This window comes from Ylistrum balloti, unplaced genomic scaffold (assembly GCF_031769215.1).
Source record: "Ylistrum balloti isolate Yb309-2 unplaced genomic scaffold, AGI_CSIRO_Ybal_v1 Utg369754, whole genome shotgun sequence".
Lineage (NCBI taxonomy): Eukaryota > Metazoa > Mollusca > Bivalvia > Pectinida > Pectinidae > Ylistrum > Ylistrum balloti.
The window spans coordinates 2,002,113-2,074,201 of NW_026781956.1; the positions used below are offsets into that span (position 1 = coordinate 2,002,113).

The following is a 72,089-nucleotide window of genomic DNA, read 5'->3' on the forward strand; positions in this document are numbered from 1 at the left end:
ACAAATTATCTTATGTGTATTGATGCAATATGAATGACTTACGATCCGTTATCTGCTGAAAATGTGCGTCAGTACTGTATGAATAAGAACAATGAACAAACGCATCCTGTGTATATCAGATTCCATATAATGGACGACATATCCGTAAATGACCAGCTGTAAAACGATCTGTGCCCAGATTGCCACGAGGCATAAATATCACTAATTACATTTAGGAGATAAATGAAACCAATTGACGCAAGATATCAGCCTCTTTTAAAATTAAATTATTAACTACAAAGATTTGTAAAGTGACAAGGTTAATAGATGGGAACGTTTAATCTTCAGCAACACAAGTGTGAATGAACATAAAAATAAAAATTTGAAATATCGCTTCCCACACCTCCCAGCTAACAACACATTACACACCTTATCAAAAGAGTCTGGTTTCCGTAGTCTTTGTAACAAGCAGCAGAACTTTTCACAGGCTTCAATGGTTTCTTGGATTTAACGTTTAAAATATCATACAAACTTTGATTAAGTTTGTTACTGCTTTTCTATTTTGTCTTCCAAGTAGTTCATTTTCCCTTTGTCAGGTGTATGTCAATACAAATCTGTTGTTTTTAGTCTCGAAAATGTCTACCCGGTTACTCATTGTTATTCTTATCATTTCATGAGAAGTAACATGTCAGGGTGGCAGTGACACTTTAGATTTTTTTTCTGTCAAACCAAGATTCTATCTCTTAGTAAAACTATCCCATGTAGGTGTAAAATTGATTCTATTAACCAGGATGTGTCTCTCTTGTTCAACCAATTAGCTAGTTTCAATCTGTAGCTGTCCGCAACACACACAGGATTTTCAGTGTTGAAAGATTTTGCTTTTATATACATCTGTAGATGTAAGTGTTACAATATAGACAAATGAAAGTCGCTACACACACATGTATATATATGCAAACGCAATGCTCCTGTTCGTTTAGAAGTGTCAGCATAGGTGAATACAGGTGTTCCGTGAAATAAGTGGAAAATAATACTCTTGTTCCTTTTTTCGGATAATTGTTATTATTAACTGGAAATATGTTTATGTAATTGTATGTTATTGGAGTCCTGTGACACATCGTATCGTTTATAAGAAATAAACATAAGCCACCATCTTGTCATCGCCAGTCAGGAAGCAGATAATGTATTGACGTGATTTCGGAACTAAAATTTTATTCCCAAAACATTTTGTTTGTAAAATGTATTTGACGATTAAAAACTCAATTTCTTTTTATGAATGTTGCAATGAGATAGAGCACACAAAACCTATTAGATGCTTTATCAGTTTAGCATGATCGTTCAGAAGCTTTACAATGCTGACTCGCTGAGTTAGCGTGTATAGGGGTGAATGTTTTAGAAACTCTTGGCGTTTTCTTCCATATAATCACCGTATTTCCTACTGCTATGAAGGATATATATCGTAATGGTCCTATGGCCTGGTTGCTGCTCTGTTGTAATCGATACAGACCACTGTCCGAGGAGTAAATCTACACGGTCATCCCGAGCTGGCATATCTGGGTTAACCTTCCTAAATAGGATTACGCATTGATAGGAAAAGAATTTAAAAGGTTATTTCTATTTCGAACGTGTATGCTATTGAACAGGTGTTACATCTTGTGTGACTACCCTACATAAGGTATCGTGCTATTTTATATAACACAAGCAGGATGTTTTTCCAACATCGGGATATTATGTTCTGAACACAATTATTTTGTGATGTGGTTTATAACCTGACCTCTGAATGATTGGCCATGAAAACAGAGAAAGAAGATAAAAAATCTCAGATAACGACGTTATTGTAAACAACTATCTGTAAGTATTGAAGAGTTTGTTTACTATGTAGACAAAAATAATCAAATATGCAATCAATATGATAGTGGCATTTGTCTTTTTTGCAAATATATCACTAGTGAGAGTGGATTATACAGTATTGACATATTTATAAATACCTTTGTACTAATACAATGACATTGACTATTGAATCAGTATGCTGCATATAAGATAAAAATATGATAACATATTAGACATACAAACGTACGTATGATTGGTACATATGAAAAATGATGTTACGTTAGTATGTCAAAGTATGTCCAGACAATAATTCTTAACTGAAAATATCTGTTATCATGATACTATAGATTAAAACCGCAAAAACAAGCGTGGCTTACAGCTTGTTATAATGTTCCGAAACACAATCAAAATCAAATATATACACCAACTCCTTACTATTGTAATTTTTATGTATCATGATATATGAATACCAATTGCCTTTGAAATATATTCAGAAGTGTTGCTTACTCCAATGTAGGTGATGTGGCTATTAATACTGTACATTTCCTTTATTTCTGTTATCAATTGCAATTATTTGTATATGTTTTGTCACCGAAATAACAGCTTAATATCAGACAAATGTATCTGAAGCGTTAATGATCAAGTCAAATTGCCAGGAGTGTTCATAATAAGACAAAAATATCCAGAGCGCTATAACAAGATCAATTCGTTCGAACGTTCATGACAAGGTCTAGGTGCCCGAGTGTTAATTTTTAGACCCATGTGTCCAGGCAGTAGTGACAGGACCCAGACTCCACGAACGCTCATGACGAGGTCCGTGTATCCAGAGCGTTACTTATTAGACTCAGATGTCAAGAACGAAGTGACAGGACCTAGACGTCACCGGCGTAATGAGACCTTAGATATCTCGACGTTAGTGATTGAGCCATGATCTCCCGAACGTTAGCGACTTTGCTTAGACATTGCGAAAGTTTATAAGTGGACAATAATGTTACAAGCGTAAATGATTAAATCTGGATGTCACGAACTATAATCATTGGCCCAAAATGGCTTCATTGCAGCTAACTTGGCCTAGAGGTCTCGACGACAATATTTACACTTGGACTCGAATGTTCGAATAATAAACAATAATATCCATATTTTACACAGATTTAGATTCCACATGCCATGTTCCTTGATGTAAAGACTGCGATTATTGATTTTATTCGTGTGTTATTTCTTTGACCCAAAGCTACGTTTCAATACAAATTTAGAATTATATAAATATTGCCAAATGTTAAGATACTAGTATACAGTATCATGCATCTGTTTTGTCCTTCTAAGACTCCATAATGATACTAGGGGCCTAATCGTAGATTCTAGTGGGTAACTGAGGAAAACCAAAGCTGAAATAAATGTAAAAAAGAACAAAGAGCTATTTGAATAATATTTTTCGGGCTGGAATGATTTTATACCAATCTTCTGATTATTAAAGCTAAGTCCTATTGGTCACAAGCTCTCGTGATTAGATTCCAACATATTCAGTGTTATCGACTGGTCTAGAGGTACACTATATTACTCTAGAATAATTAGACATTACTACTTGATGATTACGACCCCTTCGTGCCTGAGGAAGGGCAACTGACACTGATCGTACGTACGTTTTGATTGGCTGAATGCCCACACGTTCTCGGCGATAACAAAATTAAAACTACGCATTTTGCTGACTTCGGTAATGTTCATAAACCAAAGATACGTATCTCAGGTATCTTATGATGATTGCCTGAACAAATTACATTTGATGCTAAATTAAGAAATATTCATTTTCTATCAAATAGCAAATATCACGCGTTTCTATAGATGATTTCTATGTTAGCGTTCCACAGACATACCAAGATCATATATCAGATATGTTTTGATGTCAATGATAACAAAGAATTCATTCTCTAAAATAGTAAATCTAAAAAAAAACCAAGTTGATCACGTCCGTTCTTGATGAAGCTAGAAATAACTACTTGATAAATAAAAACCGCCCAACCTAATGTTTAATCTCATTTTGCATTTAAGAAATTTGTTTTGTTGTAATTTTATAACTTAAGATTTTATCAAAAATCCATATATTTGATCCACACACCATCATACATTGCCTTTAATTTATAAAGCATACTTTATTTCACAATGATAGAATCATCATTATAATCAAGATAGCATGGCTAAAATTTAGATTTTAAGGTGGTCACTGCTCAATTGTCCTTTGAAATAATCTAAGACAATCGGATCCAAAAGGGTAAGCGTCCTATGTTTCATTAATGACGGCTTGGGTCAAAGTCGTATGCTAAATATGAAAGACTGTTTGGTAAAAACGAACGAATTCGGCACATTCATGATTATCGGACATCAATTTTTATCCCAATAAAACATTTCTATTGATATCATGGTACTAACCAAAAACCTCTTCATTGGTTTCATCAATATGTATCTCCTCAAGGTTTGATAATGTAACTTTGATCGTCAGCAGTTGATGTTTATCATAGAAATCGTTGTTTTTAAAATTAATTATTGGCGATCGAATTATAGAATGAGGATGTTTCCTAAAATGGGAAATGTAAGGTGATTATATTACATTAATTACTTGGATTGACCACGATTTGCATAGCGGGTGTCGTCTATGAAGCAGTAAACGCTTACTCATTTAGAACACCTGGTCTTATACTAGTACTTTTTTCATGTGACGCGTATATCTCTTCGTTTTTAATGTAGTTTTTATGGCACTTGAGATTATGATTGCGTTGATAATTTCTTTGTTGTTTTGTAGGCTTAGATAATGTATTTAAGTGATGGGACACTAAGCGTGGTATCTAACGACCCTGGTCATTTGTAAAGCATAAGATTAAAACAACAACAAAAAACTGATCTAGAAGCTTGTATGTAATTCTAATTATCTGGAATAATAAATATACATCCGATGAATTATTTTTTTTATATTCTGAATAATGATTGAGTCCTATGCTTATTGTCCAAAGACATCAAGAGGAGTACAACCGATTCCATTACAGCCTGCAGTTATCAGAACTATTAAAGACAGTTTAAATGTCCAGAGACAGTGTGTGACCAGATTGCTGTCGGTGCCTTAAGGATGAGAGGGAAACGGTTTCGCTTTGATAAATTTCTGTAAAATCTATACAGTCCGACTTTTTTCTGATGAATATAGTAAACCGCTTGATAAGATCCCATTAAAAATAGTTAGTGCCGCATTTCGCAACAAATTGATAAATCACCTTTCCCGATTAACCTACATATGATGTGGAATGTAGTGCAGATACCAGTCTACTGTACACAGATAAGAAATCGAACGCATAAATTCCATGTAATGCTATTATGAGAAGGGTAGGAATGTGGCAATGTAGATAGATCAGAAACTAATCCATTAATGTCATATAATGTTGATACATTATTATCAGAATGTTGATCCTATACCATAATTTTGTGGTTATAGGTAAGTTAGTTTTCAAAAACAAACCTTGCAATTTTTCATGAGGTACCGATTGTACTAAGCACCTTTTACAATGAACTTTTGCTTTACTCGCTATTTTGAGTCCCTATATTCGTAAGGTATTTCAGTTAAGGTCATAAATCGAGTTCTTTATCAAACAACTGTAATAATTTTGTAAGCTCAACTATGACAAGAATGTGAGAATATCATGTAAAAGTGGTGTGCAGAATGTTCAAAATCGGAGATATAACTAAATCAACAAGTAGAGATTATCAGCTAAATATTTCTAACAATTTTGTAAAAGAAACATACATGTGAATAGCTAAATTATGTATATTCATTAAGTAATAACAGAGTGTAATTAATGAATCAGCATCATGTATTTGTTATTAGAAAGAAAGAAAAAACAGCTTTTTTAACAAATTATAGCTGAAAGACTGTTCACTATTCCATATTTTCTACTTTGTTATAAACTGTAGCTATGACATCATTAGAATAAGTACTCGTTGACAGTATTCTGTCACCAGTAAAGGGACAATAGCATTCACATATGGCAAGTTACTACAGATCAGACTGTGTAATTACACTAGGTTACCGATACAGGACACGCTTACCATTAACATTTCGTAAGGATTTCTATTTTTAAAAAATCAAACGAAGGCAATCTTTTCTGAATGCAACAAGAGTAGGTGCGTCATTATTGCCAGATACCTGGATTAGAAATACGCAGTGGAATAGCAAAGATAAAACAATTGTATGTATTTGTTTTATTTAACGATACCTGTCTCCAACTGTATGTACTGCTGAGATTTGTTTTATTTAAAACGTATTGAGATAGAGGTCTGTATTAGCTCCTTTCCATATAATAATACAAATCATCATAAATGGGTTATTTGGCAATCGGAATACAAACATAATACTTTATAACAACTTTCATGCAGGGCGAAGTTTAAGTGTTTTAACATTTACTTCAATTTAACAATTATTAAAATTCATTGAGGTTGATACTATTATTTATGAATCCAAAACAGATAATCTGTTCGACACGTCGCCAGTTTGTTTCTTTGTGCAAACATTCCACTGTAATTTTCTGTTGCTGTAATCAAGTAGTTGAATCAATTATCGTGAAAGTATTTTTCTTTTCAGAATGGCAGGGACATACTCGTTCTTTCATCAATGTTTTATCAGTCTTTTTTTCTGTTGTATACCTTTATCATAGCTGTTATGTGTTAACGCATTTAGATTCAGTATATTCCTCCAGGAAAATTTCTTTTGGTCGCATGATTGGTAACAAAACTACACTAGTCTTCTAAATTACGTACCATTGTTCTTTAAAACACACCTCATCTTAACAAGTTTTTCTTTCAAATTAACATTTTTATTTAATTTCAACAGATTGCCTATTAGTATGTATCACGTCGCTATCCCCTTTCCATCTGGAATCTTCCCAATAAGTCGCCGTGATGCAATCAGATGTGTTATGTCGCCCGAGTTGAGTTTAACAATTACCTGTTGCTACGATTCCAGCTATCAGTACTGCACGCCTCTCAGATGAATGAACGACCCACGTTTTCATCAACAATTTAAAGGCGTAATACCAACACCGTTATAAAGCACATTTAACACTGCCAGACAGGATTACCACTCACTAAGGATCCTATTTTTTATTTTCGTTAGCTTCGTCCATAAACAACATTCGGTGAGGTTTTATTGGTGTTTTGTATTATGTGTTTGGCGTTTATACTGCAACTTGTAACTACATTTTAAAGCACATTTGTCGCCAAGTCTTAAAATGTTCATTTACGTCAACATTCTATAATTGTTTTCATGATTCGTCTTTGATCGGTACTAAAGATGTAGTATAACGCTATGCTAATGCCCTGTCGATGAAGGTTGCTCATTAGTATCAAATCCTTTCAAAAACAAAAAAAAATGTTTTTTAACTCTACTACCCAATAGGAATTGGGGAAAATATTATTAGCCAATAAATCCTTAACACTCACGGACATCCACTGCGTCAGCTTTTGCTATTAAACCTGTCAACACCTCAATCATATACACGCATTCTGAGAATATAAATGAGTTATTTATGTTTACAAAATCATCATTTCGTTGAATAAACACAACCCAATGTGTTAACATATACCTGGGGCCAACGTCAACTGCAGTGCTGTCGTTAGCCCGTGGATGATGAGACCTCTCAGTGGTCATTATACTGTAGATCATCATAACCTGAATATTCCAAACACATAATCCCAACATTGGTCGAACAATTACTCACAGTTCACAGTAAGCAGTTAGTTCCAATTCAACAGATTTTCGACTGTTTGTTCTGTGGAATCCAAAGTCTTTCTCACTTTGCAGAACTGTTTAGGTCTCGCCAAGCAGAAATAAGCTGACCAAATGCCTGGAAATCTCGCAGGCTTTTCGGTAATCAATATTGCTCTTTTCTCCTTCTGCAGTTTTTAAACAATGTCTTTGAAATTGGTTGACAATAAAACCACAACATGAGATTATGCTCTAATGAACAGCATTTCAATTCAACTATATTTTAAATAGTGACAACCCTTAGTTCTTTACTATTGCCCCGAGATTTCTTTCTACTAATCTTTCAAAACCTTATGCTTTAATACATGATTTTAACACGAAGCGCTGTTTCCCTCTTGACATTTTTTGAACTATCTTCTTTAAAATATGTGCATTTTTCTGTGGTCTCATCGTTTCTTTTGGGAAAACATGACATAACATGGATTTCATCAAGATTTAAACTAAATCATGGCTCAGAGATATTTTTTTTTTTTTTTTTTTTTTTTGTTTATTCATCCTTTGCCATATTTTAACGATTTTAATTTTTATTTCATTTAAATCCCTTTTTACTAATTTGCCGTTCTTTTGTATTTATGCTTTCCGAAAAAAGGTAACAGTTATTTTCGCCACGTTGCGATCTGACCCGTATTATCATTTTCGTGTTGCACGTGCTAATTCAACGAAATATGATTATCAACTTGACGATCTGCCAGTCTAATTGGATAAGGATATTGAAATCTAACGACAAAAATAGCTTTCCTGCAGATCCTTTTTAGAATTCTCCATTTCCACATTCTTTTATAACTTCATTGTAACAAAAAAAACCACTAAGAATAACAATAACAGGAATCCAAATGTCAAAAGTGATCGGTCGACATTATTATATGATATATCATCTGTGATATCAGAGCGTCGAATTACTGCTGGCCGAGCAAATGTAATAACAGGTACAGATCTTCTTCTCATGGAACAGTTTTTAATATTATTATAATATTGTACAATAAAAACTGTTAACGAACCTACCAACCGAGCCACGTGACCGTCGTTGTTGGTAACGATAAAGAAGAACATACTTATATGGTCAATGATGATACATGTGGTCTCCAACCAAATACATTGCTTGTATCTACTATGTAATCTGTATATGCCGAGTCCAAGGTCGAGATTAATGTGTACACATCAGTTGTCTATTGAATATATGTTTGGTTTTATTAGCGTATAAAGATATTGTTTTCAATGATTTTAAAGAAACTCGAATATATTGTGAAAACCATCTATCAATATTAAGATATTTTTAAATGATTCATAATATATAGTCTACCACAAAATATCGCAGAATTCTGTGACATTTTGGCAGAGAACGAGTGATGCTTAAGATATAATTCAAGTTAGACATTAAAACAAAATTTGTAAATGTAATATCATCCAATGAAATATGATAGCAGAATAAAGGAATATATCATAAAGTAGACATAACAACTGAAATACCATCAATCATTATAATATTACTGTAAAAGTCGGTATTTCAAATGCTTATTGATAATCTGACATGGACATCGTATTTACATAGGTAAGTGTTTATCGTAACATAATCTTTCTTAGCAAAAGCCGAAGAAAAAATAAGACATTATAAAAACACCCTAAACACTAATATTGGAGATGCCGAGTGTACTTTAGACATACATATATATATCTTTCCCATGAAACACTGTGTCTTATACGCCCTTTCAGTAAAATCCGACACTTTGTTAATTTGTTAACGTAATCAACATATTCCTGTCGTTCAGAATTTCCTCAAAATAGCAACATAACCATATTATTTCGTTACATTACATCGAGCATACGTTGTTAGTAAGAATCGCTTCATTTAAACACGTTCACCGCCATCTCGTCTCGTCTGCTTCTCGGTAACTATATTTAATCCAGTTTATATAATTCATTAAACACGTCCTATGCCTCTGGTCTCGTCTGGTTCTCGGTAACTGACGCAAAGTTTATATAATCCATATGTGGCCATCTAATTATCGTCTCAGGAAGACGCAAACATGTAAGGCAAGATTTGTTTTACGTCTATAGAATTACATTATATCGTTCAGCAGAACGAGTGCAGAACAAAATTATTTTCAGAATAGCAAAAAGTGTAAAATAACAGTTCTGACTTCTACTGGATTGGCGTATTTACCTCACAGTTCATCTTGGATTGTCGGGTGGCGCAGTGGTAACGCATGAGTCTTTTACAAAGGCGTTCGGGGTTCGATTCCGAAAACGGACGTGGAAAAGTATGGCGGTCCCCATCCAGACCACGTTAGGTTTCCCCTGGTACTCCGGTTTCCTCCCTCAGTAAGACCTCTCTCGCACTTCCATCAGAGCCAGCAAGAGCGATTAATATAAGCTTAAAAGTTGTTTCGCAATTGTTATCAATTTTTAAATGTTGATCTTGCTGGGTACAATATTTAAGACCTTTATTAGTGGCTCAACTTATCGCTTAAGAAAGTGGAGTCAATTCTATGGCCTATACCTGACAATTTGATTACATAATTGTTCCACTTGTCCACAACAGGTCCAGTGTATCTGTAGTGTTATTTAATCTCTCTCTCGTTAAATACGTCAAATGGAGGTTGTGTTAGAAGATATAATACAGACTCTCTATAAATCAGCACTGGGATGAATCATGCTTGGAATCTGACTACAACTCAGTATATGATGAATGATAGACGTTAGGTAGACCTCAGTGACAGGACGGACCAACACTTCAAAGTGTCTGTGTAATCATATCTCTCCTAACAGAAATCAGGCCATTAGAAAGAAGTTTCCTAAAGTGTTTCCCAGCAACACCTCTATGTATTATAGAATGTGTAAATGAGGTCTTTGTTTCGCGTGAGGATGTGAAAGCGTTACATCTTTCGTTTAAAAGATATTGACTGAAAACCGACACTCGTGTATCAATGAAATATATATAACAACGACACAAATACGAATGGAAATGACCACCAAACTAGTGACTTAATAATTCATTTAATCACAAATATTCCTGAGACATTCCCATGATTCTTAGACCCGTTCAACGATGTGATATCGGCTTGACGGCATGGTCAGAGTTCTCATCCAAGAAAATGATCAGATACAAAGTATCACAGACAATTAGCAACATAAAACAAAGCAACTATGTTTATATAGTACCAGAAATGTTCTTTACTTCTTACAGGGACTGTAGTTACAGTACGAGTTCACAATTGCATGGCAGTTGTACTATCAAATTCTTAATTGATGAAGGGAGAACAAACTATCAACAGGATCAAACTAGTATACCTTTTCACCTGTAATAGTCCGTGAAAATGATCAAACCACAACAAATGTTCATCCTTGATTAAAAGAAAAAGAAAAAATGTTCTCCAGCCTACTGAACACTTTTCCCGATGACAGGTATTGTAATTAATTAGATTAAGATATATTGATTATGTATTTTGTTTCCTGCTCTAATCTTCTTCACATAATACCCTTTTTGTCGTCGATTTCTTTGGGTGTCTGGTATCGGTTGTGGTGTCGCTCTCGGAATGTCTGTCAGTCCGTCCTGTAGATCATTAGCTATTTGTTGTAGTACCCGTCTTGAGGGGTTTTCCTTCCCATTTCAGATTTACTTGTTTGTCTGTCGTGGTATCAACCTGAGGGTGTATGCCATTCCCTATATAAGTTTTCCGGTTAAATTATCATCTCTACAATACGACTTTACAAGCAACTAGTTCACTCAGGTATCATAGGCAATACACGATTTGCGAGCATTTTCAAGGTGTAACTTAATTCAATTAATAACCGTGAATAATACAAGATTTTAAACGTCCACTCACTCATAAAAAAGTTCTTATTTAAGTCTTATGATCCGATAACCCGTGTATGCGGAAGAAAGCACCGACGTGCAGCAGACTAAATAGTGTTTCTTAAGAAGAAGTTTTGTTCTATAGGTAATGTCCGTGTCTACACTTTTCATTGTTCTAGATAGTATACAGTATGACATCACTAGAAGGATTTCAAGAGACGTCCGTACAATGTTTCAATCTTGTTTTTAAAAAAATCTGTCATTCATCATTTGATTTCAATTGTTACCTAGATAATCACTCCCTTTTTCTATAGATTCCATATCTCACGATTTAAATTATCGTTATTTTTTCCAGTCTGAAAATATGCCATGATATATCCATTATCTTTGATTTTTCAAAATGAAGTCCTCATTACGGAACACGTCAAGATTCACCAAGATTTACCTGATGGTTGTAACCAAAAAAATTAGAAGACGCTTTTTCTTTCGAGTCACCTTATCTTATTCTCCAGGTACTTTTATAACTCATCGTGTACAAAATTTGTTCAACGTGTGGAGAAAAGCGAAGGAAATAAACTCGCCATGGTGAAGTTGAATCAATCATGTGTAAATGTCAAAACTAGATCTAAATATCAACTCACCATAACCTTAATAGGGTTACTTATAGATGTTGGGTGTTTGAAAAGTTCAGTCTCATCATTGTTTTCTTCTTACTAATATACTACTATTCACTTGGAATATTTTGTCACACAATACTCATGCAAAGTTTTTGTTAACCATGTTTTCAATCAGTTTTCTTTCCGTGGTATATATCATCCTAACCAGTATTATTTACAGTCATATTTCTATATCAATTTCAATAAAAAAAATCAATGTAAAAGCTGTTTGCAGACAAGGAAGTCTCATATAAATGTACATAAAAATCTTCATTGCGTTTTGTGATCTATTTTGTATAGTTTTCCTGATTCTTAAAAGGGTTTCACATTGTTCATATCGTGTTTAAAATATATGTTTTACATGTGTTTTGGTTGAACTGTTACACGCATGGATCGATTTGAATTGTGGTGATAAATATATACGCCATAGGGGAAATACCTTGTTTGGTTTCCATAAGACAGCTGACCGACAAAACATATCGTCTCATGTTTCCTATATTTTAAGGAAACGTGAAATTGATGCCCAGATACTGACAGATAAGTCAGTTCGGTATTGTTAGAAAAGAGGAGGAAATGGATTTAGACGCCTACAGTAAATAAGGTATCATTGATCTATCTGATGGGATCCTTTAGAATTACACCGGGCTTTCTGACCAGTGCGCTCTTCACTCGCTCCAGTACCAGTGTGTAGTACAGTGGGGAATTCACACAGATGGAAACTCTATCCTGTTCGGTACTTCCAGGGATTAAATGTCCAAAGTATGAACTCTAATGTATCGTGAAGGACTAATTATTTGTCAGAAAAATAAGTGAACATCGTTTCGGATATTCTGTAAGGACAGACTGTGTTATTTAATTGTACATTGCGCGTTTTTCGTCAACACCGATACCGGATTGAAGATTTGGACCACTCAGATATACCAGGTAATTTGTATCATCCTTTACATTAAGTTTCATTAATCACATACAGAGGTTAAAGTTACTTATGTTAACTCTAGTTCCCCCTTATAATGTATATTTGTACCAAAGGCTGAGAAAATTGACACAGCAATAATGATCGCTATGATGTTGGACACATGATTACAATAATTGTTTGTTGTAGATATCCAGTTTTAAAATCATGAGATACAATCAATTTTCTATTTTAAACGAGGAGCGTTTATTGAAAGGATGAAAGAACTTACGTATCTCTCCTAACAAAGAGATTTGTAGCAATACACAAGGCATTAATGAAAATTTATCAGCACAATCATGTTAAATAAGAAATAAGTAGGAATATTATGTTATGGTCATAAAGTTGTCATGTTCTGTAGAGTCAACCAAACAAGAATGGCAGTAACTGGACAATCTTATGGTCCTTGAAATCCCAAGCATGAAATATTGTGTAAATAAAAGTATGTCTATATTTTCAATTATCTTGAATCGAATTTATTTCCTTTCACATTTTTGCCTACTTGTACATGTACAATATAGTAAATGTTATGTCATTCTATATTGGCAGTTATTACGGCATAAATAACATAATATGCATGAGCTACGGATATCTAACGGATTGGCAAAAGTCGTGTTGTTTCTTAACTAGCATATCTAAACCCAAACTCCCTTTGGAAGAGGCACAGTTTTGAATGGTGATATCAATCAGCAAAGACATGATGATTTTAACATAAAAAAAAGAGATTTATTTGACACGTGGATTACAACAATTCCTGTTATTGAAAGCCCTGCGTTCGAAAGGAAAAGATAATGCAAGATATCGTAACACAATACTAGACTGGGCTCTGCCAAATAGTACATACCTCCAAACAGATATGTACTTAACATTGTGTATCATGCCATTAACTGCTGCTAAGGTACTACTGGGAATACATGCATTCTCATTGATGTCAACGAAGTTTTTATATCAGTAGAAACAGAGATCCAAACAGAAATCTTGTCAGCGTGATGGAAATTGATTCAATTCTATTACAATTGTACGGGGGAAGATTTTAAGATTTTAAATTAATTCAAATTAATTGCCTCGTGTTGATTTATCAAAGCCAATCAGACATACGTAACCTTATAACTCATTGTGATGTTATCATATTTCTACACAATCGAAACCCAACAGCAATGGTTTGACGTTTGTTCGTTGGAGAAAAACACTTTCAGCAAGCGCTTTCTAGTCATGTCCATGCATGTGGAAATAAAATTTGGCTGAAGATAGAACTCGACAAATACCGACAAACGCCATTTGCGATTTCCTTAGACAGCTAGGTCGCCCGAATTTTTCTGTAGATAAGACCGTGAGAGTATCCTGACATACAAAATATCCTTTCAAACCTCCACTATACGCTTTATTTGGCGGCTTCAGACGAGTAAACTTCCACTTGCTAATTTTGGAAAGATAACATTAACACATAATGAAGCTGAATGGTTTCCTTCAGAAATATTAGATGGATATATCGAAATGAATCAAAATGATAAAAGTGTGTCCCACTAAAATACAAAACGATATTATTTTTGAAGGCGGCTACGATAAAAACACGTACACTAGGCATCAGGAGGAAATTGTAAAGGTGTTAGTGGGCGTGGTAACATGTAAAGGGCGATGTCGCATGTGCTTTCCATGACGTCATATCACAGGTTAAATGTTGTTTGTTGACGTATGATTACTAAGAGTGATTTAATATCAATAGCAACTCACTATATAGTCTTATGTATTTCTCAGATAATTGATTTTCTTTCTCTTTAAAACATTATATTTTCTCTTTGAATTTCAAATAAAAATTGCGTATATTGGGGCTTTCAAGCATTCATATGGCAATAAAAAATACACAAATTAACAAACCTAGACTTTGAAATACATTTTGTTCAAATCACATTTTATTTCATGTTCATCTCATTTCCAATATAAATCACTGGATTTACTTAAGCAACATGAAAATACACGCATTTCGTTGAACGATACGACAATAATGAACTGAAAAACTGTTTTTATTTACTTGGCAGAGGTTATCATTGTCGTCGAACATTTGCTGCTAAACACAAGGTCATATTCTCATTTAACTGTCTTCAATAGTAAACATCCGATGTGCTATCTCCAGTAAGAAGCAAATTAATTATTGGAAATGCTTGATACGTGTATCTAGTTAGAGTGATTGTCTTTCTGATATCGTGTGTTTATCTCCCAGGCAAATATGATGCTTTCTAAAACTTGTCGTTCGCTCTTGTGATTTCATAACCAATCAAAATCGGATCAGAGCTTCCATCAGGAATATGAGGACAAATTGACAGTGTGATTACCTGGCACACCCTTCGTCGCCACCAATAACTACAGCGGATTCTCGCAAAAAGAATTGACTGTCTCAAAGTGTCGAACGGATTAGCCGTGATGTCATGTAACATTGGATCAAAAATGGGACACGAAGATAGAAGATATGTAGAACAGCTTAACGCTGGAAATACTGAGAAAAGAAATGATGTTTAAAATGTTGGCTACATGATCTAAGAGGCGGACATTGTTTCCATCAAGTTGCTAAGATAAAATGTTTAAATAATTGACATTGACGTGGATTCACCAAGACAGACATTCAACTGTTAAAATAGAGATGCATGCATTTGCTTTTATTTAGAGGTATAAGGTCGGTCGCCAGTACATTTCCTGTGCAGTTCTTATGTCTCGCATTTGTCAATCTCGACGCCAGAAGACTTCAGTAACATGGTGTAACCCTGACTTTTATCTTAATTAGTCGAGACAGCAAACAAGAGAAGATTTAGTGAGAAGGATATACCTAGTACATTTAACACCAATTACCTTTGTTATTTTTTTTATACAAGGCGTTTTATTTCAGTTAATGTATTTGTGATATTAGAGCCATGGTTAATTCTAATCGCAATAAACCGCTCGACATTTCGTTGGCTCGATCGGTTGAGCATCAGGTTAGTATACCAGAGGTCATTGGTTCGAATTCTTCTAGCGGAAGTACTTGGTTTCAAAATGACTTCTATTACATTGAATCCCCCTGTAGGGACTCGGGAATGATACTTGGCATTATCCAACAGACATCACTGAAACCCCTATAAATTCGAGGACGAGTTCTTTTCCTTGGATAAGGAGTATGTAACCATGTAAATACTATCGGCAGTAAACCGCTCGGCTACAATATTCATAGCTCGATCGGTTGAGCGTCAGACTAGTGAACCAGAGGTCCTGACTTCGAATCCTAGCGGAGGCACTGTAATAAATGTCACAATGTAAATAGTAGCAATTGTCACTAAGTACATAAGTGTCTATAAACGTCCTGTCTAATTTGTATTCGTTACTGTCCGTGCATTTACGTGTATGTCCTTATTTGGTGTGTTGCCTGTTAGGTATTGACAGTGTATGTCCTTATATGATGTTGTCTTGAGACGTGTACGTGTCCAGGTGTGACAGGTGAGGAAGTCGTGCGAGAGTTAGTGTGTAGAGGAGCAGAACTACAGATTAGCCACGTCGCTCTGGACGTCCTCGGGAGTACAGACGCCACATATAGCTACGGGTGTAAATAATGACCTGTTTGACAAACATGGATTCTTCATTGAGACAAACATGAGAGAGTATTGAAAGAGTTTACCTCATAGTTGTATTGACTTCAATGAAAACTGACATTAGGACATGATATATCAACGTCGTCTTTATCCATTTGAAACATAAGGGAATTTCATTCGCGATAGTTTAAGATTTAGATATTGATGGTGGTGTTTGGATTAGCGATTTAGATATTGATGGTGGTGTTTGGATTAGCGATTTAGATATTGATGGTGGTGTTTGGATTAGTGATTTAGATATTGATGGCGGTGTTTGGATTAGTGATTTAGATATTGATGTTTGGATTAGTGATTTAGATATTGATGGTGGTGTTTGGATTAGTGATTTAGATATTGATGGTGGTGTTTGGATTAGTGATTTAGATATTGATGGTGGTGTTTGGATTAGTGATTTAGATATTGATGGTGGTGTTTGGATTAGTGATTTATGGTGTTTGATTTAGATATTGATGTGTTTGGATTGGATTTAGATATTGATGGTGGTGTTTGGATTAGTGATTTAGATGGTGGTGTTTGGATGATGGTGGTGTTTGGATTAGTGATTTAGATATTGATGGTGGTGTTTGGATTAGTGATTTAGATATTGATGGTGGTGTTTGGATTAGTGATTTAGATATTGATGGTGGTGTTTGGATTAGTGATTTAGATGATGGTGGTGTTTGGATTAGTGATTTAGGATGGTGGTGTTTGGATTGGTGTTTGGATTAGTGATTTAGATGATGGTGGTGTTTGGATTAGTGATTTAGATATGATGATGGTGGTGATTTAGATATTGATGGTGGTGTTTGGATTAGTGATTTAGATGATGGTGGTGTTTGGATTAGAGATTTAGATATGATGGTGGTGTTTGGATTAGTGATTCAGATGATGGTGGTGTTTGGATTAGTGATTTAGATATGATGGTGGTGTTTGGATTAGTGATTTAGATGATGGTGGTGTTTGGATTAGTGATTTAGATGATGGTGGTGTTTGGATTAGTGATTTAGATATTGATGGTGGTGTTTGGATTAGTGATTTAGATATTGATGGTGGTGTTTGGATTAGTGATTTAGATGATGGTGGTGTTTGGATTAGTGATTTAGATATTGATGGCGGTGTTTAGATTAGTGATTTAGATGATGGTGGTGTTTGGATTAGTGATTTAGATATTGATGGTGGTGTTTGGATTAGTGATTTAGATATTGATGTTTGGATTAGTGATTTAGATATTGATGTTTGGATTAGTGATTTAGATATTGATGGTGGTGTTTGGATTAGTGATTTAGATGATGGTGGTGTTTGGATTAGTGATTTAGATATTGATGGCGGTGTTTGGATTAGTGATTTAGATATTGATGTTTGGATTAGTGATTTAGATGATGGTGGTGTTTGGATTAGTGATTTAGATATGATGGTGGTGTTTGGATTAGAGATTTAGATATGATGGTGGTGTTTGGATTAGTGATTTAGATGATGGTGGTGTTTGGATTAGTGATTTAGATGATGGTGGTGTTTGGATTAGTGATTTAGATATTGATGGTGGTGTTTGGATTAGTGATTTAGATATTGATGGTGGTGTTTGGATTAGTGATTTAGATATGATGGTGGTGTTTGGATTAGAGATTTAGATATTGATGGTGGTGTTTGGATTAGTGATTTAGATGATGGTGGTGTTTGGATTAGTGATTTAGATATTGATGGTGGTGTTTGGATTAGTGATTTAGATATTGATGGTGGTGTTTGGATTAGTGATTTAGATATGATGGTGGTGTTTGGATTAGTGATTTAGATTGAGTGTGTTTTTAGTGATTTAGATATTGATGAGTGATTTAGATTGGTGTTTGGATTAGATTGATGGATGGATTTAGGATGGTGGTGTTTGGATTAGTGATTTAGATATTGATGGTGGTGTTTTTGGTGTTTGGATTAGTGATTTAGATATTGATGGTGGTGTTTGGATTAGTGATTTAGATACTGATGGTGGTGTTTGGATTAGTGATTTAGATACGATGGTGGTGTTTGGATTAGTGATTTAGATATTGATGTTTGGATTAGTGATTTAGATATTGATGGTGGTGTTTGGATTAGTGATTTAGATATGATGGTGGTGTTTGGATTAGTGATTTAGATATTGATGGTGGTGTTTGGATTAGTGATTTAGATATTGATGGTGGTGTTTGGATTAGTGATTTAGATATTGATGGTGGTGTTTGGATTAGTGATTGAGATTAGAGATTTAGATGATGGTGGTGTTTGGATTAGAGATTAGATTGATGGTGGTGTTTGGATTAGTGATTTAGATATTGATGGCGGTGTTTGGATTAGTGATTTAGATGATGGTGGTGTTTGGATTAGTGATTTAGATATTGATGGTGGTGTTTGGATTAGTGATTTAGATATTGATGGCGGTGTTTGGATTAGTGATTTAGATGATGGTGGTGTTTGGATTAGTGATTTAGATATTGATGGTGGTGTTTGGATTAGTGATTTAGATGATGGTGGTGTTTGGATTAGTGATTTAGATATTGATGGTGGTGTTTGGATTAGTGATTTAGATGATGGTGGTGTTTGGATTAGCGATTTAGATACTGATGGTGGTGTTTGGATTAGTGATTTAGATATGATGGTGGTGTTTGGATTAGAGATTTAGATATGGATGGTGGTGTTTGGATTAGTGATTTAGATATTGATGGTGGTGTTTGGATTAGTGATTTAGATATTGATGGTGGTGTTTGGATTAGTGATTTAGATATTGATGGTGGTGTTTGGATTAGTGATTTAGATATTGATGGCGGTGTTTGGATTAGTGATTTAGATATTGATGGCGGTGTTTGGATTAGTGATTTAGATATTGATGGCGGTGTTTGGATGGTGTTTGGATTAGTGATTTAGATCATTAATTATTTTATTATGTATCTATCTATTCTATTCTTCCAAAAAAACCTTACTTATACCCCTCTTGCCCGTTGCAATACTATCATTTGATTATTTTTCATTTATTTCTTTCTTTCCTACCTTTCTGGGAGATGGATGAGAGTGTCTCATAGACGCTCACATATGACCCTCTCTGAAGAAACGTTTTTGACAGTTTTTACTGCTATTTTGAAAGCATTCACAAATCCAGGGGTCACATGTTATGTTTACTGCCGCGAAAAATCAATCAAACAGCGCATGCATTATGCACTCTAAAGACAAGAGAATTTTAAGAGTCAATATTCATTTCAAGAAATGCGAATTACACAGCAGATTTGCCCAATCATTCCGAGAAAACACATTATTATACAATAAGGCAATCAAATTCACATCCATTCTCATCATGTATCTCGTGAATACTGCTTCAACTGTCTATCAGTACACTGGTGACATCAAAAACTTGATGTCAGCTTCCTGAAACCCTACGTAAGATGAATGAGGTTACTGTGTTAATGTTTGTACTGCCTTTATAAAAATATGAATGAATTTTAATCTGGAAAGTTTTGATACAATTCCGTATAACTTGTTGTTTTCGAGCGAGAGTTCACGCCAGTACATATCCGCAATGTTCGCGCAAATTATGTCTGATGAAGTTTTTCAGCAAACTAAATACAATTTTGATATATTTATTGTGTGTTCTCGATATATAATCCATTAATTATTCTGTTTTATCTTGATTCACGATGTTTCCTCCTGTTGATACGGTTATAACTTGTAATGCTATTTTCTCATTAAAACTTCACAGTACTTCAAGCTGCCTAATTCATACAATAAAACAACAGGTATATGACCTTATAGATGTTGACAACCGTTATTCTATCTGTTATTCATCTGTTGGTACAATTGCACCTGTCAGAAATATCGACACTCTCTCATTCGCCTGCCATCATGCGGTAATACATGTATACTTCACATTCTTTCATTAAACGTCAGACAGGAACTGTCAAATTTCAACAGTTGACTTTCGCTACCATCACTATTTCTAACGGAACTGATGTAGGTATTTTTACATTTTGACAGTTTCTAATCGCTAACGTCAACTTTGTTCCAGACATAAATGGAAATGCAATAAGTGTGTTATCTATATTGTCTATCTCACGATATATCAGGATAGCATGTTTTTAACATACATTATACACTGGTGATGTTTTTATCAACAATGTTACATTCAATCACGCATTACCATTAATATTGCATTTCAATGTTTTACTGTTTAAAATGTGTCAACTTTCATTCCATGCCTTACTATCGTCATTTCCTATCCGGTCCATCTGTCATACTCTCTAAACTCTGATACATAACTTCAGAGAGCATAATGGCGTTCTGGGTTCGTGTGTACTTGCATTAAGTCACGTGACAAGAATATGGCTCAACATTAACATCGATAAAGAATTTCGAAAAGTGCAACCTCTAAATGACATTCACGTGATACCAAATGTATATTACCATCAAGAGCATTGTCTTCGCTATTCAAAACGCTAGGTCCATCTGATTAAACTAAGTGGTGAGGCGAGTTTACGGTAATATATTTGCATTAAAGATGAGGTATTTTGTTGATTTATTGATGTAAACTATTCAGGTAGACACTAGAATTAAGATTGTTGGATTTATATTGTCTACTAATGACACAGTATTCCATATTCAACACTAGTCCTCAACTGACAGCAAAACTCATAACACAGGGTTTCAAAAGATGCAGTTTTACGGTCGTCATAGTGATCTTATTGAGAAATTTTCTTTTTCTTTGTAAGATATGATGCTTGTTGTGTTTAAATCTCCTGTATACCTTCTTCTCATTTGTGAACGTGACATTACTTAATTTAATTGACGAAGTTTTACGTGGCGAAGACGCTCACTCCTCTGGAACACCTATTCTCATTGTACTCATATTGTATGGTAAAGAAGTATATCATTCAAACCCTGGTATATGGATTATTTTTTAGGAAAAGTTCATTAAAACCTGTTTCAAAGAAATGACAAAAATACTGTTTGTATCTAAATATTTTCATTGTTTCCAACTAATCTTAATTAGACGCTTGACATGCTACAAATAGACTTATATACTATAACAACCGTGGTATGTATAACATTTTGTAATGGATATCTAGACCAAATTTTACCAAAGTAGTTAGTGGACGTGGCACAGCATTACATACAAATGGAACTGTCTTTTACAGGTCTTTCTTTATTATGTATCAGATATTGTTCCTATCAAACACTCCTTATTCACCAGAACAAATTAAGGAAACAAGTTTGGTGTATAAATAGATACGTTGTAAACATTATATATTGTATCTTTTTTTCTCCTGAAATGATACTTCTTCATTAAGTGCCTTGCCTTTTGTACACAAATAGACACAGGGGTTGTGACCCAGTCTCTATTACAGTAATGATATTGGTCATTACGTTGCTGGACACTCCTCAAGTGCGCATACCTATACTTAGCACTATACGAACTAATTGCACCGATTGATATCGCACCATAAAAAATATAACGATACTTGAGAAATTCTGCGAACATTTATCAGTCAATATCGATACGAAAACAGTAATAGGGAATTTAGATAACAGTTTTGTCCTTGTTAACCTCTGCACAACAATTTTTTATATATGGGAAAATGTCACTGAAGAAAGCATCATTATCAGATGGTGGGCTATTCATACTCCTTCTGTCCGTCCGTAAACATTTTCTGTTATAGCTATTTCTTGAAAAGAATTGTATGGATATCACTCAAATTTTATGTGTAGGTTTCCCTTGGTCCCTAGTTGTGCTCGTGTGATTTTGGAACTGATAAGAAAAAATAAAATGGTCGACAGGCAGCCATCTTGGATGTTTGTAATGAAACATTAGATGCATCTCTCTCAAATTACATATGTAGGTTTCTCTTGGTTTCTAATCGTGCCCGTGTGGTTTTGGGACTCATAACAAAACACAAAATGGCTGACAGGCGGTCATTTTAGCTTTTTGCAATGAACGTTTGTTATCACTGTTTCTTTATATGTACTGGATAGATCTCTCTGAAACTTTGCATGTGGATTCCTCTTTGTTGATGATTATTATTCAAGCAAAAATGTAACAATGATAACAGTCGCATACCAATACGATAGATCGTACTAATTAATGCAATCTTTGAATATCTATATGGACACTTGGTATCATGGGCTTACATAGATAATACCAAAATCAATGTAACTTCCTATGCGTTTAATCCTGTGTTCTATTCTATCTATGACTTAGACAGTCAGGGATGATGGGTAGAGTGATAAGGAAAGTCCTTGAGGAAGAAGAATAACGATTTAACATTAACAGTGATATTTGATTTATATTGGCGGGAGATGTGTACTTACCATTTATATAACGACACACGGTTCCCATTGAAGTGACAGGTTTATTTATCGTAACATACAGTATGCTTCATAATAGATGTTTGTTACTTCAGCATATATTTCAAAAGGTCGCTTTAATTTGATTACGGCATTTTTAAAATTAAGCATTGCATGTATAATAATATATATATATATCATACTATGATAAATCCTATTTCTGTATTTTTTATATAGATTTTTTTCAAATGATTCTTATTCAAATTTGTATGCGAGAATTAGGATTAAAAATAGCTACATATTCGTGCGGGAATGAATAAAAACCCGCTTTATATCACTACATAACATCATAAAACCAGCAAGTCGTAATAAAATAATAATTGGGCTTGGGGATGCCCAGCAATTCGGACGTTATTTCACCGTTGCTTTCTGTTTAGATGAACATCGGAGAGGCATGGTATGCTGTTGATGTGATTGGTGATGACAATTTAAAAGTGACCTCCCAGTAGAATTGGAGGTTTTCTGTGGTGTCGACTACCAAGACATCGAGGAAATTAAAATTGATATGTTGCCCCATTGCAACACCTTCTGCTGCTCTTTCTCTCCGTGTTGTATTTACACATTGCTGTCCCTTTTGACATCCACCTCCATATGACATGATGTTGCGAGTAAGTCAAACACCGTAAAACAAAACACACACACACCTACACAGAAACACACAAGACACACACACACAACATCTCAAGTTGTTCCACTTGGAACAGATTTCCATTAAATTTACCCCTATCACGATGCCTTCATAAGGAATCAGAACATACATCAATGTTCTAAATAGCTTGCACTAAATCTGTCTTTATGTTTGTACCCAGTGTCCTCTTCAAAGACATCTCTTCATCAAGAGAAATTCGAAGACAGTGAACATAATGAACTAAGGTCTGTAGTGTTTGACGCCCCTCTAGACATTACTGACTCTAAGATCAGTTATGTGTTGTTGTTTGTGTTATGGTCTGTGAGTGTACAAAGTCGTACAACTAGGGTTTTCATCATCACTGAATTGAATTGATCATTTATGTATGATCGTAAAGAGGGTCACTTATGGCAAAACAAATCTTGTAATATCATTCAACTTTAAAATCGACAGAGTTTTAGTCGATGTGTTCTAATAGTTGTACAGATTAAACATTTTGTGAACGAGAACATTACGGAAGAAAATAAGGATGTGGGAGACAGCATGACTGATGATGATTTACACAACACAACAGTAAAAAGAAAATGGATTTGTGTGACAAGTACATTACATCATACCTTTCAGTTAAGGTCCACTCTGTCTGAACCAAATGTCTGAAAAATGGTATGTCAGCAGAATATAAGATATTTTACATATCTAAAGTAATATCAGGCTATAAAATCCGAAATCTGAACCAGTATACAGAGAAATACTGTATGATATACGATACTTTACGGTCACATAAATGTTTGAATTTGATAGATAATTCATGTAATGGTATGTCTCAGATAGATGTTATAGTATGTTTGTAAACCAAGAGGTGCATGAATTCCAAGATTATCATTTTTTAATAACGTCCATGCATTATTATGCCATACAGTAATTTTTAATGTACCTAGTACTCCATATTTCCTGGTTTTGTTACAAAGGGGAAATTGCCCTGTGATTCCTGTTTATATTTTGACGTGGTAACGCTTGTACTACCGGAGAAAAATGATAACAATGTTGTTGTTTCCCATTAAATGCACACGCTATACTTTAGCAAAAATGTTGTGAACTTTGAGCGTATTTAACAATTTAATAGCAAAAAGCGTAATAGAAATACCATAGTTAGAAAAGAACAGATTTTACAGTAAAAATGGTTGGGCTGCATTAAACCTTCAAGCCATTTTCATATGTGTCACAGTTAACTATTTGTATACAGAGTTTTGTTATCAGGAGGTGGTTGTATTCCGAAAGTTTTGGGTTTTTTTGTAATGTGCAATAGTAAGTTAAATGACTCTATTATTCAGTGGCCATATGATTGGGTGTACCTTATAGAAAAAAATATTATGATCTGGTGGCACGTGTTGTGAAAAATATTTTTCACTTCCGGAATATCACATATTCCTTCCGGTTGCTGATGTGGTTTACTTTTTGCTCGGTTTGCTGTTATTTCATATCGAGTTTTAAAAAATGTGACCAATGTGGTACATTTTTGTTTCTAATCGTTTATTCCTGGTGTATTTACCAGTAATTGTTATATATTAGATAAATAACTGCGTAGATACATAAAATTCTTCGTATTCCGCAAGTTGATTAAGTGTTCATCTACATTCTTCTCGGTGACATGTGCTCATGGCTTCTAAATTGTCTTCGCTTTGGTGCAATCTGTTAGCAGATTGTACTGTCATTCAAGGAATCTACAGTGACACATGACAGTCTTATCAGTTTATATATATATTGAAATGCATTACATGTTCTAGAATCGATTAAGATAAAAATAAGGCTGACAAGTAATCATAGAAGAGAGAATAACTGAAGTCTTGAGCGACATTTATTTATGCAAGTCCTGATACTGTAGAATAAGGTATATAACATTCACATGAATTTGACACGTGATGTGTCGAACTGTGTCGAGAATACCAGTTTATTGTTTTTACAACAGGAAGGTTTGGAGACATTTTGAAGACCACGTGATGTATTATATGCATGTTTTTGAAGTAATCACAGGCGTTGTTGCTAATACTAGCTATTCCGTGTCGGAAATACGTCATCTCGCCCCAAGCTCTTGCGTGAGTGATCGGTAAGTTTGGGTATCGGTAACAAGGCTGTCATAATCTATGACATAAGTTGCTTCAAAGACATGCACGAAATATATTTTTGTTTTTGAGATCCGTAAATAGGTCGTTGAAAGGAGTGCTTTTATTACATGTCTTACCTCAAACATTATAGTAGAGCATACAGATCAGAATCAGCGTTTCATCCTTAATGAAATACTCAAGGGTCATAGTTGAAATTATTTGTGCACGAATCAAAACAAAAAATATCTGTAAATAATGCCGTCAGCAAACAACAGGATATACCAGTGTATTAACCCGTGGGAAAGGTTACAAAACAGATTCATTCATCACAAAAAAAATTCCGATAGAGAGGATGGATCCCGGAAATATTCAGTTGAACAAAGAGTAAATTTACTTTGATTACTCTACCAAGATAATTCTATTTGCAGTGTTCTGTTTCCCTAATGACGCAAACATGTCAGCTCATACTAACCGTAAAAGCCAATGTGTTGAAGTTAGATATCGTATAAAATGCACTGAAGTTATGTCAAAGCCGGTGACTATAAACTAGGAATAAACAACACTCAAATCTACCATTGCCCTAATCACCCATGAGTATTCATTATGATGAAATGTATTGTGCGTCGACACGAACCGCTGTTGGAAATTTCATTAAGAGTCATCCCGTCATGGTACATATTAACAGAACGTTATTAATACAATATTATATGTGACAAGCGATTGTTCATTTGTCACAATAGTCTAACACGTCAGCTGAGTACTTTTATTTGTGCGGTTCATTGGACCATGAAATTGCATGTTTATGATTTATAAGTTAATCTGATCGCTAACAAAGTCCTACATTGTCTTCCGAGCTTCAAACAATAATCAATGTTGCGAAGCAAAACTGTTCCACTTTAAATAACTTACAACGATACAAGAGAAGATTAGAAGCCTGATATTCTCTACATTAATATCCCTCTTCTTATCGTTATCTTAGTAACGTATCGACGATTCCATGCTCTTATTGGGAGAGAAATAAAACCTGAAATTCAGACCATAACAGTCCGTTTCCTTATGATTGTTAAATGATTGTAATACCGAAGCATAATAAGCCAGTATTTCTTCTCTGGAAAAAATACATAATGTAAAGGTTCGTGTTCCTTCATTATCAAGCAAGTCTAGTTCTTTTAAACAGGAAATGCAATCATGTTTGCAGGCAAGGATCAAGTTACTGAACGCCTTATCTGACACAATAACATACCTGTCAGGTAAGTCGTGAAGTGTGCATTTAACATCAGGATCGAAGAAAACTGACCGTTGTTTTTTCACTGATTTCCGCACTTCCAATTCTTTTAGAATGATGGATCGAATGGACTAAACATATCCAGAAAATGAATGTGTTACGGAAAAAAATCCTGTTTGTTATGTGTGATTTTGTTTATGATATCTAGTGCTTGAAGATAAATATACATTACATATCTCAAATCTTATTTTCCCCGGTTATTGGAAGCAAATGTTCACGACTAATATATCAGATCATAAATTTTTCTCCCACCTCTGCCCACGTAGGATAGACATGTCCCATGTGGAACGACCATGGAGGATAAATCTTTCTCCCACCTCTGCCCATGTAGGATAGACATGTCCCATGTGGAACACCCATGGAGGATAAATCTTTCTCCCACCTCTGCCCACGTAGGATAGACATGTCCCATGTGGAACACCCATGGAGGGTTAATCTTTCTCCCACCTCTGCCCATGTAGGATAGACATGTCCCATATGGAACACCCATGGAGGATAAATCTATCCCACATGACTGCACTCGGTGACCTCAGTCGGCTATCACAACTGACTCAAACCGACGAGTGGATGCTTTGTTTGCAGGTTCCGTAATGCGCAACTGTAACATCACAGTTAACATTAACTATAACAATCCTTGTCCAGTGAACACAAATAAATTCATATTGCGAATTTGCACCATTGCAATTTTTCGCGCGCATAAACAATTGACGTCATTATCAACATTGTCCATGACATCGCGGCAAGCCTACCCTACCTTAATAAATGATACAGAATTAAATGTTGTTCAATACAAGTATTTCCATGTATCTATAGCTAATTAAAATATTTAATTTCCAAAAAAATAAATATTTCTAATGGTTATTCATATTGCGTTTGTAGTTTCTCATTTTGCTCTCGCGGAAGAATGTAGAATTTTGGAAACGTGAATGGTGATATTCATGCGCCATTCAGACACTTGTACCGTGGGATTTTTTTTTTTACGTCTTGGCGGAGATAATGGGGTGGGAGAAAAATAATCAACCCCTACCCTCAGAGGATGTGACAGAGAAATCTCCAACCTTAGGGTGATTTTTTTTGTAGTCTAACCCGAGGCTCTTAGACAACAACAAAAATCACCCCTCGGGTTGGAGATTTGTCTATCACACCCTCAGGGTAGGGGAAGATTCTATTAATCCTTTTTGTTTACTGCCAAGTATTGTACATGTAGCAAACGAAACGGTTATCTAGTAATGACAGTGTTTGTTATCGTTTCCCTCTGAAGACAACAATCATTGTTTTGAGATGTACCAGATGGTTTTTTTTTCTTGTAAAAAATGTTTATATTTCTCGATCTGGTTCTTAACAAGTAAACCATTGCTCCTTTCTCCATGGTGACAATTCCTATATGAAAGGACGACACCGGGCTACCATCGACTTTCAGCACCGAGGCGCTTTGTCCGCTTCCATGCCTGGCTTCAAATGAACAAATCCGTATATGAAATATTCATGTTTGTTTGAGTTGGTAGACACTGGTGTACTTAATTAACCCGATCTGCTCGATATCTAGAGTATGATAGGGCCAAGTCAGAGGTATTTAGTTTAAGCGGTGATGACAGGTCTATCCTGGATGATCATAAAGGGTAATTGCTTTATTGTTCGTCATCTGTATAGACCGAGACCTTGTATCATAGATTTAGTCACCATATACAGTGTTTCATTATAACCTAATGGATTTTCTCTGTTTTTCAGATACGTCTGGTGACCGTGATTTGACAGCAGAACTCCTCCATGTTCTCAGACAGAGAGTTGACAATCAAAATGTGAAAGCCAACAAATCAGACATCCTGTTTCAAAATTGCCATTGTCTGCACGAAAAGGAAATCTGATCGAAAATTCGCTAAGCTGAACAGGAGCGGTAACATTGGCGTTCAGATCATGGATTAATGTTCTGCAATAGTTTGACATATTTTTTATGTTTTCACAAATAGGTTCCTAGAATCAAAACACCTAGCCTGTTCAAGATGAACCAAACAACTGATGAAGATATGAAAGACATGCTGGAAGACATATGTTACAAGTATATCGGACCCGTGCTTTGTGTGTTCGGTATCGTCGGGAACATCATCAACTTGATCGTGTTGTCACGCCAACAGCTCGTGGAATCACCGTACATTTACCTAAAGGCACTGGCTGTGACGGACATGTCGGCCCTTCTCTTCTCCTTCCCCTTCATGGTAGTATCAAGAGAAGCAACGACCTTTCCTCTCAAGTGGTATAACGCCTATGTATTCCTGCCTGTCGTCAACTTCTTCACGGCTTCCAGTATCTGGATAACAGTCGTGATGACCATAGACAGATTCATTTTCGTGAAATTTCCGATATGGGCAAGATGGCGATGTAGTCGATTTAGTGCGCAGGTGCGGGTTTGGATTATCCTTTTTGCGACTGTCTTGATAAGTGTTCCGCGATTATTTTGTTACAAAGTAGTGCCTATTGTGGTGGACAATGCGAATGTGACCGTGACCGACCTTCACGGGTACCGAATCAAATCTACCGAGTTTCGGCTGAGCGAGCATTACCAGATAATGAACATCGCCCTTATCATACTAATTCACTTTCTGCCGCTCATTATTCTGTGTGTAATTAACATTTATCTTATCATAGCCGTACAACAAGCACGCATTGCGCGCGAGGAGCTCAATCTGAGAAACAACATGGAGACGGAGTGGCAGAAGGACCAACGACGGTTTACTATCACACTTATTAGCATAGTGCTTTTAGCTATCGTTTCCATCTTGCCCGCAGCAATTTGTGATATCATGGTTGAGATGAGATTTGGACTCAAATATTCAAAGCTCATGCAGATTATCGCTAATCTTCTTATGTGGCTTAATCTGTCCATGAACTTTATCATGTACTGTGCGTTCAACAAAAAATTCGTGCGGGTTCTAAAGGACGTAATGGGACGAAGCATTTACCGATTTCGGTATTCACTAAAAAGCGTAGGAGGTCAAAGTGAAATGACAACTATGTAGGAAATCTAAACGCTTAGTTAGAAAAAAAGTTTACTTACATGGAGTACGTTCTTTGTGGATGTGAATCAATGTGTCTCTTCACTTTTGCATTGCATTTATTGTGATATATAGTTTTAACTTAAATGTCCTTCAACAATCGAAAGCGCTTAATGCATGAATATCCATCATCCGATTCAAACGCTTATGTGGCACTGCTGATATCTGATATCCGCATCACCATAATCCCGTCCCGGAAGTTTTGTCCTCGTAAAAGGAGCTTCATTAATCGTTTCTGAAAATAATATTTTCTGATTTACGGGGTAAAGAAATCTGCATTACCTTAGACAGATGATGTGGAAAATGTGTATCCCTACTTTGTACTATCCTGTGACAGAGCTCAATAACATGTATAACAATAACGCGTGTAGGGGTATTCCTATCGAGTTTTAAATGCATTCATCGAATATGTTTGTCTGTTACAATGTGCATAGGTCGAGTTTTACATGTAAATCAATTTCCTTTCGCATGTGATGTAAGCAAACTCGCAGAAGGTCGTTGATTGACAAAAATGCTGTATCGGTGTAAAAATAGAGGAGGCTTCACTTTCACAATATGTTAAGTGGGATTTCCCGAATACATATAGCTTATTGTTTTCTCGGTAACGTGCTGCGTATGGTGAGAGGAAAAAAATCGCTAAACTTGGTAGTTGTAGTTGTTGTTGTTGAAATCTGGATCAGCAGTTTAATTTATGGAAGTTTAACATCCTAACTCTCTTAAAAGTCATTTTTCATCCTATATTGTTTTATATGAGGACATGTTGACGCAACTTGAATTAATTTTTCAAAAATGTTTATCGTGTGTTTAAACGCTGTATATAACGTAGCAATATTTTAACAAGAGATATGACAGGTTTATTTATTTATTCATTAATAACACATTATCGAATGAATTGTTTACTCTCTTGTGTCTTGACCATCCATAAAGCTTTGTTGTCAATACAAAGTTGAACATCTTAGGTAGCAGCAGGATTAGAATAAAAGCCTCAGATATCAGAAAGAAAAATGTTTCCATTATAGTATCAATGTACGTATAATATCTAGCATTTACATTTTACAAAAAAATTGATTCAATTTGCTCGGATTCATTATAAAAAAATCATATATCCATAATATTTCCATTCGTGAAAGCTTTCCCACTTTTTATGATGTTTGTAAAACCATCACAATGAGGCGAGGACATAATGTAAAAGTGTTTTAATGGCCTTTTTGGCGGTTATCAAAACATTGAAATAAAATGCGTGTAATTTTCATGCAGAAAGTCATAAATTCGATGATTTCTCCATTGATATTATTTTGAAGGTGTAAGTTTTTTCGCGAATTAATCATATCCTCGGAAATATCTTTTTAAAATGTTAACATGTACATGTAAATGAAAATATCGGACAATATGTATGACTAATGTGTACGTCATTAGTGCTGGTTTTTGTGTATGTATTGTGCACTGCTAAGTTACCGTGGGACCAATACCATTGATTAGCTCCTACAACCATCACTGACCTGGTACAGGTATGCCTGGTCTCGTTTTATCTGTTATTGTTGTAATAGTTATTTAATTATCATTACATTTTTTGCAATGAAGTTTTAATTACATTCAAATTCAACTCCATAGATACATATGACAAAAATTATTCATACAAAAACGTAAAAAAAGAGTTTTATAATGATAGATCATGTTAACTGCCAGCTGAATATCATGGATAGCATGATTCATGTGCAGTTTGGAAGCCCATCATAAAGTGTCGACTCTACCGATTGTGCATACTATATTAACTTCATGTTGTTGCTCATTTTGATCCTTTACTCTTAAGGGTAGATGGTAAATAATCGTATGATGTAGTTTGCTTATTCTGTCATGTTCACTTGCTTTTGTTGACTTTAATGATTTTTTCCTGTTTTCCACATTGTTAAATCAGCATTTTCATCATCTCAATCACTGCCAGTTGTCTTGTATCACTTGTTTTTGTATGGCTGTTTAACTTCTCTATTTTGGACGAGTCTGTTACCTGATTGGATTAATCGATTACTTTAAAAATCGTTTCATTGTTATTGGTTCCTCGAAAACACTGCTTGTTTTAGAATCCGTCTCTAACACTCAAGAATTAATCATTGAATGTACTTAAAGGTTTATGCGCCCATCATTTGCTGGTTTACAAGAACAACACACTGTCAACTGTATATTACTTTTTACCTATATTAAACATTCAATGTTTCGTTTAGTTTCCAAGTTTTAAATATCGTGAGAAAAACTGCTCAAAAGTAGTGCACGCTGATAAGTATGGAAACCAGTAAAACGACAGTTGTATTTATTGAAATATCGACTTTAGATGCAACCTAGACAATCGACACTCATCAAATGCCCAATTTAATAGCGAACAGAAAACACGTGTCAAGCACATAAAAAAAGTGAACAAATTTTCACAAACTATCATTTATAAAGTTGTGACACCGAATTGAAAGTCCCAGTACTGCTTTGTGCCAATGGCTGATAGCAAGAAAAAAGTCTCCTTCGTTCAGATGCTTTATCGTGTGTGCAGAAAACAAGAATCTGGTTGAACAGGACTAAGTGATCAGTGTCTTACCATGCAAACCTGACGATATTGTCTGAAAGAATAGACTAGAAAAAAACAAAAAACAAAAGTTGATTATTGTCGCCTAAATTTTATCGCGTTTGTTTACCACAATATATCAGTGCTAATACAAAGCTCGCCCCAATACTCCACAGGAGAAAAGATTAATCCCGAGGGAATGTACCAGAAACAGTCCAATATCAAATTCTATTATTCTGTTATCCTCCTTCATATGATCTCCATTGTCCAGATAATTGCTCAAATATTTAATTGTGTCTCACAATAGTACAACGCATTCAAACATTCATACCGCAGCAATAATTTGTGGTTTTCGATAGGTCAAGGGTTAGTTTTCACAAACGGCTTTTGCATGTTTCCCTGATTTGAGTTTGAATACATACACCTAATTTGGCCGATATAAATATACAATTACAGAATGAAATTTTGAGTTCCGCTGCTTTTAACGTTTAAATCTATAAGGTAAAACACTTCATTGTTGCAAATAAGAATATTTTGGTCCTGTGATTGTCACACAATGAAAAGTATTAGAAACAAATATACAAGAAATATATATGATGTCATGTGGTCACATCCCCTTTGTTTACGGTGTTTTAAGTGCTGGTCACCACCTACTTATGTAACTACATAAATAGGTTTTTTTTCGATAAGGTGTTTCATGCTATACAATCATCATTAAGAACATCACGTCCTCCAATACATTATCCTATTTGTTGTCAAATCTAGGCCAGAATTATCTACGTTTATTACTAAGTAATTGCATTTTATCCCTAACGCATGGTGTTTACATATCACAGGAGAGTTGATATTCAAAGGCCTGTTCCTTATATCAATTTTCGTGCAAGTTGTCGTCAACTTGCAAACTCATAACACAGGGTTTTGAGAGAAGCAGGTTGAAAATTATGGAAGAGTTTTACTGTTGTAATAGTAGACTCAATAAGAAATATTCCTTTTCTTTCTCTGATATAGAGCTGGAGTTTTACTATCGTAATAGTAGACTCGGTAAGAAATATTCTATTTCTTTGATATAAAGCTGGACGTGTTTGGTGCTCATTTGTTTGCTTGTTGGTTCCGTTGTTGTATACCTTGTTCTCATTTGAGAATATGACAATATTTACTTGGATTGACCAAAATGAACGTAAAGTTTGTCGTCTATAAAGCAGAGGACTCCCACTTTTCTGGAACACCTGGTCTTTTTCATTAGTCTCTGTGTAAATTTCTCTTTTGATGATTTGTTGTCCTACCTTGTTGAATTTGAGTTTGGATTAAGACTATCTTCACTTGTTATTTTTGTGTGGGTTATGTTTCTGTCATTTTAAATTTTATTCCAAATCTACAAACTCCAAAATATATAGATACATTGTTGATAATAACCCTCACGTGCAAAGAATAAATTTGGATGTCGCTTGCATAAGTTATCAAAAATTCGTCTCGATTTATTGAAATTTGTTCACACTTTAAACACACATTCTTCAAAATCAATCACAGAATCCACTTTAGTTTGATGACCAAATGTCATTGCACGAATGCCCATTTCGTAATCATTTCTAGATTTATGCCTCAGCTTCCGCGCTGAAAACTTGTTATGGGCATTCAAAATTTAAAGTGAAAAACTTTCGAACTTTAAGTGCATCTTATCTGAGTTTTCATTTACTCTTGCTCAATAACTGTGACGTGCTTATTTCAAAACGAATGACTTTTGAATAAAAAAAATCAGAATTATCCGTATTAGCAATGAAAGGCCTATTGTTAATTTAAATTTGTATTTCCAATATTTAACAGACGGATTCGGCCTGTTGAAAGTATATTATTACTACCCATTGTCTCCTGTTTCGTGTATATGTTTCTAATGTTATAAACACAGTTTTATTGTTGATAATAAATTTTGAAAATCAGTATTGTTTGTTCATTTTTAACCTACCAGTATCAATTTAGTATCAAACACTTTGGTACAATGGGATTGATAGACAAGCAGATAAGCCTTGATCACACTGTTACTGTCGTAACTATTCTTAGAGAAAAGTAAGTACAGTGTTGTACATGATGGTTTTCTATTTAACAAAATCTATAATGACATATACTTTCGAAAATTTATTTTACACCATTTATAAACAATGTTATGTTATATTTTCTGTATATGTGAAAATTTTTGCAACGGTGTAACTTTCGTCTGTTTTGCCCTTAAGGATAAAAGGTAGTTTAATTATCGAGGAGAGAATGAAGCGTTCAGAGAAAATGAACCGTTCAATAAGAGTTAAAAACACTAAGAATGTTTCCCATATGCATTTATGTTATATCAACATATTTAGAGAAAAATACATCTTCATCAAAATCCCGTTGAGATTAACCAATGTCTTATATGACCTCATTTAGTGAATCCTTGGACAGGATCGTCACCTGGGGATCGAACCAGGATTGTAGCCATGTGTGATATCACCAGCTAGTTACATAAATAACCTAGCAGACGACATCGTTTTCTTGGGTATTTAATCATTTCTGGTCAATTAAGCACAGTCGTGGAATCTCCAAGAAACGTCGAGTGGCTCAGCGATTCGTGTCCTTTGTCTGGTTTTTGTCGGAAAACTTCTGTGGCATACATTAGACGACAAAATATGATTTACGCGAAATTGGTAGAGTTTGCTGAAAGAAACGATACGGCACAATCAGAGAAAGAGAATGAAGAAATCATAAATCAACAGAAACAACACTCGAAATGTCATACACGAATGGATATACGAGGAAATTGTAGACAGCTAGTATATAAAACTGTGGGGTTACAAGGTTGTAACATTACAAAAGGCACACAAGTGAATACTGTAAAATATCTTATTTTCGCGGGAAATTTATTTTCTTTGATTTGAAGATTACTCTTAATCTGTGAATTCATTTGTCCACGAACGTTTAAAATAGATAGTTGTATTGAGAAATACTAATCCACAAAATCGAGAGCTCAAATACTGAAAAAACACGAAAATTGAACCCCACGAAATATATGATTCTTCAGCAACACATTTCAATGATATTCGATACAATATAGCCAAATAATGAATCAAATTGCATCAAACAGCTGTTTTGTTCTCCTGTGACTTGTCAGTCGAAATCGTGAAGCCTGGGAGGAAAATCACAATGGGTCGAATGAAAATTTTGACTGCACTTATTCTGCAGTAAATTTCTGTGATTATGTGAACAGCTGGGTTATGTATGTGAATAACAATGTGGTACACAGCTTACGACAAACCTTGGAGTATGAAAGCCCAGTAACAGTGTCCACCACCTGCAATATCGAAGATTATATAAAAAAATGTGACAGGGCTTCAAGTTGGTTGACTAATGTCAGTGAGAAAAGTGCTTTGTGGGCAACTTCAATTATTACATTCAAACTCAAAGATATTTTGGTCATCTCACTATATATAAATATCCTAACCTTTCGTCGAGACCAGACAAATCCAGCTTTGGTGTAAGACGTGATTACATGATGTCAAGCAGTAATTGGTCCATTTAGCGTTTCACTTTTGGTTATCTTCTGTTGTCTCAGGCACGTCACATCGATTTCCTCTCCTTGCTCAAACGCTCGTGTCCGGTATGACGTTAGAATTAGCTAGCTTGCGGATTGCCGGTAACCAAAACATTTCTTTTATCAGCAAATCACGACTTTATATTACAACATCGTATTATAAGTATAATTAATTTGCGACTTCGGGATCGATGACTCCGCAATGTATAACCTGAATACACTTTCATCACGCACATAGTGTCTTTCCGTTCTTTTGTAATTCACGGAAACATTTTTTTTCACTCTATCAAAGACTTAAAACATGCAGAGCTAATAATCATGCCTTGGTTCACACATCTCTGACATTTCATTTTAAGTTAAATTTGTCATATCAAAACAAAATACAATATCATGGTAATTCTCATTCTGAAATCCCAAGATACTGATATCAAACCAGGAAGAACATTATATTGATACCATTGGACGAGGATTTTATGTGAGCGGATATCCGGTGCCTAATAACCTGTAACCGATGTAAATGTCAAATCGTGACTAAACATTCCCCTCAGAATGCAATATCCCTTCGGATTGTCGATAATAAAATAATAAATTAATTGACAAAGAAAATTAAAACCAAATGAAAAGAAATGAAAACAGAAAACTTAACAACAAAGGAACACCAAAACAAAACCCACAATACAAAAAAAAGTATTTTCTACCTGTGATTATTTTCGGTAGATATAATTCAATTGGCTTCACATAAAGTTGGCTTCCTACTCTTGGTGTGAGATCGACTCTGAGGAAAATAGTTCGTTCGAATTACCCTAGAATAGATATATCGGTATTACAGAATCCCACCAAGCACAGATCTATCAGGATTTTCCTAAACGATATAGAAGATGAATGTGACCCAGGCTTTACTTAACACCCTAATCACCTCAATGTTTGTTACGTACCGATTCCTGAAGTACCACGTGCAACAATGATCCGAGTGTATCATATTGTGGGTGTAGTGGAAATGGATAACAAGAGAATACTTATCTACATTGTAATACATAGGAAGATATGGTTCAATGAAGACAAATATGGTTCATTTCAATAACGTTAAGTTTTTAGTCATGCAGATATCATTCATCGATCAGCTTTCTTTAATGTTTGTATATACTAGGATTGAATTATTTTTTATCCCATGGTGCAGTAAAGGTTCAGCATATATGGCATGCCGTATGATGTGAATCACGCCAGTTACCCCTAAAAAGTGGTCTGAATGACAACAAATAAGAAAATCTTTTCACGAGAATTAAAAAGTCCAACACGATATTTGGTAAACATAGATTTTACAAAACATGACACGCTGGAAAACAACATGATCTGCGTCAGCTTAATTAAGTGTCAATCTACAAATGTTAATTCTCTTCAAATGTCGCAGAGGTTCCATATATCAAACGAATTTCTCCTAACGGTAAGTTTACTGAACATTTATCGAAGCCAAAATTAGAACAGATTAGAGTTGTCAACGTTGCCTCAAAATTCAAAAATGCAATACGTTATTGATGCCAAAATCAACACAGAACTTTTTGAATTATATAATCAGGTTAGGTGTTTTGATGTAAAAGTGGAGCAGCCAGCAGGTTTTTAGTCTTTACACAATTTGCATCTTGAAAAATTATCTGTTAGTGCAAGTTGTGTGATATAAAGATATACATTTTTCCTGAATTCCATTATGTGTCGGGGTCAATCGGGGTCATTGACGTCCGGAAATTAGGAAAATTGCAGACATTATCTAGACTGAAGTACCTGGTCTACAACAATAAATTGTATCTTCGCAACAAAGTAGAAAACAACAATACAATATTCACTCTAACCGTTTATCCTGATTAAATATCACATATCATTTAATTTGAACAATCAAATTTGACTAAATCAGAATTCTGGATAAAAGTATTAAAACTCGATATATTTTCTATGCAATTCCAGCAAAAATATAGGTTATGTACAAATCAGTCTCCATTGAAGACCTGCTTTTACTACAATGATTTTGTGTGATGCTTTTATTTTGGGAAACAACTCTTTGGAATTCTTGAACAGACGAAACCATTATTCGTGTCCCTAAGACACCCATAAGACACCAACATAGTCTATATAGATACATTAAAGGTCTCTTTTATCCAAAAAACTAACAACTAACATCAAACGAAATAATGGTCAGGTGATTCTAAACTAAATTATTCACACACACCAAGGATAACTTTGAGCTTTAGTACATACCGATAACCCAGTAGCGCGAGAACATGTTATAAAGGGCACGAAACAATTTGCCCATTGAAAAAGGTATTGCATGACTTACTTCCGTTAACATAAAGCTGCTATATTTTGTTTAAATTGCATATACCTTTCTCCCTAAAGTGATTGTTTTATCTGCTTCATGTAAAAGGTCACTAGAAACTTGTTTCCGGTCCTTTGTTAAATATTTTTGTGTAAAACCATGACGTCGAGTTTGCCCATGCATGTTCATAGTGCAGTGTTCATCCGCGCTAGATCGCTCGCTGTCAACGAAGGATACAACTGTAGAAAAAAGTCAGTGCCATATGTGCACTCACAGCGCATACTAATTACTAAGTGGAGCAAACTAAATCATTCAACGAAAGTTCACAACACTTCCGAGGATTTAAATAAGATCTAAAATAGCTTCAAATAGAATACTTCAAAGGTATTTTAAAACATTAAATAATGGCGTGCTACCAAGCACTACTCTAGGCAAAGCCATGTTAATCTCGTTTCGATAAATGCCACATTTGAACTACATTCAAGATAAAGAGCAGCCTCTGGGACTCCATGGTGCCGGACCTACCTGTTCTTGTGACACGAGCGTCGATAATGTATGTCAGTAGCAACAATGAAGAATGCCGATTACACGGGAGTTGTCCACTTATCTTATTCCGAGACAAGCTATTGATTTCGATATATAATTGGACACCATCTGATGCCGACATTCCAGTTATAGTTGACAATTAACGACATCAGCACCTCGTCATGTTTCATCTTCTGTGCTGCTGATAGTCACGTTCTGTCCGCCTCCAAGATTTTGTAATTATGGAAACCATTATTCAAGATAATCCATAGTGGGGGTTCAAACGGTTAGTGGGCTCATAGACAAGAAAAATCTCTACAATCGCCATCTTATAAATAATAGAAATTATTTATTAATTCAATCGGAAAGTTCAAGACTTGGTCAGTTCAGGTGAACACTGGTCATCAAAACGATGAAGAACATATCCAGAGTAAAACGGGTTTTTTTCCTGAACAGATTGAACGCTAGCCTGATATCATGGTAGTAGCAAAAGATCAGTGTAGATCTTTTCTCCAGCCAGGCACGTTTGCCAGTGAAGCTTGCTAAATCTCTGAAGTAATATCCAGAGTTCGGAGTTTTCCAATTCTATCGCTTAGTTCATTGTACAATAATGTAATGTCATAAAACAAACAATACTGCCAATAAGTGTAAATACTGAACATCTTGCCCAGCTTGGTCACCAAATATGACAGGATTATTTCATATGTCAGATCCAAATGTCCTGCAACATCAATGGTAATCGAAACCATTCAGCATATTGCATCTAGTCACCGAAAGACATTTTTCCGCTTAATCAGGTTTCCTTGAAATGTCACCCGGAGAACAACCAACGTGAGTGCATTAATGTTTAAACTAGCTTAAAGACGCTAAACACCTTTAAGTGTCATTTGATTCCCGAGGTCTGATATTGTAAGTTGAAGACGTGATGGTACGGAGGACAAATCTGACCACTGTCCTGGATATCACGTCCTAAATAATGTTGACAACTTATGTAAATGAGCAGACAAATTTAACGCAAACAATATAGGAAATTCGCAGGACAATTACTCTACGGGTTATACGGTACAAAATCAAGAACAAAAAGAAACAACCACAAAATGTCATTCAGAAAAGGACCTTGTAGTTACCTTTGATGAAAGACTAAAATTCAGTCAACGTGCATGCAATTGTGTCTTAAAAACTAATAGATTAGTCGGCCTTATATTCAAAACTGTCCCTGTTATTGGCAAAGATATGTTCATAAGTCTGTACAAAACCTTCATAAGACCTCATATAGAATACGCATCGTGTATTTGAACTCCAATGCTTAACAATGATAAAATTATGATTGAAAACGTCCAGAGGAGACCCACAAGGTGAGTGCAAGGCTTAGCCGAGTTGCCATATGAACAACGACTCCAGTCATTTGGCTTACGAAGTCTCCAATATAGAAGGAAATGGGTGGACATTGTTCAAGTCTTCAAAATTATGTACAGTATAGATGTTGTTCACTATGCTTCATGTTCACTCTACTAGAGGACATTCGAAAACAAATAGTGAAACCACGCTCTAGGCTAAGTACCACAAAAAACTTATTTAATAACAGAGTTGTAGATACTTGAAACAGTCTAACGTAAAAACTCTTTTTTGCGTCGCATACTTCAAAGGTGATATATAGGCAATGAGGTTTTGAGAAGAATTTCAAACAAATATGTACCTCAAGATCAACAGATTAAATATATCTACAATCTACATTTGCATACTTCATTTTGAATTAAAGAGAGGTGAAGAGCGATATAAGTACATATCCTTTAACTATGTCAAAATTACCAAAGATAGGAAGGCTAGCATAAAGACAGAGGGCGGAATCAGGAGAGTATATAAATGAAAACAACTTATATGGCTGCTCTGAGAGATGACCATAATGTAAAAACATGCATTTTATCTGGGAAAACTTAGATGCAAAAACAAAAATCAGAAAAAAAAACATAAAAACAGCAAAGTGATGTAGAATACAGTCAAAACTGCAAGGGCATTTTTATATTAAAAATTCCTATATAATTTCTATATAATTGATTCAGTTTCCAAAATTATATAACTCATGATAATTGTATCATTGTAGCAAAGGACAACTGAACCACTGAGTGGCATTTATAGACAGGTTCGAATGGATAATACAAGTCGATGAAAAGTCATGAAGGAGAAACTCAAAATTTGTTCAGAGATAAAGAGAAATCCTAATATTTATAATCAAGAGATTCAGACTGACTGAACCCTGAAAGCGATGTACTTGGACGCATTTTGCCTGGAATTGGAATCAGGGTTTTTTTTCTTCGTGGCAGGTGTCATACTTAAGTACTCGACGAGTACGGATGCCGTAACTCAATGACATCTCATGAATCAAACATGAACACCACCGAACGCGATGTACACTAATTTACTGAGTGTTTCTTCAATAACTCATGGCATAAGAAACACTTAACAAAGACTAATAAGATTTTCCGGTAGAAAAAAAAAGAAATAAATTCTCGTGAAAAAAATCATGCAGTTGTATGGCTTCTTTTCTTTAGAATATGTCACTATCAAACGTACTACAAATTGGTTTAATGGTGTGGATGATCCGTTGACTTGTATTTCTATATATACTGTAATTTACTTTAATTGACCCCACGTTGGAAATTAAAGATGGAGTATGACGGTGATAACAATTGTTTTTAACGCTACAAGATATAAGGTTGTACATCATGTGATATCAACAGATACATTATATTGTAGGCGTTAGCACCTGTTGATATTTAAAGTACATTTTAATACAATTTGGAACTAAAATGTGCATGTTAAATATTTCATATTGTTAAAATGTTTTTTAAGAATTACCTTTACATGTGCTTGAACAATTCTTATACTATGTTGTTTGTTTCAGGTTTCAAATGTCACCCGTTCGTGTTTGGTAATAAACGCTGCTTAGTTAAGAAGTACCATACCCGTGCAACATGTATATTGTGTAGAACCCATAAAATAGACATCGAAAACGAAGAATATTTGAGAGCATTCGTGAATGACTCATGTAAAATTGGCCTTTAGAGAGATAGCAAAGACGAAGTCACGAGCTTTTGAACGTACCATGGGATGTATGGGTGCGGACGTTCATAAGCTTTAGAGAGAGAGACAATAATACCAGCAGGATGATGTTTGAAAATTGTACAAAGGGCACACAAATTAATAGCTACTTTAATACAAATTTAGATAAGATACAGTGGAGCGAAATTACGAATAAAAGTGCATCATACAGTTAATGGTAAGGGACTAAATGCAAAAACCCAGTAGGCGACGGTAGAAAATCCAAAGTAACTGAAACAAATCCCAAATCTAGATGGGTACACAAGCCCAATAACTCAGTAAATTTTGTCATTTTCATATATCTGATAATTTAATGTCAATTACGTGTGTATATTCTTAACATTATTCAAATTTTAACGTACAGTGATCATGAAAATAGGAGTAGAAGGTTTATTGTCAAATTGTATGTCGTTTCTTTATGTCTGTGCCTATAAATACAGTACCAGAATTACTTAAAGAATCTTAACGTATTTATCACTAGTGTTGAACAAGTAAAACGTAACTGAAATAAGGTTGAGAAATACCAAATATTAGGTAAAGAAAGTGGTATAATGATAAGAATCTCCTTGACAGATTTCTGAATAACAAAATAACAAATAACAAAGCAAATGTTCAACTATGTTTCGAACTGAATAAAAGAATGTTAAAACCTCGGAAAATAAAAAGGATTATTGTATCATGTGACTAAAGGTTGTCAATAGAAACCAACAAAAGCATCGATACACATTACACTTAAGAAAAAAAAACATGCTCACAATGAGGGAAAGGGAATTGCGTTTTGATGTACATTATCAATGTATGATGATTATGATGAAAAATGCAGTAGTTGCTATAACTCAATTACAGATTGTAGAATTATACAGCAAAGTTTTGTCACTCGATAACCATTTATAATTTAACTCCTTTGTGTCCACATTAAAATAAATGTCCTTATTTCTTAAAATATATTGATATGAATTAGAAAATAGAATTTTCAAAATAAAAATCTGAAAATAAGAAAACCGAAGTCTTTTTATTTTCATTTTAATAGCATAACATTGAAAGATCTATTTCATTTTGTTTTGGCCTAACAACCAAAGCCTTTCACGATTTAGTTATTGAACAGTTTCAAAACAGAACCCATACTGACCGCGTTCATGATGGGATTTCTTCATTACTGACCTCAAAATGTCAGCCCCTAACAACTTATCACAACTACCCGGTGTTATTACACACTGTTCCCAATAAACGTCATTCTTAGGTGAGCATGAGATTTAACACAAACCACAAACTGTTATCTCACACCAACTAGTTGGCATGTGTCCGGTCTAACAGCTTGATAATGGAAAGTCCCGCCGGTGAAACATAGCAGAACTAATCATTTCGACAGTAATTTGATTGAGGAAAAGACAAATAGGATATTTTTTTCATTGAGGTCAATTTGAGCGCAACATAAACTATGGACGAAGTAAGAGTGAAAGAGCACGTACAACTTATTGTACTGTTTGGAACACATTTGTATTTTTGTACATAAAATATATTGAAAATATCTTTCCATGTTACATAGTTAGTTAGTAGTTCTGAAGGTGATATTTGTACAGCCATGTCTTTATATTAATGTCGTTCGATAGTAACATGTCGCGACGTCTGGACTGTTCCGTTAACAAGAAATCAGTCGTAATTATATGGTCACATCCAATTTCCTGTGAGCGGCAGCTAATATTCTGCCCAGAAACAAAATAACAGAGAATGGCTGGGAGAAGAAGACAAAACAAAACATGCTACAACTGTTTTCGGGAGCTCCATGTCTCTGCACAGTAGATTGGACTGTTGGCTGATGACAGCGATAACAATACATTTACCGGTAAATGTTTTACTTCTTTGTCTGTTCCTAACTGTAGTCAACCTTGAACAGTTCGATGGTCTTTTTTCCCGGATAAAAAGACAATTCAATCTTTCAAAAACAATGCCAAGTCAGTCTCTTCTGTATAACGTGGTTACACAAACACCTGCATATAGTAATACCTAGCAGCACCAAACATGCCGCTTCGAACATTTTTTTGGTCCCGCTGTTTTTGTATTGTAGATCCAGGTCTTCGTCAGAGAGAATGAATTAAGTTATATTATATGATACTGAAAACAATTTCGTGTTCTTCGCCGTTCTTCTCGACCTTTTAATATAAATACATAGTGTATCGAGAATGCAGCGGTGACAAGTATGTGACGATAACAGTGAAGACTGTATCGTTTTTACTAGATACTTTCTCTATCAACCCTCACTCGTTTCGAAATCTATACAAACCGGAACAAATGCAATAACAATAATATGGTCGTTAAAACAACACACACAAACGAAAAGCTCTTTTCACTACAAATATTAAGTATTAGATATTGCGGAGTCAAATGATGAATTTAATGACATCATCCAGCTGTCAAAAACCTGATGGGAAGGCGACTTATTCCAAAATTCGATAAATTTCATGATTATCAATGTAGAAGGATTTTGTACCACTATTCGAATGCAAAAATCCATAGCATACGAGTAAGGCAAGCCTAGTCGTGAGTTCAGTGTAATCCAACATTTTAGAAACTTTTAATTAATTTATCAACGTTAGCATATGTTTTGCAAATCGTTCATATGTGACAAACCTGTTACGATGGTTGAGTTTTAGAACACAATGTCAGGCATTGTCGCCAAAATTAAAGAACAAGATATCAAAAAGATTATCTTCGCCGTTTCAATACATAGACGCCCTCACACAGCATAAAACAAAATGTCGATATTGTCATATTGGTAATTAATAAAACAAATCGAGATTCAGAAAAATGAAAATCAACTGACTGTTCCACTTATTTGGTAGGTTGTTTTCTGGTCTTCAGGTAACAGTGATTTGTCCACAATCATTCGGGCGGTACGTTTCCTTCAAGAGAAAGTATGGTTTATCAATACAATTATTGATAAAGCTGCCAGACGTTTCATATTTAACCCTCACGACTTGGAAAATAAACAGTTATCGAATATTAAAAATGTACAATTTTGATTGAATTGTTTGTTAAGTGAACTTACTTATCTTACTTTTACAGAATAAGAGATAAAATTCATTAAAGGGTAAAAATGGACCAAGAATGAAAGACATATCTATTCATAGAACAGTACTGCGAGATTATATTAGTTTGTGGTCACCCCTTCTGTAACATTTACATGCATTTATTTAACCAGACTATGGTGTTCTGCGTTAATTCTATTTTCAAAAGAAAATCCTTTTGTGATGTGTTCCCTCCTTGATAATAGCGAAAAATGGAATCCCGCGAAAATAACAGGATTTACAGTAACGGTTTCGTTTATGAAATATATTATATTTATTAATTTCTATAGACAGTAAAGTTCATTTAGATGAGCCTGTCCCTAAATAACGTAGCTAAAATAAATCATTTTGTTGTAGGAAACTGCATTAAATGTCAAGGTCAAAGCCGATCTCCCCAAAACAAATTACACAAAACCAGTAGTCTTATGTAACTGGTGTAGCTTCCCATTTACTGTCGTGTGTCCGTAGACACATTAGGTAAAACATCAGCAATGTCGACAGCTTTTGGCTAATTCTATATTCGAAAAAAAAGAAAATGGCTTTGAAAGCTTTTACACGACATGTCTTTTATAAAGATAACTATTTAAAATAAGTTTTTAGAAGAATGTCACTATTTAAAATAATGGACAGGAAGGAAAACACCCTTGTTATTTACTAGTAATATCTTTACTTTTAACTTAATATATCAATCAGTTCCATTAGTTTATCTTTCCTACTTTCTGATGTAGGTTTAGGTACAGGAGTGGTATTGCTGTCATTTGTAGAGTTCTATGTATGATCATTATATGATCCCTCTCACGCTTCTAGGAGGGACATCAAAACTGATTTATAGCTTATCTTGCTATTGTTGAGCATTAAAGGCTTATAATCTGTTGGTTATCTTAATATCATTTCTATCCTCAATGTAATTGTTTGATATTTATGAAAATTCCCATGATTTATAAACAGAGCTTATTCCATTCATTGTGAAATATTACTTTTAAGTGTCATAACTATTTCTTTTTCATCTTCAACTCTTAGATTATCATGAACATGTATACATGTGCCAAAAATATCAATAGATGATTGATGTCGTGTAGTTATAAATATGTATCTCTGAAACAAATCTAAATGAAATGTACGTTAACTACCTGTGTCTGTATCGTTAGATCTGATATCTACAGCACATGCAGTTTATCTGTTTAAATACATTGTGATCGATGTGATCGGACGAACTACTTTAATTTTCTTGACTTTCATGTTATAACTGAAGAGGACATCATTATAACGAAACAATTCAGTACTCTAACTCCTAGCAATATAGACTCGACGCTTGGCGGTTGTAATCATTTTGTATGTTTGCTGGATATTTTGTCTTTCTGTTGGAAGTCTTGATTATAGGATTCTGTAATGACTAAGGCAATAGATATGTTTCAATAATTTAAATAAATTATTTTAGACATGAGTTAAGTTTCATTTAATCCAGGAATAGATTTTGATTGAGACAATAATGGAGATTGCTGCACTTACGGTGGTTTAAATTGTTGTCTGAGAAAAGAGGTGGACACGGGACTATAGAAAACACGGTCGATTTCTCCGTTACACGGAGACGGGTCATTAAGAAAGACACTGTAATCGTACAGAAGTTTATTTTGCAACATAATGAAATCGGCGTCGGTGAGATTTTCTAAGTACGGGGAAATGAGACACTTCCTTAAGAACTACGTGGTTTTAAGTTTAGAGTAGAATGCTCGGATAATGACGATTGGTATGTGATGTAACAAAGTTAGTTACACTATCGAGTTCATGGTCTGTAAGTTTCATTACACACAGTTGCATGAACATTTTTTTAATAAAATTACTTCAGAATGTCAAGGAGGGTTATCAATAAACAGATATCTCATTTACCACAAGACAACCGATATTTTTTCGTGTAACATTACCTTTCTTTAACCATATCTTAAGCCAACAGAGCTTTTTGAATGTCTGGTAAATAAGTCGTAATTTTTGATACTATAGAAACCACAACCTCGATTGTGTGAGAAAAAACAATAAAAAAAACATGTCTAATCTCTTATCGACATACTTGACGCCAAGTAAGGCCGATACGGAACCAAAATAACAATAGGTTGTAAACAGCTGGTGTCCTATTTGTATATAGACTAATTATGGCAGACCGTGATACTGTCCCATCGGATCAGGACTACTTAGTGTTTACGATAAAGAAGCCGCCAATGTGTAGCTCAAAGTCTGCTGATGACGTCATCTTTGTAATTGCCTACAGCTATACTATATAGAATGATTTACACATATCTACACCGGAAACATATTAATACATACTTTATACCGGAAGTAGCTCTGTTGTAACACCCGGAAATTCCGAATGTTAGAATATGGTGAATTTCTCAATATGATGATATTTGGATTTGTCCAAGCTATCACAGAGAAAAAAAAACAACTTTTCAAATGATCCATGACATGAAAAAGCAATAAAGAATTTAAAAGAAAAAAAGATTTGTAACATGTTTATTCCTGTTTTGTAATAGAATATTATTATAATGTGCGATGTAAATACTACCCGATAATTCAGGATTGTAACGTAATCTTCCGGAACTATCTGTGAATCCACTGGGTATTATATCTATCTATAGGTATTAACTTACGACTCCCACACAACTCTGTAAGCCTTCTTAATATCAACAAACACCGTGTAGAAGATGAGGAGCGGGTAATATACAGAGGCAAGCATGCCATCAGGGAAGCCAGCCAGGTTTATTTAGCAGAAGATGATCAAACCAATAGAATAGGTCAGAACCTACATTAACAAAACATACAGGGAACATCTGATGACCAACACGTTAATCAGTTTTATCGACCCTACAGGGATCGTGTTTTTTTCATGGTACATCACAAATATACAAGATTCCATAACAAATCTTATTGTTTAACCAGATAAAACTGCTGACCTCATATTTCACACTTGTCACTACTGACGTCATATCTCGACAGAAAAACTACAATAGAAGATATAAAGGGATAATTTCCAATGGATTTTCATTATCTAGGAAATACTACACTAATTCTCGGTTGTATCATATAAATATCTCATTGATCGCTTATCGATCGGAGTCAAGTCTATCAAAAGACGAACTTGTTTAAACACTGTATTTGAAGATTGTTTAATAATTGAACGATGTCGTAATTAAATTCTGAAACAGCTACAAAACGAGTTAATCTTACAAACATGTCACTTTGCTTTAAAAAGAAATAACGAAACAGCCAACAAACAAAAACCGGAAATTGAAACAAAAAATATATACGATCCAATTACAAGCTGTCATACTGTGTCAATAACAGATCCATGGGTAGCTGCTAAATTAAGGACTTCTTTTTAACGTGATATTTTCTGGTTTGAGAAAGAGAAAAATGAAACCGGAAGTCGAGTCTCCATCAGCCGGACACTCTAGTCAATGTTGCTGTCTGACCAACAGTAGCCATACAAAACAACTGGGCAAGTAACTGCGGCCCTAATAGGCACTGGGAAATGTATCGCTATTGTTCTATCATAATACAATCAATAGGATATATGTAATATATATCTTGTTTACACATACATAGGATGTTGTATTGGATCAGTGTACTATCAGGCATTATGTGTTTTTCTTTTACAACAAACGGATGAGGTGCGTCATAAGATCCGAACGAGCACAATTATCATACAGATATTATGTATTGTATTAGCACTATACAAACATTGGTTCTTCCTTATCTGATAACATATACTGTACTCATTTACTATAACAACAAGAAAATACCAACATGTCAATTTAATCATAATCCAAATTCAATATAACTATGGTTAAATATGAAAGAAAGAAAGCTTTAACTCCTAAACTCCTAAAAAAATACAAGGAAAATATGACCAAGTGTTCTCGAGGAGTAACCGTGCTTCATCGACGACAGCTGTCTTGTAGCTATTATAAGGTAGCAATGATTTTTGCTGAGATGAAAATTTAATGATAAGTTAACATTAATATATTTTACGCAAAACACAAACTAAGCTTCAACGCCAAGGCCTCCTGTTTTGGGTTTACTAGTCAGATTGCAGTTAAAAATCAATATCATTCACAAACAAAATATTCAATTATCGCTGAAACCACTAAAGAACAATTGGGCAAGTCTGTGCCTGAAGTGGGAAATGTATCGCTATTGTTCTATCATAATACAATATATAGGATATATGTAATATATATCTTGTTTACACATACACAGGATGTTGTATTGATCAGTGTACTATCAGGCATTATGTGTTTTTCTTTTACAACAAACGGATGAGGTGCGTCATAAGATCCGAACGAGCACAATTATCATAAAGATATTATGTATTGTATTAGCACTATACAAACATTGGTTCTTCCTTATCTGATAACATATACTGTACTCATTTACTATAACAACAAGAAAATACCAACATGTCAATTTAATCATAATCCAAATTCAATATAACTATGGTTAAATATGAAAGAAAGAAAGCTTTAACTCCTAAACTCCTAAAAAAAATACAAGGAAAATATGACCAAGTGTTCTCGAGGAGTAAGCGTGCTTCATCGACGACAGCTGTCTTGTAGCTATTATAAGGTAGCAATGATTTTTGCTGAGATGAAAATTTAATGATAAGTTAACATTAATATATTTTACGCAAAACACAAACTAAGCTTCAACGCCAAGGCCTCCTGTTTTGGGTTTACTAGTCAGATTGCAGTTAAAAATCAATATCATTCGGAACAAACAAAATATTCAATTATCGCTGAAACCACTAAAGAATCAAATTTCACGAATCTGTGCCTGAAGTAAGATCCTGATGAGACTAATAGAATATATAAATAGGTGAGATGGGGGCCTCCACTCACACAAGGCTTGTCGAGTTTTAGCAACTTAATGACCTTTTCCCAAGGACTTAAATCCCCCAATCAAACCAACATAGAAGTGTATGATTATTTTTCTCTCACCCTGTCGACTTTTGGTACATTTTGTGTATGTTTTTGTTGTCCCAATGTTTCGCACCGTTGACGTAATGTCATAGATCAACCCTTGGTAAGACAAGGAAATGTCACACCTGTACAAAACTTGGATGTACACAGCAATCACAGAGGTATTACTTACCATACAGTAACCAAAATGTATGTCCACAGCAATCACAGAGGTATTACTGACCATACAGTAACCAAAATGTATGTCCACAGCAATCACAGGGTTATTACTGACCATACAGTAACCAAAATGTATGTCCACAGCAATCACAGAGGTATTACTGACCATACAGTAACCAAAATGTATGTCTACAGCCATCACAGAGGTACTGCAGAAACATTACAAATATCCATCCATGCAATAAAAGTTCTGATAGTTCCATCACATGTCAAAACATCTGAGAAAGGGAGTGATTTACAAAAGTCAACAGATTATTGGTAAACCAAGTCAAACAAGTCATCCATTACAAATTTTAAAAATATTCACATTCTTCACATTGATTTGGATGATGCTACAGAATTGGTAAGGAAGACCAGCATGCTTTTAAGACCATGGAACAGATGAATTGAAACGAAGGGGCGCATGTTGAATTATTTTAACGGACCCGTATTCACATCCATAGCGTGGTAACATTTGTAATATATTGCTCAACCTTCTGGCTGGGTTTAATTAGAATGCGTGTCAGAAGTAGATAAACTGTGCCTTCTTTGTCGCTTATTTCAGCTCTTTGAACACAGCTTTTTGGTCACCTGTTATGCTGTTTTGCGACAATAAAAATGGTAACGACGAATTTTAGTGTCTATTACGTCTTTAATTTAACAAAAATATGTCAATAATGTAGTTATTTCTTATATCAGGCCCAAACAAGATATGCGTGAAAATGCTTTGCCACCATCATCATTTTTGTTTTCAATTCTGTCCTCTGATAAAATCGAGGTTTTTTTTATATATAATACTGGTTTGCTTAAGTCCTCGATAATTTCAAATTAATAGTTTTAACAAATGATGGAACAATGACAAGTCAATTACCATGGTAACTTGGTCGCGTTTTCTAAAGTTACCAGTCTTGTCAGTGGAGGATCGTCAAAATCGGAATGGCTTAGGGAAATTTTCTTTATGTTTATATGTTATGTTTATAGATGTTAGATTTAGAAATAGCAATATACGTACCATCTTTTGTATAGTATAGCCTATAGCAAATCGTTCTACATCAGTACACGAGTTCTTACAAGTCACATTCAAAGATATCGATGTATTTTAACTTATCAACAATGATGAACTGCTGTAGAATCATACATTTATACTCTTGTGGTGTTTGATTTTCATGTTCTTTAAAAAAATTAATAAATTTTGGAGGACACTTTATTTTGTGTATAAATATAGTTAAATAAAGTTACTTATTTTAACAGCTGGACATTTGAATATTTTGGCTGAGGATACCACTAAAATCAACGAAAATCAATCTTCTCCCGCGAAAATTTATCACTTTAAAGCACATCTTATTCTGTCTTCTTTTAACGTAATGTTAACATAAGGCATTGTTTAATTCGTTCTTTTTTATATCATTCGATGAAATCATGGTTGCAGGGGATGTTTCAAAATACATGTACATTATATCATGCCAACAAATCATAAACATCTTTCCGTATAATGTTTATCTCGATCCAAAAGTCCCGAATAAATCAAATTATATTTATTGACATCAATAAAAGTAGATAGCTATCAAACCGATATTAGGCAAGTGCCCTCCAAAACTAGTACGTATCATTCCTTAATGTGATTTACTCTCTAATCACAATATGCTACAAAAACATGTATTTGGAAGTGAATCGTTGTCCAAACGAAATTCGTTTAATCAGATCAATAGAATGGCTGTATGGAACAATCGTTGGTATTTTTGTACAGTTGTTTGTCGATGTAGATTCTGTAAAACACATGACGACATGGATAAACAGTTCATCTTCTAATTATATTTTCTGATCGTTTCAGACATAGGTCTATAGTTCAGAAAGGTCTTTTTAATTGGACCAGCTGTTTCAGTAACAAATTCATCAGGACAAAATAGGATTAATATACATATCGCCTTATCGTTTACATTCCCCTGGATAGCCGTGTATTTGTTGCTTCTGTGTAAATATCCCTTGTGATCCGCAACATCTCTGAAGTAGGGTAATACACTATTGTACACAAATTGACCTTCATGTCAATAAAGATAATGCCTACTCTGGTGCTATACCGGAGGTTACCAGTTCTTCGCAAGGTTCCGGTTAGTGATATTACAAATCTCGTCCAATGGCATACATAAAATAGCTCGCCAACAAGAGCATAACAAACCATGCAAAAGGAGACGTTGAGTGTTATTAAGCGGCTGATATCAGTCATGGTCAAGAATTAAGGATACTACACCTGCCTCTCCTGCTAAGATTCGACCATTCGCAGTGACATCATCATGTAATGCGGTAGCATCGTGTAAAGTATTCGATATATCTGTTGCGAGTTTGTATATTTTAAGCAACTTACGTTGTAATTTTCAGTGTATCTAAGACAGGTCCGGAGATCCAGGAAGCGATATTAATATTCAGGTTCAGAAAATTACCAATAGAGCAGTATCCCAGCTGGAAAACCAACCCACTGGGAATGCTGAAATATATTTGTTAAAATAAAGAAGCTTGTATTGACGATTATGTGTTATTATATACATACAAATTAATAAATTACCTCCAAAAAGTATTTCGTTTTTTGGCCTTTACAAAATCTTGGTGATGAAAAATCTTAGTACTCAGACTCGATCTAGAAGTCAACAACATCAAGATATCGGTGTGAAATTAATTTTCAAAGCCTTTCTTCTTTTTTACTTTTTTTTTTTTTTTTTTTTCATTTCTAACATTGAAATTACGACCCGATATATTTCTACATGTCAATAATTACACCAGTCCTTGTTAGGATAACACAGATATTGTGGTCTGTGAGAATGGTGAATACTAACTTGATATTACTACTATTTCATAAATATTGATGTCAGATGTAGATAGTTTACTACAGGAATTTAGTTTGTTATCGGGATTCATCTCCTGTATTATTCAATTACAGCTTTATATTATCAGCAACCAACAAAAGTCAAGAGGGCAAATTATTTTTTTTAATGTTAAAAAGGCAAAGGCATTAATTATTCCCAAAATTGTTAAATCACAATGAAATTACATAAAAGGCAACTTTATGTATTTTTTGTAAAACCTACCAAGTTTCAGACAAGCCTAAAAACCCGCAGAAGGAGATCTTCGTACAAAATCAAAATGCTAAAAAATCTTATCTACAAAAAGTTTTTTTAAATATATATATATATATTGTATACACTTAACTCAGAAAAAAATATAAGTAAATCTTTCTATGTACACTACAAACTCAGTATACAGTGATCCTTTCTACACAAACTTGGTATAACTAGTGAATCTTTCTACTCAAGTAAATTGAAGATTGTATACAAATTTACTACAAATGCAGTATACAATGATCTTTTCCACATTTTTTAGTTTCCGCGATTTGTTGATTCTTCTTTTGTGATGGTAAATATATTGCCGCCTTTAGAGAGTACTGTGACCTTGAAAGGCAACATGGTTGTTAGCATCTCCTCAAGTGATTAAACATCTTCAACATCTAATTGGAGGCCGGAAAAAAGGACGTTTTTCTCCACCATAAGGTCCTCAAATCCATTGTTGGTCACAATGGCCAATTCCAAGTTAGAAGAATCAATAGAGATACCTTCTACCATTCCAGATTTCATTTCTTCAGGGACATCCACCTGCTGAAAGAGAGTAAGGGAAATAAATAACTATATTTCTTTATTGCCATGATTATGTGCAAGAAATATACACTTCTGTATAAGCTTATAGTCTTGAACTTCCCAATAGGAGTCTATATTAAATTTATTGTAAATAATTATTTTGACGTTCAGGACTGTCAAATTATTAAACGATGGACAGCTAGCAAAATAATAATATCTTGACCATGGTCATACAGAGATTGAATCATAAAGTTAAATTTGTGTGATAAATCTGTGCAGTATGATAATTTATTTTGATGTTTGTATTTCAAAAATTATTTTGACTTGAAAAGTAATGTGTAATTTAATTAATTACATTGGACCGTCATGTAATGGCAATGCCATTTTCATAATGTAATTGTAATTTAATTAATTACATCATCATGTAATTGAACCCATGCCTGTTACAAACAGTAGCTGTCCTAACTGATCCTAAAATTAACTTTGGCTACGTCTATCACAAAATTAACTTTGGCTGTCTATTACAAATGCCACATTTAGCTACAGTAGAGGTATTTCAAAAATGTATGTCATTGTAGCTGAAAGGACATAATTAATGGTTACTTAACCAGAACTACAGTTCTGAACAAACCACTACAAAGCCTGGTTAACTGCACTAAGAAAATGTCCTCTCAATTAATCAATTTCATTGATTATTGACATCTTATTGTTGTACCTACCATCACTTGAGTTTCTTAAAGTTTCAATTTGACTTTTAATAAGGCCCAAAGTGATAATACTGCAATGTCTTAATTAGCTCTCGAGGGGTATTGGTTAGACTATTTATCCCATTTCATTCCATTCACCATGGAAACAAAACTCTAAAACGCTAAAAACAGTCGACAATTAATGACAAATATTGAGCCTAGGGCTGGGTAAAATTGATGAATCAAAAGTGTTGAACTGAAAGTGGACGCAGTTGACATAATACTGAAATTTCTGAGATGAACAAATACAGTATATATATTAAAAGCTCAGGCATAATAAGAATTGTACCAATTACACTTTACACATTCACACTGGGACCTTACACTTTACACATTCACACTGGGACCTAACACTTTGCTAGGTTTATCCTAATCTTCATTAAAACACTTTCCGGGATTCAGATGTTAATTGACATCTTCATTATTCCCAATCTTCATATTGTAATCGTTCACATGCATCACTCTTCAACAGAATCAACGTGACATCATTTCAGAAAGACAAAAACTAAATTTAAGCCAAAACTATATATATTAACTTCACATGTAAACCTTACAATTGGCATAGCTGTAGAGTTCCCGTACGATTTCATACCCTGGACTTGGGGTACATATAAATTATCTCCGATCAGAAATTTGAAAGAGCTAGATCTACAATAGCACGGACAGTGACCGATATCTTAAAGTAAAATCGATATATTACACAGATAGTTTCCTTGATCTATTCACGGTAGCGTAAGTAGTACAGTACAATATTACGGATAAGTTTTTTCTGTTTAACTTCCGATCTGTTGGGCCACTGACAGAAGTGACTGCGATGAGACCATTATGAAACGATCATTCCAAAATAAATCCATTTCAAAATAATGAAATACTTTACGGAAGCAACAAAAAATGTGCTAGATGCTTACATAACATTTTTCAAATGCATACTGCTTCAAAGGGAAAGTCTTGAAAATATTTTGAAAAAAAGTGCCATGGCGGCAGTGCCCAGCTTGCGCGTCGCCGTCGAGCCTAAATTCAATACATGCGATGGCTCATTTCAAATGAATTGTTGCAAAAAAATGCAATTGCTAGTTCAGTATAAGTATTGAATTTAAATTCAGCTTACACACACACACATATATATAGTGATACTTACCTACATAAATTACCCGCCGTCTTCTTTCAGCCGCCGTCTTCTTTCAGGGTCCAGCAGCACTGAGCACCCCGGCTGTTTCCGTCAAAATTTTATGCTACTCTAAATAATTCTTATTTTAGTTTCATTTTTATTTTCAACTACATATTTCAGTATTTTAATAGTTTTCAATAGTATTAAACGTGAAGTAAATTCTCTAAAAAGAAAAAAAAAAGAAAGTAATACAAATGTATATGACACCCACAATGCATCGCGCGGAAAGGAAAGTTAAGCCGCCAAATTGGCATCGCCTCTCAAAATTTACCACCATAAAACGTGAGTCTTTGTCATTGTATTTACAAATTTCGATGTCTGGTTATCATTAATACACAACAAGTAGTGAAGAAAATGCCGATAAGGTTGTTTCATTTAATGACTAGCATCAGCAACTTGTAGGGGCGATAATCCAATGATTACAGTAATGTCCGGCAGATGGAGTAAGAGTAAACTTTCGATTTATGAACCAATGAAAACGAAGTACTGATACTCGGGGGCGACAGCAACATGCTGAAGAGCATTGAAAATGCTCTTAGCATAAAGACATGAAGAGTTAAAATCAAATCAAAGTTCCCATAAGGAAACACAACTTCGTGTCATATTTATCAAGCCTACCAAGGTTGAAGAAGATGGGTTAAAAACTGTGTAACAAATATAGGTTTACATGGAATGGATGGATGGATGAACAACCCATAATAAAATACATGTACATCATGTCAACATTTTTGACTGCATACCACCATTGTATCATCATCACTTGACTGTGTACCATCCTAGGTTCCCAGTATCAACACTTGACCCGGAATATATCACAATCATCATTTGACCATGTAAGGTCCCAACATCATCACTTGACCCTGTAGGATCCCAACATCATCACTTGACCCTGTAGGATCCCGGTATCATCACTTGACCCTGTAGGTTTCCAGTATCATCACTTGACCCTGTAGGATCCCAGTATCATCACTTAACCCTGTAGGATCCCAGTATCATCACTTGACCCTGTAGGATCCCAGTATCATCACTTGACCCTGTAGGATCCCAGTATCATCACTTAACCCTGTAGGATCCCAGTATCATCACTTGACCCTGTAGGATCCCAGTATCATCACTTGACCCTGTAGGATCCCAGTATCATCACTTGACCCTGTAGGATCCAAGTATCATCACTTGACCCTGTAGGATCCCAGTATCATCACTTGACCCTGTAGGATCCCAGTATCATCACTTGACCCTGTAGGATCCCAGTATCATCACTTGACCCTGTAGGATCCCAGTATCATCACTTGACCCTGTAGGATCCCAGTATCATCACTTGACCCTGTAGGATCCCAGTATCATCACTTGACCCTGTAGGATCCCAGTATCATCACTTGACCCTGTAGGACCCCAGTATCATCACTTGACCCTATAGGACCCCAGTATCATCACTTGACCCTGTAGGATCCCAGTATCATCACTTGACCCTGTAGGATCCCAGTATCATCACTTGACCCTGTAGGATCCCAGTATCATCACTTGACCCTGTAGGATCCCAGTATCATCACTTGACCCTGTAGGATCCCAGTATCATCACTTGACCCTGTAGGATCCAAGTATCATCACTTGACCCTGTAGGATCCCAGTATCATCACTTGACCCTGTAGGGTCCCAGTATCATCACTTGACCCTGTAGGGTCCCAGTATCATCACTTGACCCTGTAGGATCCCAGTATCATCACTTGACCCTGTAGGATCCAAGTATCATCACTTGACCCTGTAGGATCCCAGTATCATCACTTGACCCTGTAGGATCCCAGTATCATTATTTGACCCTGTAGGATCCCAGTATCATCACTTGACAATGTAAGGTCCCAACATCATCACTTGACACTGAAGTAGTTCCAGTATCATCACCTACCCTGTAGGGAACCAGTGTCAACACATAACCCTGAAGGCTCCCAGTTTCACCACTTGACTCTGTAAGGTCCCTGTATCAACACCTGACCCTGTAGAATCCCAGTGTCACCAGTAAACCATTTATGATCCTAGCAACACCACTAATCACTGTTTTACTTTTTGGTAGTAAAGAATAAGATATCATTATTAATATAAATACTTTATTTGCACTCAGTATTTGTAAACAAAATATTAATTCACTCCAAGACATTTCAGTATCATCAAGTTAAGATACATGTTTCAATAGAGATTCAACCAACAACCTTAAAATCATAAGGATCAAATAATTACTAACCTCTAAAAAATGATGAACATTTTATTGATGATAAAAGATGAGAAAAATTTGGCAATTGTCTTTGAATATTAATCTTTTAGTGGTCATAGAAACCCAACCAAATTATTGTTAATTGGTTTAAGGACATATGAAACTTGATGCTGAAAACTTTTTTCAAAATAAATCTTTGTTTAGATGATATTTTTTAAAATTTTTTTAATTTTCACCCAAATGTCAAACATTGACCTTTAAAAACCAAATCTTGACGTCAACTACACTGTCACAAAATGTAGTCCACAGGAAATTGACAAAACGTCGTATTTAGTGCTCCACTTTTTTTACAAAATGTACAACTACTGGTAACAAAGCATATTAAAATGCAAATGTATATGATATAATGCTTCAATCTATTTTATATCAATGATGTTGTACTTCCTGTCAAACATACGTTTCATACATCCTTAACACAAAATCAATCAAAACATTTACCTATACACGTAGGTCATTTAAGGGTGGCAATCCCAGGCTTACATTTCAAACAGGGACGTCAAGATTTCTTACCAAAAACATATGCGTATAATTCAATCAAGCAATAAAAATCTTTATCATTTTCTCTAACTTATTAAACTTTACTTCCCTGAGTAAATATATACAACATGGGCCCTTTATTGAGATAAATTGTTTGTTGCTGCTGCTATAATGTTTATTAATACTGATTAAGACATAAACAAACAAAAACCATGAGTAAATAAAAACAAGAGGTCCTCAGGCCTCACATTCTTTTGGCGATTAAATTGAAGTCTATGGAGATGGTGTTACTCTCTTCTATCTTGTTTCAGATATATATTATATTTTATGATGAATTAATTTCCTCTTCAGATCAACAGAATATTTTATCTTTTGTAACAGTTATTCCAGGTACACTACCAAACATGAAGAGTCATTTTAAGTTGAGAGTATTTTCATCTCAATTTTTGTCATAGCAGTTGAAAAAAAAATGTTCTGTCGTAAGGGAAATAACTCTTGCAGTATTTTCAGAAATTCTGTTTTTTCTATGTACAAAAAGGGCGAGTATGAGTATCAGAATGATTAATAATATAGTTTCTTAATTATAACAGAATCTACTCCTCCGCAGCAATCACCATTGTCATCAGGAGTCAGCTTTGCGAAGCTTGAGAGCATTACAAACTTGCTCATATATAAAGAAGTTGGAGGCAGCCATAAAGGCAGCCTTTATGAGACTTGGTGAGAGGCCTTTGTACATTCCTCTCAGTCCTTCTTCTCGTAAAACACACACCACACAATGTATAAACCCACGGTAAGCACGTGTCGAGCCAAATTCCTTACGTATGTGTTCAACACCTCGTATTTCCAATCTTTTTTTAGTCATGTCTAATGGGTAAGCAAGAAATTTTGAGATGACCCCTGAAGCAGCTCCACAAACCAAACTTTCTGTTACACCTGAAAACAACAAGTACATACTGTCTTACATTTATCATATATCAGTCACCTCAATTCAAAACAGTCTTGTTTCATTTTACATTCACATCACGTATCAAGTAACATAAACATATGCTTAAGCCTAAATATCAAACAATTATCAATTTGATCAGTCAAAGAGGTGATTACTTTTCAATTAAAAATTTCAGTCCTTAAAGTGGAAAAAAAAACAAGTAAGCAAATCTTGTCAAATACAGTTACACCACACCTCTTAGAACATCCTACTTTTATAAGTTCTACTATCCTGGTAAATTCATGTAATTTAAGTGAGAAAAATGAGCAGACAATTATTATCAATCTAGACATAAATCTAGCATTAGATAATTTCTAGTCTTCTTTACTAAACCGGTTTGTAAATTTGCAAAAGATTACTGTATCTGAGTTTGTAAAAATCCTGTGACAAGCGACAATATAACACAAACCTCAAGGCTATTGTCCCTTTATCAGTGTCTGTACCAAGCTTATAATAATGACATAATAATGAATAAGACCTGCAAAGATTGCACAAAAGACACATAAACCAAAAGCACATTTTTTAATACAAATTGAAAGGTGTCAATGTCCCTCTATCTGAGTCTTGTAACAAGTGACACCGTAAAATATCACCAATCAATGTCCTTCTTACTGAGTCTGTAACATGCTTGTAACAAGTGACACCGTAAAATATCACCAATCAATGTCCTTCTTACTGAGTCTGTAACATGCTTGTAACAAGTAAACACATACCCAATGCCCCTCCAAGGGGTTTATGTTCCATCCACTGCCACATTGAGGTGAGACCAGAGTACAATCCAAATTGCAGTCCTATTTGGAAACTTGTCTGAATGAGGGCTGGGCCCAATCCTTTGTATAGCCCTGGAATCCCCTCTGTCTGTTTAATCTGGTTCATTGCTGACAACAGGCCTGAGTAGGTCTGGTACAGAAAAATATATGTATGACAGCCAATGCACATCAAATCAGAACAAACTTAAAAATAACATGGACATGGACATTGTAATTATATGTCCAAATGTCCCTTGCTTATCCATAGGATCAGAGTGAAGCAAATATGTTACATTTACAATATTATATTCAATATTCTGAAAAAACATAGGTGTTAAAGATGATATACATAGATTCTATAGGTGTACATATGCACTTCTCAAAATCTTATTATTTTTTTTTTTTTTTTTTTGTATGTTTCTTTCCAATACCAAAAAGGGAGTTAAACGTGACAAAGATTACAAAATTTGCCAGTTTGGCCAAGATTTACTAGGTGTAACACATGGTTGACTCCATTACAGTTAGCCTAACATTTGTAATTTGTTTATAATAGAAGTAGATGAAAAACCTTAAACATTTTACAACTAATTAACAAACTAATTGACAAAGTCCAAATAAAAGTTCCCTATTGTGAAAATCACAATCTGAAATGTGTTAGATTGGCTAGGAACAGATTTAAATATATTCCAGGTGTGGTTACAACAGCACAATTATTAAGAGAGAAATTAACCTCAATAACAAGCTGAATGCAAAACTTCAATATTGATTTCATACCAAAGTAAGTCTAATTACCCACCAAGTAAAGGCTGAAATCATGATTGAAATCATGTGCTGAGATACAGGTTTGGTGATTATAGTATTTGTAATTATTGAACAACATTAACACAAATAATGATCACACAACCCCCATCTCTACTCCATGGGCTCATTGCAGTTGTAAAAGTTAAATTGCAATTAATATTCATAATTAAAGAACAATTATAATGTCTATCAAATATTGTATTATTTCATTACCTTGACAGAGCCCTGAGCAATGAAGCGTGTCCGTAGAACATCAGAGGGCTGGGCTAACATTGTGCCTGCACAGGCGGCCAAACCTCCACACACAGTGTGAGTCAGGGGACGGTACTTCGTAGAGTATTCTTCGGGTAGGTGTTTCCATGCCAACTTTGTCAGGAACTCAAAACTAACAAACTGTAAAAAACAAATTAACTGGTGAAAAAAGAAAAATCAACTTTAATCAATTTGGAAATGTCACAAGATAGACATTACTACAGAATTAGATTTCATTTCTGCAGCAAAGTTTACATAAGGTCATAAATTTCATAAAATTTACCGTCTTATTGTTGGTACTTTTCTAGTTAGGTGTTTAGTTGTAAATAAGTAACACTTACATTTTATGGTAAGATTAAGATTGAAATACAATGATCAGTCCTTGGCTCAGGTTATACATTCAGTATCTGATCATTTCTGGCATTCTGTTAGTAACAGTGATCGCAACAGTGCTAACAACTGGGGTTAGGGAAAAGTTCAGTATCCTCCAGCAAATAGAACAGTAAGAAGTTGAGCAGGAAAAACTTCCCATAAGTACCCAAAAACATAACCTGTAGAAATTGAAAAAATATGGTGTATCTATTTTGTATCTTACTGGACTGACAGAAGTCATGGGGACACAACATTCAGATTGTACACTTAACAGAACCAAGAGAAGCCATGATGGCTTCAAATGATGGTCATATACCTTACAGAACTGACCAGAGCCAAAAAGACATGACATACAAATTATATACATTACAGAACTAACAGGAGCTATGTGAACAAAACAAAGACATCATACTTAACAGAACTGACGGGAGCCGTTTGGACAAAACAAATAGGTCATATACCTTACACAATTTACAGGAGCCATGACAACACAACAAATAGGTCATATACCTTACACAATTCACAGGAGCCATGACAACACAACAAATAGGTCATATACCTTACACAATTCACAGGAGCCATGACAACACAACAAATAGGTCATATACCTTACACAATTTACAGGAGCCATGACAACACAACAAATAGATTGTATACCTTACACAATTTATAGGAGCCATGACAACACAACAAATAGATTGTATACCTTACACAATTTATAGGAGCCATGACAACACAACAAATAGATTGTATACCTTACACAATTTATAGGAGCCATGACAACACAACAAATAGGTCATATACCTTACACAATTCACAGGAGCCATGACAACACAACAAATAGGTCATATACCTTACACAATTCACAGGAGCCATGACAACACAACAAATAGGTCATATACCTTACACAATTTACAGGAGCCATGACAACACAACAAATAGGTCATATACCTTACACAATTTATAGGAGCCATGACAACACAACAAATAGGTCATATACCTTACACAATTCACAGGAGCCATGACAACACAACATACAGGTCATATACCTTACACAATTCACAGGAGCCATGACAACACAAAATACAGGTCATATACCTTACACAATTTACAGGAGCCATTACATATACCTTACACAATTTATAGGAGCCATGACAACACAACAAATAGGTCATATACCTTACACAATTTACAGGAGCCATGACAACACAACAAATAGATTGTATACCTTACACAATTTATAGGAGCCATGACAACACAACAAATAGGTCATATACCTTACACAATTCACAGGAGTCATGACAACACAACAAATAGGTCATATACCTTACACAATTTATAGGAGCCATGACAACACAACAAATAGGTCATATACCTTACACAATTTACAGGAGCCATGACAACACAACAAATAGGTCATATACCTTACACAATTTACAGGAGCCATGGCAACACAACAAATAGGTCATATACCTTACACAATTCACAGGAGCCATGACAACACAACAAATAGGTCATATACCTTACACAATTTACAGGAGCCATGACAACACAACAAATAGGTCATATACCTTACACAATTTACAGAAGCCATGACAACACAACAAATAGATTGTATACCTTACACAATTTACAGGAGCCATGGCAACACAACAAATAGGTCATATACCTTACACAATTCACAGGAGCCATGACAACACAACAAATAGGTCATATATACCAATTACACAAAATATAGGTCATATACCTTACACAATTCACAGGAGCCATGACAACACAACAAATAGGTCATATACCTTACACAATTCACAGGAGCCATGACAACACAACATACAGGTCATATACTTTACACAATTCACAGGAGCCATGACAACACAACATACAGGTCATATACCTTACACAATTCACAGGAGCCATGACAACACAACATACAGGTCATATACCTTACACAATTTACAGGAGCCATGACAACACAACAAATAGGTCATATACCTTACACAATTCACAGGAGCCATGACAACACAACAGACAGGTCATATACCTTACACAATTCACAGGAGCCATGACAACACAACATACAGGTCATATACCTTACACAATTCACAGGAGCCATGACAACACAACAGACAGGTCATATACCTTACACAATTTATAGGAGCCATGGAGCCATGACAACACAACAACACAACAGACAGGTCATATACCTTACACAATTCACAGGAGCCATGACAACACAACATACAGGTCATATACCTTACACAATTCACAGGAGCCATGACAACACAACATACAGGTCATATACAAAACTTACACAATTTATTGTGTGTAGACATGGAGACAGGCTAGAAACCATGACAAAACAGACATTGATAATCTAATATTACATATTTGCTAACAAGAAGTGGATAACACATGAGTTATTTACATGGTCTAATGCACACACATAGTGGTAGATTAGGTGGTTTACGACAAGCTAAGGTTTTGCTGACCTGTCCTGCTAGACGGTATTGGTAAGCTTATGTAATTAACCCGTGAGCGAATGTATACTGGACATGTGTGATAGATTATTAACAGAAAGTATGTTCTGGCTTCTGGACAACACGTCTGACTTATGTCTAGTAGAATACAGTTTTGGATAGTTTAATTTAACTTACATATTAACTTTTAATAGTTCACTTACACAATTTACAGGAGCCATGACAACACAACAAATAGGTCATATTCCTTACAGATGAGTACACAACATACATGTTTAGGTTGGAGACAACATACCTGTCCATCCCCATACAGAACTGACAGAAGCCTTGAGGGCATGGTCAAGATACAGGTCATACAAGTTTAGGTTTGAGACAACACACCTGTCCAACCCCCAAAACAGAACTGACAGGAGCCATGAGGACATGGTCACGATATAGGTCACACATGGTTAGGCTGGAGACAACATACCTGTCTACCCCCATACAGAACTGACATGAGCCACAAGGACATGGTCACAATATAGGTCACACATGGTTAGGCTGGAGACAACAAACCTGTCCAACCCCCATACAGAACTGACATGAGCCACAAGGACATGGTCACGATATAGGTCACACATGGTTAGGCTGGAGACAACATACCTGTCTACCCCCATACAGAACTGACAGAAGCCACAAGGACATGGTCACAATATAGGTCACACATGGTTAGGTTGGAGACAACATACCTGTCCAATCCCCATACAGAACTGACATGAGCCACAAGGACATGGTCACGATATAGGTCACACATGGTTAGGCTGGATACAACATACCTGTCTACCCCTATACAGAACTGACAGAAGCCTTGAGGACATGGTCAAGATACAGGTCACACATGTTAACGTTGGAGACAACATACCTGTCTACCCCCATACAGAACTGACAGGAGCCTTGAGGGCATGGTCAAGATATAGGTCACACATAACGTTGGAGACAACATACCTGGCCAACTCCATACAGAACTGACAAAAACTGAGCAGGCACATGTCCCTTCCATAGAGCTCTGAGACTTTCCTCCTTGATAATGGTCCTAGTAGCTTGGTACATCCCCCAGTACTTTGAAGAGTTTTTGGGTTGGATGGGCTCTATTTGCAGCTGTATATACAATCAAAAAAGTAACAGATCACAATTACAGTAATAAAACACTTACAGTTAAACATATATAATTTTCTTTGTTTTTGAATCTGCATTAAAAATATATATATATGTCACATAGTCCTTGATATAGAGGTTAAGAATATTACCTACAACTTTCCTGATCTACATGAATGATTAAATGTCCCAAGTGATGTTGAGGTATATGTTAGTGTATTCAAAAATTTTTTCAATCATGTCCTGTTTGCTGTGGACTTAATGAGGCATTTGCCAGTAAAAGTCATCAGTTTAGTGTTCTACATCCAATGAATGTTGTGCTAATGGGCAACTGGTGTGCTAATGGGCAGTGTATGTATTCTGATGTCAAGTTAATATTCTGAAAAAGAAACATAGAATCAGAAATCTTGTTCAACTGCTGTAAAATATTGTTGTTTGCATTTAGAGTTGATGATCAGGTTTATCAACTGGGTTTTCTACCTGTCATAGAGTTGATTTTTTATGGGTGATGGATTCACCTCTGACCAATCAAAATATATTTTTCTTTGTATAGTAAGTAGTACACATTTAATTTCATTTACTATAAAAGATATGATATCTGTAGTGGTTAAATGTCATTTGTAAAGGCTGACCTGAAATCTAACTTTAAGGACATCAAGAGGCTGAAACATGACCCGTGACACTGCACCGCTAACAGCCCCAGCAAAAGCATGCTCTGTAGCTGTCAGCTGGACATTTTCCTGTGGTCGGAATCCAACCATATCTCAAATGGTTTGCCAGCTCTTCAGTTCACGTGGTTCTGAAAAAGCAAGTATTTAATTGAAATCAACATACAAAATGCTATGTCAAAATCAACTATGAAAATATGAAAGATTCAGATAAGCTACACATTCATGTGTAAATGATAACTAAAAAGATAAGTCACTTATCTACATTGTTTATACTAAGGCAAGACACCGTTCACCAATACTCCAGCAATATTTTGAGATTTACACGGCGAAAAACTTGTGGCGGTCGTAGTCGGTACGGCAACTTCAGATTATAAATCGGCCGGTCAGTGGCCTCTAAACATGCATATGTATCTATTGCTAGGAGCACCATGTGTCCCACGTGTTATTCATAAAATCATTTTAATGTAGCATGTACCTCGATCACATAGGAATGCATCTCATAAACTCCATTTGCTGGTAAATTATATACATTTGTTTCATCAAACCTTGTCACATAGCAGCTAACGGTGATATGCAGAAACGGATCATTCTCTCTTTAACATTGTACAAGTTTACAAAACTGAAAGTACGTATGCATAGCGGGAGATAACTCTAACATAATTTTTTTAAGGTCCCACACACCAAAATTCCGATAGACACTAGCCTATGCAGCATACTACGGATGTGTGGCTATGTTGAAGTTTACTATAATTATAGTTATCATTTATAACAAGACATCATAATTCATATATCAAAAATTTAAAAAGATTGCTATTTTTTTAACAATTTGCACTTGTAAGTATTCGGAATCGACTTTTTGAAAGTGTGTTATCGTCACTAAAGTTTGGTAGCTGACACTCAAATTACATTGACGAAAGAGAACATTGTTGCAACAAAGAACACGGCGATCGTATCGAGACTAAAAAGTACAAAACGTGTATATGCATAGAGTTTGAGTTATGAAAAAAATCAATGTTTTGATAAAACTTAAATATATTCTCAAAAGGGAGACCCTGTCTAGAATTTATCTTACATTTATTTTACCTATCTTTGAGTATGCATGCGAAGTGTGGGACGGACGTACTAACGACGAATGTAATATGTTAGAAAAAGCCCAAAGAGAAGCGGCTAGAATTATTAAAGGTTTGCCTTCCTATGTTAATAATGCATCATTATATTATGAATCAGGTTTGGAAACACTTTTCGAAAGACGTAACAGGCGAAAATTTCAACTTTTTTTTTCTAAATGTTTTATCGCCACCAACTGTAGACCAAATTAACCCGTATAGCCTGAGAAATAGAAATAATTTCACTTTACCTAATTATAGATTATCACATACAAATTTGTCGTTCATCCCTTCCACAATTCGTTTATGGAATAATTTAGATTTATCGGTCAGGTTACAACCATCACTTAGTCGTTTTAAAAAGACTTTGCTTTCTGGTCAAAGAGAGTTGACTCCACCCCGTTATTTCAATTATGAAGAGAGAGAAAACTAAATATTATTCATACAAAATTAAGACATGCGTGCAGTTCTTTAAATTACGATCTTTTCCGTGTGAATCTCGTGAATTCTCCAATGTGTTCCTGTGGCTTTGCCTGTGAAGATAACTATCATTTCTTCTTCGTTTGTCCAAATTACCAAAATCAGAGACTTACTATGTTAAATGACTTAAATATACTACGTTTTAATCACATAATTGATATTGATTTACTACTTTTTGGGGATAATCAATTACCTTTAGATATTAATATAGACATTTTTAGAATAGTACAAATTTATATAAGGGCCAGCAATAGATTTACAATTTAAGTAACTACAAACCAGCATTGTATATAGAAAGTTCGTTAGTTATTATGTTTCTGTTGTGTCCGTTATGCCATCACCTTAAAATCTATATAAATGTTAATCGGAGGAGGCGTTGATAATGTTGAAATAACTTGTGCCCAATCCGTTGTTGTCAAATTTTGGCTAATAAAATATGCTTGAACCAACAGGTTTTCCGTCTTCGCGCCTCCTGCTTCGTCCTGGTATCGTCTTACCGACGAACGTTAGTGTAACACACATACTAGTGTACCTACATTATCGTCGACGTTATTATGTAAATGTCTGTCGTGTTCAAGTGGTGTATGCTTTATTGTTTTAAATGGTATATATGTAGGCCAAATGCAATCCAAAATGCAACGATGCCTGTCACAAAATAAAAATCTTCCACTCGTTTTATCAAAGTTTTCTGTTTCGCGTTTACTGTTGGTTGTTCAGCATTTGTGTTTTCCGTTTGTTTTCAACTTTTTTACGTTTGCATTTGCATTCCGAAGTCCAAAATATAAGTACATTGTACACGTTTTTTCCGGTTTATCGACCGTCCCTATTTCTTACCGACTTTTTTTTCTATATTCGCATTTCTCAGGACATTTCAACTCATCATGGAACATCGAGTAATTTATTCCGCTATATAAACGTCGAGTAAGATCGCAGCTTGACTATGCCAGTCCAGCGTGGGTACTACATCTACACAACTACATCGACAAGATAGAAGGAGTTCAAAGACCTACAGTGAGAGGTTGGAGAAACTAAAGCCACCGACGCTGGCATTCAGGAGAATAAGGGAAGACGGCAGAACTGTACAAAATGAAAAGTCAATTTTATGATAATGAAAGTTTAAATGGTATCAAACTATGTAAAGATGAGGCTGATCGCCACAGTGACAGAGGACACACTGAAAAACATTCCATAAGTCATCCTTAAAAAATCTAAGACTTTTTTTCAATCAGTACAATTGCGATTTGGTGTGGACTGCAAGAAAATGCAGTAAAGGGACGGGATGATGATGGAGTTAGTGGAGGTGGTTTAAATTCATGTGGATGTGAGGTTGTCTGTTGTTGGTGTTATGTTCATGAGCTGTATCAAAAAGAATTTGCGAAAATAAATCATTAAACAAAAGTACTGTTCAACAAAAATGTTTATTAAAGTAGAGTCGTGTCCGCGTGACATGCGACACTTCTGTTTGTAGCAGTAAACTTTGAACGAAAGTGGGAGGTTAATGGAACAGCGGATGCCAAGGTGAAGGACGTTCTAAAAATCAACATGGCGGACAGTCTTTTCTGGCGAGTGTTTATATACGGTGTTTGGGGTTTAGTGTTACTGGCCATATGTGTTCCACAATTTTGTAAGTTTTGGTTTGATTTGAAACTGATTATGTCAATGAAATTCTTCATATGGTTTATTGTAGTAGGTTTTGAGCAGTTCTTTCGTAGTTTGTACGTAGACATCATGTCTACATTGGGGCAGCGCTTTGTTACGAACAAGCAGCTGATTGTGTATTTTTGGTTCCGCGCAACCGAGTATACACAGAACTAATGTGGTAATCGTGATTATCCAGTCTAATACTGAATCTTAAACTTTGTTTGATATTTATGGCTGATGATCTGTTATTTGAAACATATTGTCAACAGTCTGTCATTTTTTCATTAACAAGTAAAGCGACATTGTCAGAGAGAGGATGACAATTTAATAGATGGAACCCTCAGAACCCCATTAACGTTTTATGAAGGATTGGTTGATTAATTTCTGTTGCTGGGTTCGATAACCTTTATAATGTGGTATAATTTACTGACTTTGGTTGTACATGTGCATGTTACTGACATGTATATACATATATCGCTGTAACAGGAAGAGATGACAAATCTGACAATACCACAGATATTGTTCTCATACCACTGACAATATGCTAGAGTTACATACACAAAAGATGGGGTGATGATGACACAAATCACACAAAACCTTTTCCACCAAACTCAAACTATGAAGCTTGGAATGGTTTAATTCCACTTACAACTTGTCTTTGATCATTAATATTGTAGATCAGATCCACTCGCGTATACTTTAATATACAGGACATATATGTGTATGAATAGGGTGAAGGATAAAAGCTTTATGTATATTGGTATAATATTCTCCAAAATAAGAGCAATATTGAATGTAGCACATTGTGACCAGTTTAATCTATATATTGACACTGTACAATACAACAGAAAGTGACAACAATACCACAGTGTTTAATACATTGCTGACAATATTCTAGAGTTAATAATGTGGCACTGGAATTCCCACTGACTGATTGTAAAGATGGGTTATTTGAAATGTATTTTTTTGTTTTAAATCCTTTTAAAATACACTTAGTTTCTGTTGTTGTGACGATTTTGTGTAGTCCTATTGATGTTTTGATGTGTTAAAGCACATGTCGGTGAACAAGTAAGATGACAATATAATTATTGATATAAACTCTTAGTTAAAGTGAAATAATCACAGACTGGTGGGAGTTCTCTACAGATGAATCTCCTGTTGATCTCCATCAAACCTTTATCGGTAATGATTATTGGACTGTAATGTTTTCAGCTGATGGGTTGAGATGCTATTGTGATCACTGTGAAGATCTCAACAATACATGTATAGCCAAGCCAAACACCAAGTGTTTTGTCGCATTGAGAGTGTCAGTGGAAGAGGATGGAGAGAAATACGAGATTATGTCCTATGGCTGTCTGCCTCCAGAGAAGGTCACCATGGACCAGGTATGAGGTTTTAGAGATAAAATATGAAAAGTGAGGTCATTGTCAAATAAAGGACGAAGTTAAAAAGATAAGTGCAAAAATTGACTATAACATAGATAATTCATATCCAATGAAAAGTACAATAGATATGCATTTCCAATACATTAGAAAGTAGTATTTGATGCAATAATGCAGAAATCAACAATATTATCAATATGGCATATTTGATCATCATATATTAACCAACATTGGCTCTTTCCAGATATTCAGTTTCCTCACATAATAAGGCCCCTCATTGGCTCACACACTTCAATCAAGGCTAACAAGAGTGATTAATATAACCTACTTGCTTGTTTTGCAATTTTTGTGAAATAATCAGATTTGTATTGTATGTGATAAAAATAGATTTTTTAATGAATCTTGTAAAGGTACAAAACCATACTTCATCATATTTTCAATTGCTAACACATTTTTATCAATTGATTTAGACAACAAGGTAATTTGTTAACATTATATTATGTTGATATGCTCTCCACACTAAATATTTTGGACTTCAGACGACTATTGTGACAGCCAAACTTTTATGTTAACAAATGTGTATCATTGATATTATTCTTTAACAATTCAAGCAGATTAACAATACAGTTTGTCTTTTCTTGGTAAATTTGTTAGCACCAGTAGTCTTCAAACTTTGTTGTCAATCCCTTTCTCATCCTTGATTCAGAATGTCGTGTTCAGATCCAACTCAGAATTAAACATACATGATAAAATAGAGAATGTTTTTTGTTTGTTCTAGAAATAATGTGATGGTCTTGTTTCAGTGTAAAGGCAACCTAGTGCCACATGAAGTAACTAAAGTGGTGGAATGCTGTGACTCACATGACCAGTGTAATCTCCATCTCAACATCACTTACATGGAAACCATACCTCTGGAAGGTATGTGAGAAATTATACTAATGAGTAAATGATGTATATTGAACAGCATAGATATTTTCCAGAAAAAAAAGTCTTAAAGTTTTGGCATTTAACAAATATGTAATCATTGTTAGTCTTGAAACTATAAATTAGTTCTTTCTGACTGTTTTCAACCATTAAATATACATTTACACTGTAAATAGATATTTGAGATTTGAGTCAACAGGCTCCCAAAACATCATGAATATATATGCTTTTACAAATTTTACAAAATTTCTTTCAGAGGAGAGCGCAGATAAAAGAGAAGGAGATATCACTCATCTAGCTCTACTGATATCTGTGTCCGTGTGTCTCATCATATTGATAGTCACTATCACAACTCTCTACATCAGGTCAGTGCTAATCATGCTGAAGAAGTCAGAAACTTTTCAAGTCATTGCTCATATAGCCTTTGATTTGTTGATGGGAAAAGTTGGTATTTGGAATGGGTGCCAATGGTTTTGCATTCTTTAACTTGTATTTTGAGTAATTACTGTATAAATATGGAAATCTACCACTCTTACTCTCAGGTTTC

At 34.9% G+C, this 72,089-nt stretch overlaps 3 protein-coding genes across 3 annotated transcripts in view; 2 read left to right on the plus strand and 1 right to left on the minus strand.

Annotated features, from left to right (window-relative positions):
* The first annotated feature begins 28,975 nt into the window (after positions 1–28,975).
* LOC132543380 (probable G-protein coupled receptor B0563.6) lies at positions 28,976–29,989 on the plus strand. Its single transcript, XM_060206870.1, has one exon. The coding sequence runs from the start codon at positions 28,976–28,978 to the stop codon at positions 29,987–29,989; it is 1,014 nt and encodes a 337-aa protein (XP_060062853.1).
* A 28,127-nt stretch (positions 29,990–58,116) lies between these two features.
* On the minus strand, positions 58,117–66,619 carry LOC132543390 (mitochondrial thiamine pyrophosphate carrier-like). The gene is made up of 6 exons (XM_060206883.1): positions 66,485–66,619; positions 65,971–66,137; positions 65,189–65,341; positions 61,317–61,496; positions 60,267–60,453; positions 58,117–59,501 (listed from the first exon to the last, which is right to left on the minus strand). Exons 2-6 carry the CDS (start codon positions 66,097–66,099, stop codon positions 59,191–59,193), a joined length of 960 nt encoding a protein of 319 aa, XP_060062866.1. The 5' UTR covers positions 66,100–66,137; positions 66,485–66,619; the 3' UTR covers positions 58,117–59,190.
* A 2,518-nt stretch (positions 66,620–69,137) lies between these two features.
* The window catches only part of LOC132543345 (bone morphogenetic protein receptor type-1B-like), a 10,352-nt gene continuing 7,400 nt past the window's right edge, over positions 69,138–72,089 (plus strand). The window contains exons 1-4 of the mRNA XM_060206837.1: positions 69,138–69,219; positions 70,449–70,621; positions 71,422–71,536; positions 71,799–71,907. Of these exons, the coding sequence (XP_060062820.1) occupies positions 69,138–69,219; positions 70,449–70,621; positions 71,422–71,536; positions 71,799–71,907 (479 nt within the window). The remainder of the gene's footprint in view (positions 69,220–70,448; positions 70,622–71,421; positions 71,537–71,798; positions 71,908–72,089) is intronic.

Bases quoted from the DNA above. Each gene is read 5' to 3' on its own strand.
- LOC132543390 (XM_060206883.1), bottom strand. From the start codon at position 66,099: ATGGTTGGATTCCGACCACAGGAAAATGTCCAGCTGACAGCTACAGAG. The intron at 65,342-65,970 runs GTCAGCCTTTAC...TTGTATATACAG, and splicing joins TCCTTAAAGTTAGATTTCAG to CTGCAAATAGAGCCCATCCA. The intron at 61,497-65,188 runs GTATGTTGTCTC...TGTTTTTTACAG, and splicing joins TTCTGTATGGAGTTGGCCAG to TTTGTTAGTTTTGAGTTCCT.
- LOC132543380 (XM_060206870.1), top strand. From the start codon at position 28,976: ATGAACCAAACAACTGATGAAGATATGAAAGACATGCTGGAAGACATA.